General features: G+C 38.2%; 1 pseudogene; it reads left to right on the top strand.

Annotated features, from left to right (window-relative positions):
* Positions 1–47,149: 47,149 nt before the first annotated feature.
* LOC148836469 (uncharacterized) lies at positions 47,150–48,933 on the top strand (annotated as a pseudogene).
* The last annotated feature ends 23,156 nt before the right edge of the window (positions 48,934–72,089 follow it).

Raw genomic sequence — 72,089 nt, 5'->3', positions numbered from 1 at the left:
GCTGTTGAAACATGTTTCTTGGGATAATTCTGGAACCTTCAGGACAAGATACTTGGAACAGGCTACAAGCAGCCAGAGGAGCATGCTGAGCAAAATACTAGCTTAATAATCAGGGATGTCCAATGTTGGTCCTGTAGTTTCTGTATGTCTGCAGGTTTTCATTCTAACACAGGTGCCGCTGCTTTGGAGAGACTTTAAAACATGCAGACATATCAGGTCTCCAAAACCAGAATAGGATACCCCAGTTTAAAAAAATACACAATTATTGTTATGCACGGGTGAGCCAGGGATCGAAACCCATGGTCTCTTCGGAAACCAGGCTCATTTGCATAAGGAATCTGTTGGCTGTACCAACTTGCTCAGACCAATTGTCCCAACCGCCAGCCTCTAATTGTCAGGTGCTAATTAATTAAACCCAGGACATATAAACCCTAATATGCCACTGATAAGTGCTCTGTCATTGAGATACATCCAGCCTAGATAGTCTTTTCAGCACTACAAACTCACGTCTCTGAAGAACACCCGGATTGAGTCCTGCCCAAGAGATTCTCTGTCTCGAATCCTATGCCTGTCTGCCCCCTGTCTGTTACAGCAAAGCAGCTGACCAGTGGCACCGATCCAAATCTCCTGCCTGCAACCTTTACGGTGTTGCAGCCAATCTGCCCTGGCCTTGACTACTTTCACGGATCTGTCCTGTCCTCCAACGCTTTCCGTTCTGCTTCGGCAATTTCCTTCAGGTCTAGTCTGTCTATAAGCCTTCACTGGGCTCAAGCTATTGGATTCTCCAGCCTGTCAGCAAGATGCAGCTTTCTTCTTCTACTTGCCACCTCCTAACAATTATCACATATTGTTTTATATGAACCAAACTGGTGAAAAGACCACTGACCACTTAAGTTGTATGTTATTTAACTTTCCTCTTCTTGCTGCTTTTCTGTGTTTATGTTGTGGTGTTTCCTAAATGTCTTTGTTTTGGAGGATATATACAAATAAGCATGTCATTGTACTTGTGTGTATAACAAATAAACTGAACTGAAATACTGACAATTCTTCAATTGTGTGAACAATATCACTTTAATAAAATTGATATATTTCTTGGGTGCAGAGAAAGTAAAAGTTAAACAAAACCTGGTACGCACACATATTCTAGGTGTCAAAAGGTGACACGCATCAGACGATAATTTACAGATCCAAGTGACGTGATCAACAAACATAGAATAAAATGTACTTTAACAAAGAAAGTGCTTGTAGATCAGCTCTCTGTTTTTGCATTCAAATTCATACATTCTCTTATCTTTGTCATTGTTAAATCCCAGCTGTCACTCAGAGCGTTTCCACAGAAGAGAACACAACATCAGGAAACGGGAGTCAGAAGGGAGGGTTTTCAAAAGCTTATTTCAACCTTGGAGGCTGGTGAGATGTCAGAGGATGCAGCTCATGTAAATGCAAGATGAACAGCAAGTTCACATGGAGGCCAACTGCAGCTGAAATCAAAAGAGATGCAAATCAGACACATAAACTGGGATGCCAGAACACCAGTCATTTTTTTTTATCGTTTGCTGTACTTATCTACAGCGTAGGAACTACATTATTACAAGGATCACCTGCAGCTTCAGTGCTCTCTTGTGGATTTGATGTTTAGGTCTAGTCTGATATCAGGACATTTGTCATTATAATGGTGACATGTGCTGGGATTTTCTTTGTATCTTGAAGAGAACTGTCAGTTGCAGTGTATTAGAAAAGCATGTTACCTGAAGGTACAGGTCAGATGTTTATTTATTTTTGTTGCTGTTGTTTTTACATGGAAAAGGCTTGGGTCTCTTCATGCATCACCAATGAAGCAAATAAGATCTTATACATTACTACAGGCATTTTGGCTTTAAAAGTGAGGACTGACACTAGGTTCTGTTTATCTGTGTATATCCTGTGAAATTCAGTTGTAGTATTAGTTTTCCTTGGAAAAATTGCCTAATTGTTAAATCCACTTCATCACTAGTGATTTATGATGACACCATATACATATATTGTACCAAATAACTGATCTTTATTGTTGCAGAATCTGCACTGATCAAGGTTCCCCAACAAAGTTCAGCATGCACGTACAATAAACAGTAGGAGTAAATCTATTCAATAAACATTTCATCTTCCAAGATAAAAAAAAACACTGATGTATTTAATTGGTTTATTTGTTCATCTTTTTTATTGAAACACCAGAACTCTTTAATCCATCTGAAACAGAACATTATAAGATTGAACATTTTTGGATTTATTATTTAAAATTAATAATGGTTTAGTTTAATAGTATGTGGGGCGGGGGGCAGTGGGATCCTAAATCCCTACTATTCCAAAATTAATTTCTTCCTCTGACAGTGTCTGTAATAGAGTTCTTGAGCACGCCAGCTGTGAAGATTGTCCTGTGAGAAAATTAACAGTATCCCATTGATTGGATGACAATCCGCAGTGCTCATACTGTATTTATATACTGGGTACAATACTGTAATGGCATTCTATTCCTGCTTTGAGAAATTCTTGCACTTACTGTATACTGTATACTCAATACAGGTATATTTAAATAGAATGCTTATTTTTAATATTTTGAAGATGGTTTAGCATCCTGTTCTGTAGTTTAAATTGAACAATTATACAATTATCCTTTAATTCAGAAAAAAAGCTGGTATTTGACATCTTTTCAAAAGAATATATTTTCAGTTTGGCATGATAATCCAATGCAGTTCAAAGAATGGCTGTTTAAGAAGAAAGTCCTGTTTCTCTATTTAGATGATCATTCTGATTTCGTGAAAGCAGAAAGGATATCAACATCTTGCCTTGCCTGAATGGTTGCTCTACACACTAACAAACAGGAGTAATTTATTTGGCTATTTACAAAATCTGATATCACTGAATTGCTTCTTCTAAACCTTATAATTTCAGGTGATGATCTATGTAAGGCTTTAGCTTAAATCTTATACTGTAATTACCTTTTAAGACAGGGACAATTAATTCCAGGAGGATATGATAATTCACTGACTTCAGATATTCTTGTGTTATATTTATTATGAAGTTGTGCTATATTTATTATGAAGTTGAACAGAAGTGTACAAACTAAAATAATGAAAAAAAATGTGCTACAGTATACAGATATACAAGGTTTAAATGTTTTTTTTTCCTGGTGAAATTGAATTAAAATTATTTACATTTATAGAAAAAGGTGGTAATTTAAATTCTGCACCAGATTTCCACACTTGGCAGCAGATGCATTGTTTCTAAGTGTAAAAGTATTCTGACTTTTTTTAAAAAAACATAAATTGCAATAATTCACTGACAAAACTCACAACATACTGTGTATTATACAGCAGGTGTTGGTGTTAGTGTTGGCATACAGTATGTTTTTTTTAATTATTGTATCACTTGTTTTTTTAGGTATAAGAAATTAAGGACGTGTACAATATTTAATATAGTAAGAAGTAAAGCATTTTTCACCAGTTCATACTTATCTAGTATCACGTTAATTCATTTTGTGAGACTAAGGTGCGTTTTAGACCTCTAGGCTAGCTCTAACTACAGGTTAGCTTCTAAGGAGCACATTTATTTTGGGTGGGTAGTTGCGTCAGCATGCGTAGGCTGCAAAGGAACAAGTAATAGGTTTATTCCATGCTGAAAAAAAGAAGAAAGAGAACACAACGTTTCACGTGTCACACCTGAAGAAGGCTCCACATTTATTTTGTGTTGGGTAGACTAATTTATAGACCAGCATACATGCAGTCTATTGTTTTATGTCTAAGATTTAAATCTCAAGGTCTCAAATCTCAAACAACAGAGTTGTCAAACAACTCTTAACGCTTGACAATTCGAGTACGTGATAAAATGACGTACTGTATTGTTAAACCGGTAGGAAACTTACGGAACGTCTTATGGATTCGCTGGTACTTTAATATCTTTCAATAGTGTTTGTTTTAGTTTTTTTAACTGACAGCAAAACTTTGTCCCTACTTCTTACAAGTTGCAATTCAAACTCCACTGAGAGAAAATTAAGAGGTTGCAGAATGCTGAATCACCCCCAAATGAAATTAAAAGGGGGTTGTACACTGATGCATGCAGCACTGTTAGTTACTATAATTGATATATTACACAAGAGGGGAAGACTAGTTTCCTGATACATCAGCATAACCTTAGGCAATAGAATATTTATTAACAAGTGCTTAAGTAAACAACTGCATCCAAATAAGCTGAGTAACATCCTGTCTTAAACACTCCCTTGGTGTTTTTGCATTAGTTTGTTAGAGTTATTAAAATTTCACTCCACCACAACACCTGGAAGTCAAATGCCTCCTCGGTGTCTTGTAATGAAAAACAAAATAAACATGTAAATAATTAATTAGGAATCAAGCTCATTGCCGAGGAACCTTTTCTTTATTTAGACAACCCTTGGCATCATATATTCAAACCCTAAACATGAATGTACCCTATCAGATCTTCACCTATAAATACTACACAAGTTACTTTCAGGTTTTACAATGGTGTTATTGTAAAGAACAATGATTGTTCCTGGTAAATGTAACACATGACCAGGTGGACATTAGTTTATACTGAATCATACTGTATTTCTACTAAATAAACCCTAGTGGAAATTGCAGTGAAACAGGATCAACAGATGTACATTTCAGAATGTTTCAACATCCAAATGCTGGTAAGCAGGCTTACACCAGTTCATAGTAATAAATATCAGTTCAGAATATTATAATACCAGTCTCTAATTTCTATCGGAACCCATTGGAATTTCCACTAGAATTAATTCAGATCATTTGTTTTTTGCAGTCTGGGACACCCTAAAAACACTATTCAGTTTTTAAAGGGAAAGCAAAAAATGTTTATGTTGTTTATTTCTCTTGAGGGAATTTGTGCAAAGCTGAATTAAAAGGTCTATAAGACAGTTCTGCATTCCAGCACTGTGAGATGCTCACAACCCATTTAATATTCATATTCCCTTATGTATAAATGTGTGTGAAAATACAGTATCAATAAGTAATATGTTATAACTTAAAGAACATGCTTTGTGCTATGTGCCTACCTACAGTTGCCCATAGCAAAATGTCTACCTTGCCTTGACAGTTCACCAATAAATGAGCTATAATAACCTCTATATGAAAATAATCTGCACCATTTTTATCGAATATTTCTAGAGTAGTTGATTTCTTATTGTTTTTCCTTGAGATACAATTGTGGTTAATGGAAAATTGCCTAAAGGAACTATAGGCAATGCTATCTCTGATCATGAAGCTGAATACAGCTTTACTCAACAAATACAACTTCATTCATTGTATCATACATTTTATATCAACCACAGTTTCATTAGTTTGTCATCCAGTTCATCCCGCAAACAAAAATCAAAACAAAAATGCAGAGGCGGTAATGTACAGTACATTACACTGAAATGATAACGTCATGCTCGCTCCTACTGGCGTACTGCAGAGGGAGCTAGCATTGACATGGCAGCTTGCCATGCAGTATGCTGTGGAGTGCAGTCTGACAGGAAGCTTGATTCACCTGTATGCTATTGCCATCTGGCTGTCTCAGATGAATCTTAAAATGATACGGCTTTTTGAGAGCAGAGCATGCTCATTGTTTGCTAAACCTGTTACACCACAGCTAGATGAAGCTGCAGCTGTGGTCACTGACAGGCAAGAATCCAGCTGCAGGGATTGCAGGTTGAAAGCACCTGGGACTGGTGACAGCCAAGGATGAACAGAGATGAGATGGAGTTATGGTAGACAGGGATCAGGCTGTATGGAAGGTAATCACTGCAGAAGAGTGGACTGTTACGAAACCAGACTCCACTAGAGTGGCTCTAATCTGAGCTTCTGTGTTTTAGGAAATCTGCAGTGTCCAGGTAGTCAGATTTCAGGTTACGAGCTTCAGGATTCAAACTTCTGATTTCAGATTTCAGGCTGATGCATCTTACAGGTCAGTACTAAACTAAGCACTCCTGTAAGTAACTCAATATCAGAGCACCATTCCAGTGGCGGTTTGAGGGTTATAAAGAGATGTGAATTGGAGGATTGATTGGCAGATTGATGTGATGATTGATAGAGTGACAAACAGCCCAAGCATGTTATGAGAAAACCCCTCGGTGTCCAGGGCAACTGAGGACTGCACACTACCACTCTCCCAGGCATGACAATACCTTTGTAGAGCAGAACCCACAACAGAAATTACCTGAAATTACTGTAGGTTTATTGAAGTATGTGTAATTTATCGGTATTTGCAATTAATTTTTCAATCTGAAGTTGTATATATAGCTACAAAAATCCATTTACTACCACATTTTTTTTAGATATCACATGAGTATTTTAGATGTTACTAGAAAAGATAGTGATAGCAGATTATGTTGTATATACTAATAGTGATGTCAAAAATGCCCCCATAGTATTACAATTATGATCTTGACAACACCAGCTTGAATTCACATATATAAGAAGTGGAAACTAGTACTCTTTTTAAAATTGACAAGCATGTCAGGAACTATCCAGAAATTGGTGATGAGAAATACTGCAAAAAAATAAAAAATTGGCAAAGTGTATATCATGAATAGAAATATACACAGAAAAAAAAATAACTGTATACATCTGGATTAAACTATGATTGAAGTTGATACTCAAGAATCCACTTAGATGTATGCAAGTACCTGAGCTCCTGCTTTACAACCCCCAAATTTTCATTTAATTCTGAATGTTCAGTCTGTCATTTTAATCTTCACATACCTAAAAAATGACATTTTTATTATACAAAGTTACCTGACATACTGAAACACTCAGTCATATACAGAAAGAGGAGCTAAATAAGTGGTTTGTTAAAACTAATCTTAGTGGCATTCTTTAGTTTAAAATGCAGGACGTGCTGTGTTTAAGCTTGTATTACAAATTCAGTTTCTTTAATCTGTGTTATTGCATTGATATAAATAAATATCTCTTTGAGGGATTGATGCTATACAACCTACTTTTCAGTTTGTGTCCTGTAACAATTTTGGTCATATAAAACAAGATGAGGCCTTAGTTCCACTTGAGCTGTTCCCAGAAGTCCCTTGAATAACTGTGGCTCACTACAGTATTTATTACAAAATAATACCTTTTCAATCTCTAGCATACAATAAGTCCGCCCATAACACATTGCTAGAATAATCTCTCCTGCTTTGCAAAGAAAAGAGGTACAGTATATCACAATGGCTCAAGCTTTCTGCATGGCATTACCTAAAAACTGAGAGAAAATATAAATATTCTTTTCGTGCACAAGTCACACACTGAAGTTTACATTTATAACTATATCAACATATATTTTTCTGTCTCATTATGACAGCATTGATTAATATCCTTTTAAGACCATTTATTTATATATGACTGGGATTGTAAAGGACGTTTTAGTTTTTCAGTTGTTGCTTTTGCTGATGACTATGCAGAGACTGGGAATAATTGAGGCACAAGTTTGACTTATTTAGCCTAGTGTTTGCCATATTGCTTCAACTCACATACAAAAGAATGGTTACCATTGGGAGGGCATTTGGCATTTTTCTGGTTTGGATGTTAGTAGTTTAATGAACTATGCAGGCTTTAGTTAAAGCATCTTGTGGAGTCTGCTTCAACAACAGGATGTAATACTTGGTTAGTTGTAATACCTGGAAAAATGGTTTTTCAGAACATTTTTCTCCTGATTGTCTTTTGTAATTATATTGTTACAAATAGGGGGGTTACGAAACTGGCTTCTAGCTTTCTACTGTTTTGTATAGTCTGGGTCCATTTTACAGAACCTTGCAAAAAGTGAAGTAGCAAAGTCACAACTCATATTTCAGTAGTTTGGTCAAATCGGAATTAAAAGCAACTCTGCTGACTTAGTTTATAAGGATATTGCATTGAAAGTTTATTTGGTATAACTTGCCAGGCGGAGGAAATGACATCCTGACCATTACAACGTAGCTGAAAGAACCCCTCCAGCTTTGCAAGGAATGAGCCAGGGAGCTGCTGCACGAGTGAAGCTGGGATGGACAGAGATATGAGATAAAAGATTTATAAAGGGGTGCTCAATAGGTGAGATATTTACAGTAAATCTAAGAGCAGAAGTTGGTGAGATTAGATTTTAATCAATGTCCCTTGGCGCTGAGGTTTTTAAGATGATGTTTCAGAAGTATTACTTACTTGAGGAAATGAAAACCTGATTGTATGGATGAGGCAGACAGAAGCCCAGAGGAGGTCACATGAAAAACATAATACTGATGCAGATTTCTTCAACTCATATGGTGTACAAGCTTCTCATTGATCAGGTTGGTTTGGATATAGGAGAAGTAAGATTTGGAGGACCACCAGCCTAGGTTTGACAGTAGAGACAGGAAATCCATGATGGGCTGCAGATGCAGAAGAAGTAACCCGACTGAAGACAGTCGGCTTCGGTCTCTGATAGGGAGGTGGAGTAGAAATCTCACTGAATTCTATCAGTAAATGGAGGACTGCAATGAATATCTGCCTGCTCAACTAAATATTTCAAGCGACCAGAAGTGGTGGAACACATTCACTTTGTGTTAATTCAAGAAAACAATTTTGTGAGAAAGATATACTGGTAAGTTAATTGGCTTCTGAGAAAGTTTGCTCTGGTGTGAGTGTGTGTGTCTGTGTTTGCAAAATACTGACTTCTAAAGTATTTAATTTTTTAGTTCAGGTGGGTAGCTGCATCAGCATGTGTAGGCTGCAAAGGAACAAGTAATAGGTTTATTCCATGCGGAAAAGAGAAGAAAGAAAGCACAACGTTTCAGCCTGAAGAAGGGTCCACGGCGAAACATTGTGTTTTCCCCATTCATACTGCTGGATGGACTGGAGCAATTGGAATAAAATACCTCACTCTAGGTACAACATTAAAGTGACTCGATCCCACAGCCTTCCAGTGATGAGACTTACCCACTATGCTATGCTGCCCCCAAATCCTCATGTTTACCCTCTGAAATCTATTTAATTTCAGACTCTGATTTAACACGTTCAATCAAATTGTCTGGCGGTAACTAGCAATCATTCCCAATGTCATTTCCTCTCCTAAACACATAAAAACCATATGTGAGCCTCTTCTCTCCCTCGCATACGTCTCTTGCATGAACCTCTTTGCCTCGCTGCCAACAGTTTGCAATCAGCCTTCTGATTTCAGCCTTCTCTGTGTACCAGCTAGTGTTTCCTCTGCTGCCATGCTGTCTCAGTTACTTGCTTTTCAACCTCAACCAGCCTCATCTACAGGTTTTTCAAAATTCTATGCCTTTTCAAAGACTGAAACCTGCAGTTCTCATCCCATATTTTTTAAAAACAGCCAGTGTCATGACCATCTTGTTATTTCTCCTATTAAAAAAACAGGGCTTCTCTGAACAAACGCAAACTCGCTGTCACGTTCGGAAATCGTGTCCCTTCTATTTGAACCCTTGCCTCCCATAACCATCTGGACAGTAGCACAATGTCACCAAAGTCTCCACTAATACAAAATTCTGTTCACAATATACATTTTGGAGAATTGTACAGAGGTTTGTTAGCGCCACAGAGAAAAAAGAAATCTAGTTTTTATGAGATAGTATTGCATTTATATGAGACAATTATCTCCAGATCAGTCAGCAGTTGTCCTAAGACTTGTATCCCTGTTTTGCTTGTGTCTCTATCCCCAGGGTCTAGTTCGGCCCCTTGTTCATTCCTCTCGTCCTCTGCTGCTACTGATGCCACTTTCTCGGTTCAGCATTACAGCATTACAGGTGGAGTCTGGAGCTGGAGACCACACTTAATAAACTGCCTAGCTGCCTAGCAGGGGGGCATCCATTTGGCCAGGACACACAGAGGTTTTTTACCGATGGGAGTTTTTGTTTTCCTCTCCACAGTGCACACATGGACATACAAGTAGCCAAAAATGCTTTCTGTCCTGTTTCGGAATTTGCAAGAAACTCAGCAGTTAGTTCCTTAGATTTTACTCTTTGTGCAATACCAAGAATTCACATGTCAATGGGTTTACATACGTCAGCATATCCTTGCTGCTCTGTTAAAGCCCTTCCATTTGCCTAGGAAGCTATCATTAAAGTCAGTGGTTATAGAAGACCAAGACATTGCTGTTTACCTTCATCTCTCCTTCTAATCATTCCTTAACTTTAATTGAAGAGTTTCCAAATTTCTTTGCTGCTTTTTGGGGGCATAATTGGAAACAATAGGCCCTTATCCATTCAGATAATGGCACCAGTCATAATCAACAAAGGAAGATCCTCTCAACTTATCACAGACTTTTTCAGCCATATCAATGGCTATCTCTTAAGAATAATTTATCATTGCAGCTCGCATCCTGGGTCAATTCAATAATATTGTTGATTTCTAGTTCTCCTTTCCAAAGTTTAAGATCTTATCTTGTACCATGTACTCCCCTGAATCACCCTTTCTGTCAATACCTCCAACTGACTTTGCACCTCACGCTCTCAGTCCCTACTGGACCATTTTCTAAAGTTTTCAATCCTTCCACTTCTCTTCTAATCTAAATTTAGTGTACAGTAAATTAAGATCCAGGTTTGACCAATTTAAATCTAACTCATTCACACATTTTCATTCAGCCCTTAAGAACCTCTGATCCCTCATCTTCAGGTTCACGAGAGCCATCTCCTGCTGACCCTCTTTTGCTACTGAAAGGTCTCAAACTGTCTCATAACTGGATTTTGCTTACTCAGCTGCTCATCAACACATCCCATTCTTATTAAGCAACTCAACTAGGTCATCAGAAGCCTACCTTCTTTACATGCAGTAAACCTGCCCAGATAACCGTAAACAAGCAGTTCCCCAGCTTTTTATCCAACTGCTGCTCTGACCCTCAGTTCAAGCCATGCATCACAGAACACTTCTCTGTGCTTTCCATAATTCTGCATTCATAGTTGTGGGGTCCTGCTTGGTTCTTTTGAGGTTCTTCCTATGGCCAGGAGGTCAGACCTCAGCCGAGTGGATTGAGCCAAATTTTCACTGAACATCTTTTAGGACACTTTATTCTTGGGTGCTGTTATTCCTAGTGAAAACTGAATGTGTGCTTGGAATGACCAAAAATATAATACATAAAGAACCTGCAGGAATTGAGATTGACATCCCTGATTTACGTGAACATTGTCTAATCCTTAATTCATTTGAATTTTCAGCATGGTTCTAAACTGCTAACAATTTGTCTATTAAATTATTACATTCTGTTTGATTTGCTCAGTATGTTTTTCTGAAATTATTACCTATTATGTTAGACTCTGCTTGTCAAGGTTTCACTAGATTTGTATCATTTGCATTTAATCACAAGTGAATCATATGAAAGATCATTCAACCTTTTGGGTGCCGTTATTTAAATAAAAAACGCATAGTACCCACCTTCTGATAAATCCATGGGGAAGGAAGCTATCTTAAAAACAAGTAATAGGTTTATTCCATGCTGAAAAAAAAAGAAGAGAGAGAACACAACGTTTCGGCCTTCTTCACACCTGAAGAAGGGTCCACGGCCGAAATGTTGTGTTCTCTCTCTTCTTTTTTTTCAGCATGGAATAAACCTATTACTTGTTCCTTTGCAGCTTACGCATGCTGACGCAGCTACCCACCTTGCTATGAAACATTCTCTCATTCAGTAGCAATATTTTTGTAATTATATTGCTTTTTATAAAAAAATATTTTAAAATATCCACACTAACATACATGAACAAATGAACACTCTAACCTTTATGTTCTGTCTATATGCTGGGAGAAAAAAAATGTAATTATGTCTTTGTTGCTAGATAAAAGGTTTACTTAATACAGAAAATAAATCTCCAAAAGCACACTTTCACATCCCTGTATTTAGCTTGGCTGGAGGTCAGAATGTTAGCCAGCATGGGATTTTAGCAATTGGTTGCAAAAATCAATTACTGCTTACAGAGAACTGTGAATTCTCTTTTTTTTAGAATTTATTCCATCAACCCTCTTCCAAATATGGAATGGATTTATGAAAAAGTAATGGGGAGCAACACATATTACTAATTATTGTATATCTCCCACAATGGTCATCTGTTTCTTATTGTCACTGTCTGCCTTATTATATCCTGTTTTTTTACTGTAATAGCTTTCGTCAAAGAAACCCCTTCATTTTCAAAGCTGTCAATCAATGTGCGGTCCATTGCTTGAAACATATTCACGCTTTATAGTCAAAGCCTTAATAAGCAGTAGTGACTTTAGAGTTTTGTACACATGCTCAATTATGCTTCTTTACTAAAACAGTGTGATTACTTTTCTGGAATTCTCTTTTAATGTATTGCTGACGCCAAAGTTTTAAATTATATAACAGGATTTGTCAAGAAAATTAGTTCAGGTGTAATTCAGTCACAAGAGAGTTTTTGATAATCTGGAATTCTTTTAAAAGGTTTGAAAGAAAGGCCACTGTCACCCATTTTTCATGCTGAAAAGCATGTCAGCTCCATTGCGAGATTAGCTCCAAATCCCTCATTTAAATTTATAGGGAATTTAATGTACATATAAAATGTTTTATCTCTTCTCTACTCTGTCTTTGTAAAGAAATTCTCTTTTAATAGATCATTGTCAACTTTAACCTTCTCTCATAGTGACAGTCTGCTTTATTTTGTGAAACAGGTGAAGGTTAATTACATTTAATAAAATAAATTTTAGCCTACAGAATTTGTTCATGATATTTTAGAAAGGCTTGAGAGAAAAATAATTTCCAGTTATCCCATGGGAGAGTGAGACTTCAGGGACCCTGTTTATGTCTACGCCAGGCAAGCATGGTCAACCTTTTAGAAATGTCATTGCTTTGATTTCACAAACAGCAACCATTTGTACAGAATAAAACGTCAATCAAACCCTCCCTTCACTAACTTGCAGTGCAATGTGCCCAGAGCTCATTTTTCTTGGTCCCAGATAGGGAAGGTGGGTTGTTGTGACTTTTTATGTAGTGCTTTGATTGACAACAATAAAATCTTGACACCTTCTCTCTTCGACAACGTCCATATCAATTATTCTGCTTTTAAAAACTGCTTATGCTGGCACTTCCTTGTCCTTCTGCTGCAGCGTTTCTCATTTTAAACATGCAAAAAAAACCTCAGCAAGGTGGCAGGAAGACCACTGGAGAGCATCAGTAAAATGCTAAAGCTAATATCTTTTCTGTTGTAAGGTAAAGGAAGAGTAGATCTATTGTAATATTTTAATGGATCCCCATTTTATTGTGAGGATGAGTTCAGAGTTACTTCAGAACCAGTTTATAAATTGTGGAAATAATTTGAACTAATGCTAGCTCAACATCATATTAAAATACATTTTTGTTTAATAAGGGGAAAAAAAATTAAAATGCTACATATGGATCAATACAACTGTTAATTAGATGGTTGCTGTTCATCTCTTATTTTCTAACAAATCTGTCAGGATTAAAGTTTACAACATTCAAAAACATAATGGAATTGAAAGTATGGTATTATTTTCCACCCCCTAACCGAGTGGTTTAAAACAAGGATTAGAATAAAGAATTAGAAGAAACTCAGATCTTGGAGATTTTACAAAGCTCGACTAAAACAAATCCCAAATCCAAAATATAAAAGTGATTCAATATGTGTACCTATTAACTAACTATACTTGATAAAGACAATGCTGATGATCTACCCTGTGTATCACACATAATGCATAGTATTTAGGACAAGCAGCCCTTAAAACCACCATAAATAAATGTACCCATTGTGTGTCAATCAAGGATAACTAATTAAGCCTTAAAAAATGTTGAAAAAATAAAAATAAAACTGAATTCAGGGAACTGCAAGAGACATATCCTGTTCTTTCCAGAAGCTCTCTCAAGATGGTACCCAAGTCAATTACTATAAGCCTTACTATAACTAAAGATGCAAATTTGTGCACACTTACAAATGAGAAACATAGGACAATTTTCAGCATGGTCACACAACAGGTAAAAAAGACTGATATAAAATCAAACTGTTTTGAGAAAAGACTGTAGTATTTCACTTTGGATTTTCTCCAATAGCAGTTAACATTTTCATTTATCTATATCCCAGAACAAAAAAAGAATTGAATTTGTGGACTTCATAAAAAGGGTTAATTAAGGTTGAAATTCAAGACAGCCTGGACAAATATCCTTTACCCAGTGAGTGAATTAGTATACTATATAAAGTTAATTTCTTGTTGCATAAATGACATTCTTTATACATTTTTTGCTTTGCCACAATTATATTACTGAATGTTAGATTAAAATGCATGCTATAAATTATAGTTTGGATTTATACAGAATCTGGTGACTCTCATGTTTCTTATGAGTGTGTATTCAGTACTGAAACAGTTTTCCAAGTGTGAGCCATGTCCACTTAATGTCTCCAACTTCAAATGTATGGCTAGTTTATAATAGTCAATCAAACCTACCCTTCATATTTTTTAAGAGGTTAGGAGAAACTGCCCTGCTCTATAAAAGTCTCCAAGTTGTTAATGTAAATGGGAATTTGTTCTCAATTGACTTCCCTGGTGAAATAAAGGAATAAAAAGGTCCTCAGTTTCATAAAGATCAGCCAGTGTATATTGATTTGAAATGAAGCAATAAGGATGTGAGTCATGATATTTAGATAAATGTTCTACCTTGCATTATTATTGTTTCATTTTCAATCAATATACCATGGCTAATTTACCTACTTTTCATTTAAAATAACTGTGAGATATTTTGTATTGAAAGATACATCCAAAACTACATACACACATCTACAGTATCTGCACAATACATTAAAACACAGTTAGGTACTGCACTTCAGCAGTTTTATATAAAAAGATGCAAGAAAATCAGGAGATTCATCTCTTAACTAAAATTAACTTAAATTACATGCAAAAGTTATGTGAACCTAAGGCATTATGAAAATGAGAGAGTCATGGAGCTTGGAGGTTTGCCTTTTCTTTTGCATGATGATCAAAGGTAACAGTATAATAGAAAAAGCAGTGAGGGAGAGAAATTGTTTTTTCCCTCCGGTATTCGGTTAAATCCCTGACAGGTTATACCTGCTCTAAAATCAGAAATCCAAATCCTTTTCATCCCTAAATGTGTCTCCTCCTGCTACTTTCACTGCATTACGTTTTTCAGATTCGAGGACTAGTGCACTACCTAATGAGCCAAAAAAGACTAATACAAAATGCATAGGAATGATTGGTAGAAGGCTGAGAACAGCAATTTGTTGGTATATGTGCATGACATCTGGATCCTCAAAAAAGTCCTTATAAAAAAGATTTAAATGAAATGGAAAGTTTGGTACCTACCTTATGATAAAAAGTTACATCACCTGTGTAGGTTAGATTTTTTTAAACATGTGTCATGCCACAAGGGGCTGTGTCCCCAAGGGGTGTTACTGTCCCCAAGGTCTCTTAAAATTGTATCTAAGAGTTTCCCCTACCTAAAATGGTGGTCTGGATGAACAGCTCATAAGAGACTGGAAGCTGGCAATCACTGGTGCACCCCACTCAAGCCCACATAAATAGAGCACTGAACCAGAAAAGGAGAAAGACGATCAAAGATGTTGGAGCACAGCATATGCAGGACTTTTGCATCAGCATCTGCCTTCCAGAAACTCTATGAAACCAGCCTCTGGGCTGAAGACTCCAGCCTCCAGCCTCCAGCCTCCGAAATGAAGATTCCAACTATACCAGCTACAATCCCAGCCTCCAGGCTCAAGATCACCTGCTATCGCAACAGCCATTTTAACACAATGCAAGCTGTCCGTTTTCCACAGAACTGCAGGCCAGCCACTCAACTGCTTCACAAACCTCTGGGCTAAAGATCTGCTGTGCTGCCACTGCGCAAGCCTCTCCAACACCATAGACTGCTGACCCCAGAATACAGCCATTGGACTGAAGGCTCCAGTTCCTCTATTGCTTCACCAATGTCCGAGCTGAAGACAGGCTGTCTTATTACTGCACCGGGCGAATACTTGCAGTGCAGACTGATGCTACTATCTTTACCGCAAATGAGCATGAAAACAAATTTTTAAATATAGCTGTCTCTGAAGCTTGTTATGATGTTCTACAGCATCTCTCAGGCTCCAGTTGCCGTGGGAAATTTGACCATTCTCATGAAGACACATGGTTTTCTCAGGCTCAGTTTTGCCGTTCTGACTGGATCCCCTTCCATTGGATCTGATGACCTTTTAGCACTTCAATTATTCTATTTCCCTTTTCCTTTATAGTGCTGAAGCAACTCTCTTAAGCAGACCATTTGCCCTGGGACCCTTGACTCTTCTCTGCTGGACCCCACCTTTGTCAGACTCCTGACGTTTTTTGTGCTGGGAAGTGTGTATCATTGTGAGCCCCAGGGCTCCTCACTTATTGCCCTCATTTTGCCTCACTGAAGCAGTCTGACCATACAGAAATTACACCTTGGTATCTGGACTCTCTTCTGCTGACCCCCACATTCGTCTAATTCTTGAAATCCCCCAGGGAGAGCATTGCTCATTCAGAACCTCAGGACTTCTCAACAGTCATGAGCCTGCACCACTCATCAAGAACTTTCCCATGCTGTCTTCACCCTGCAGCTCTACTTTATCTGCCTTCATTCCTCAATGCAGCTTCTTCAGTTCAAGTCCTTGTTCTGCACTCTCGGTTTTGCCTCTTCACTCTTCTTACCCAGCACTGCACTCTGTAGCTTCATCCCACAGAGCTGTTTTTTCAGTTCCATTTTTCGATCCACACCTTGCAGTGCTACTCCTCAGAACTTGTCCCTGGATCACTGCCTCATAGTCTCTAGGCTCACTTCCTGCTGCCTTCTACCCTCAACCAAAGCAGCCCGAATTCCATGCTGTCAGTCTGCCCTGAATGCTGGACCCTGTCTCTGGCCACCTTCATCCCTGCTGCCTCCCTGGCTTCATTCAGGGCGACCTTCACTGACCCCCACATAAGGGCTCTACTTCACTTTCTTCCCTGTCAGCACTCTCCTTTCTGGGTTATCGTGGTCACTTAATCACTTTTTCTTTCTTTTCCTTTCCACTCCCAAGCCACCTTCCAGTGCTCTAGTAGAGCCCTTTTCTTTCCACACTCCTCTGCTCTCTGGCTCCCACTGGAATCTCAGCCTATAGCTCTGTTGCCCCGAGGTGTTGGAAGCTGAGAGGGGATGAAAGGATGGGCATGAGTGTGACCTGTCTTTAGCCAGTTAGTCCAAAAGGCGCATAGGTATCTGGAGCTGGCCACACAGGTGCGTCCATTAGGGAGAGACTTGCTGGGAGTTGACAGAGCATGCCTGGCTTGGTCTCAGTTGACACCCTCCATTAGGACCTTGAATTGACCAGCTCCCAGGCCCCCCCGATGGGAACGTGTGTTGAAATTCCCTGCCTGGCTGTTGTTAGTCGACTATACACTCCTTTGTCTTTTCACGTTTTGCTCCCTACTTTAATTTAAATCTTTAATTACAATTAGAAATAAGGATAATGAATGGTTAAAATGATTTCAAAAGAGAGGGGACCAATTTACCCTTCCAGCCCATTTAATAGTTCGTAAGCTGTAATTTAGCTAAGTTAGTAAGTTAGCTGTAATTGATATTAATAGAGTACACTGGCACATGCTTCACTGTTTATTCTTAAGAAGTCCACTAGGTTGAATTTGACAATGCCTTTGAGGATTTTGAATACATGTCTCAGATCTCCTTATCATGTGAGGGCAATACAGTATATATTAAAACCAATTACTATATGTGTTAAAGCAAAGTGCCTGAAATTACAAGATAGCCATATTACAAAAACGGCTTCAGAAAGTTGGCTGGTTTTTTTAGTAAATATAGACAAGGTAAAATTTGTGTGTGTTATTTGTCACATGAAATTAGATTTATCTGTTAGGACTTGTTGAGGACTATGTAGAACAATAGAATCTTAAGAGGGTGTACTTTCTTTTTCACATCACTGTAGGTCTTCTTATGGTCATGGTTGTCTTATGGGTATTAAGTACAATATCTTTTAGAACCCCCTTAAATTCAGCATAACCTTTGCAGCCAGCTTTGTATTTTGAGCTTCTGATGCATTTTTCCATACCAAAGGACATTGCAGACAACCATCTCTGAAATGCAGAGAACTCCTTCTCAAACAGGACATCCAAGATCTGACAAAACATGTTAGGATTTTATATTCAGTCAAGGGATTTGTAGATAGTTGATAGCGGATAAATTTTCAGCAAAGCCGCATTTGTTATCCCAGACAATGTCTGATTAAGGAGGACAAATGCCACCTACATAGAGCTCTTAAAGCTATTTAGTACACAAGATACATTAATTTATCAGAATAAATATGTTTAACCATTATTTTCTGCAATTTCTTTATTTTGTAAGGAAACTAGATCTATTTCTATTGTAGAAAAGTACATTGTTCTCTGTCCCTATTAAAGTAATGATTCACCTGCCTTTATGCACAGTTTGGGGAATTGTAGACAATAAAATCCATCAAAATAGTTTGGTTCATCCACCCCAGGCTCAACAGACAACATATTTGGAGTCCCAGGAAGATAAATCATTTTCTCACATACTCAAGATGCTCTTCCTGCACCAGAAGGATTGAGTCAAGTGGTATAATTCAAATGTGGATGAAATGTAAATATAATTTTCATAGAATTTAACAATAGTGTGGAGGCACATGGGAAATGCAAAGAGGACACAGATGTTGAATGTGTTGGACATGGTAAGACAGCCACGTGGTTTGTACAAAGCTTAACACCTTGTTTTCATGCACTTTCTTAACATATGACTGTAGAATGTTGCTCCAAACATGTACTTCCCTCAGTTCATCCAAGGATCCTGGCTGGTTGTTTGACTTTCTCAGCAGCTCAAAGTCATCCATGCTCTTTTGACTGAACATATATGTTCATATCAGGACAAGAAAAAACAGTGGCAAAAATGTACTTTTTTATACCATTTGTAAAATTAAGGATCAACAGGGAATTAATTACTTCAATGGTATACACAGGATAAATTCACTTTTGTATTTTAGAAACTTTAAAAGAGAAACACTGACATACATTTACGTTAGATACTGTACTCTCTAAAGTGTTCTTTCCCTGTAGGGCAATCAGAGTTTGGAGGTCATTACCTCCTCTTCAAAATGTGTTCCAGGGATACCATACTATAATGTTTTATGTGTTATTGGGACAAGAAGGATGTGCAGTCAAACTTCAGTTTATAAGAGGCGAGATTCAGCATTTCATCAGAGGCAATAGCTATTGGTTCATTTTAGTAAACTGCAGATTCCTCATCTCCATTTATATACAATGCCTTGCAAAAGTTTTCAGTCCCTTGCGTGTTTTTCACATTTTTGTGTTACGACCGCCAACCTGCCCAGACCAGCCCCCAAGAGAGCTAACCAGTGCCAGCAGTGGGGCAATAATTACAAGTGCCGCCGCACGTGTTAACACAGCACCAGACGCTCTACCATGAGGCAGACTGCAGTATTTAAGCCATTCAAACCCGCTTCTTGCTGCTCAGTATTGAGTCTACTCTTTGAGAGCTCTACCTGGTGTTTATTCTGTACCTCACATTCTTCTGGATTCTGGACTTCCCTTTTGCCTTTCGACTTTGGACCTTGCCTCTCGTTTCAGATTGTTTGCCACTATTTGTACTTCCTGGATTTCGAACCACCTTTTTCCTTTTGACCACGAACTCGCCTGACGTACCGGATTGTTCGCCTGCCTCGACACCTACTGTACCTACTCCTGCGTCTGCACAGGATCCACATATCTCTTCATTGGGAATTCCTTACATTTTGCCTTTAAGCTTGCAGTTAAGACACTAACCAATTACTATTTGTTATGTACTGTACACAACCTACTCCACACACTTCAACATAAAATAAAGAAGCAAATATACAGTATATCATGAAGTTCAAGCAGGGAGCTGCATCAACATTCACTGCTCAAGGAGCAGGTGAAGGTTTATGCTCAGAGGTAAAGAAAAAAAAACACAATGTTTCCACTGTGAAGTCATCTTCATGATGTATGTATAGTATAGTATATGTATAGTATATCATATTTGTCATGTACTGTATACATAAAAAAGATGGAAATGTCATGATTGCATACTTATTCAAACCCTTTGCTGTGTCAAACCCAATTAATTTAGGTGTACAAGATTACCTTTAACAAGCCAAACATTTGAATGACCTCTGCCTGCGTGCAATAACAGTGGTTTACATGATGTTAGAATTAATACCTGTATCTGTCTCTGTAAGGCACTTTAATAAGGCAGTGCATTTCAAGCAAAGTTTCAACCATGAAGAATAAAGAGCTTTCAAAGGAACTCAAAGATAAGGTTGTATAATATAAGGCACAGACAAGGAGTAGGGTATAAAAACATCTCTTCAAAATGAGCAGAATGAAATTGGATAGGGATGCCTCTCTGAGGCCAAGTGCAACTTTAAAAGAGTTACAGAGGTCAGTGGCTGAGATATGAGAAAATGTCCATGGGTCAACCACACCCTGGTCAGACTACATGATGGGAGCTTGTATTGAACTAAATAAAAATGTATGCCACATATTGTTTTTTTCTACAAAGCACCTAGATGGTAATTATTATATGGTAATTATTACTAGTGATACGTATACTACAAACATGTAGCAAATGACTTTGTGGTCCCACAGATGTTATATTTCACACAAACCCAACATAATGCAACACTCAGTCAACATCATCCCCAAATGTTGGTTCAGCATTATGTTACAGTTCAGCTTCTTATCAGCAGGGACTGAGATGCTTGTCAAGACTGATAGGAACTTACCAAATCTTAGAGGACAACTTGCTTCAGACCTAAAACTGGGACAAGAATTTGTATAACTTTTCAAAAAGAAAAGAATCCAAATCACAAGGCCAAAGTTACACTAGGGTGCTTTAAGAATAAAAACGCCAGTGTGTTGAGGTACCCATGAGAGAGCTTGGACAAATATGACAGAATAAAAAGAGCATCAAACCAGGGTGCAAAGTTAGTAGAGACTGACTTGAAAAGACTGCTGCCAAAGGTGTTTCCACCAAATGCAAAGCTCACAGGTTTGAATACTAATGCAAACAACATATTTTACCGTTTTCACTTTTGTTTTTGCTAACATTTACTATTAGTTTAGTAGGGACAACAATATCTTTGTGATATAACAATACTTCTGTGTGAATGTTTGGAATACTTGGTGAGATAGGTTTGGCTTAACCTGCTTGGTTCCTGGGCATTCTTCTGGCCACAGGACAAGGAGGCTTGGACCCCATATACTGTAGAAGTATAGAGGAAATGGGCTGGAGGATGGATGCTTGAGACGGATGTGAAAGGAGGTGTTTGTGCTTGATAAATAAAGCTGATTGCAGAATAATAGTAATTAGGTGCAGCTGTGTCTGATTGACTTGTCGTTGTTATCCCTCCTGAATTTCAGTTAATAACTTGCACTAATCTTGTCCTCAGAAGTCTTCAGCTTGAGCATTCACAAAATGGTACACCAGAAGAAGTGCATTGATGCTTTTGCATGGCAGTGCAAGGATCACATAACAGTTGTTCTACATTTCTCTAAAGATGTTGCAAAGATTTATTTAAAGATCATATCAATTAAAGTGCTCTAACAGGCAAAGTGGTGGATATTTGACCTCTTCTAGAATTGAAAATAGAAAAAAATACATTAGCGTTAATATTTAAATCAACATTTGTATCTCCTGATTATAAATCACTGTACTGCCTTTTAAATTATTTAATAAGGTCAGTATCCTGTTTCCATTATTTACATTACATTTACTTGAAACCCTAAGGATTTGTTAACAGAATTACAAAGAAAGATAAGCAAAATACAAATGAGCTAAGACATTTTGACCTCTATTCTATTCTGTTTGTCAGAATCCCCATCATGTGTTTCATAAGAGATTAAAGAGAATCAGCTTCCACAGCTTGAAGTAATAAGCACAACAATCAATCAGCCAAAGTCTTTATTTTGCTGCTTCCACTTTTAAGGTACACTAGGAGTGCTTTTGACAAATTGCATTTCAGCTTTTCTGAAGAGAGAAGTCTAGTTTGCCTGCTATACCAAAGTATGTACTATAACATTAGCACAAAAGAGAGCTAATAAAAGGAGATTATACAAGAAAAAGGAAATATGAACTAATTAAAACAGATTATTATATTTAAAGGGCAAACTGTAAACTAGCCACACTATAAGGGGTCTGTAATGTTCTTTAACAGGTTATTTAATTGTTGTACTACAACATTTTCACAAATTATCAACAAGAATGTTAGGTGTGATATATCCCTGAAATTATTTTACTCAGGCAGTACTGTATGTTGATTGTTTTTTTTTCAGCACTTATTCAGAAGCAGCAATTTTAAGTTCTGAGGGCACGATTTTGGAGCTCAAGGCATGATTTTTGGCACCAATGAATAAACAAACAGCAGGAATGTCTAGATTCTAGCAGACAAGTAGTATGTTTTATTTTTTTTAAAAGGTGCACATAGACTAGATGAAATTACCTTAGCAATGTTAATAAACAGAAAGTCTATCCATTGATTTCCAAATGTAACTTTTTCTACAAACTGTTAATAAAATTGTATATAAAATTTTTAAACTGAAAAAAATTCTAAATAATTTTCATGTAACATCTTGTGATTCATTCCTGAAGTCTAGAAAATAACTTAATATTACTTATTTTTACCCGGAGTACTGAAGCTTTCAATTAAGAACACCTTTGCTACTTATCATTCTCACTCTATTTAACCAAGATAGAGAGAAAAAAATAAACTAAATGGATAAATATTATAAGAAAGACTAAAAACGGTATTGTGGGAGACAGTACTGGGAGATTGTCTATGAGGATAGCAACTTCTGTCCAGCTATAAATGATGCGTCTTCATACAGTACGTGCATCATTAGTTAGTGTAAATCCATGAACATGGAGCTCAAAAATTGAGGAATGGGTATACAGGTTAACTGATCCATAGAGTGGAGCGATGAAGTTTTGTCAAGGGGTTTTAGGTGATATTTTGATATTGTGAGCTTTGGAGGTAAAAAACTAGACTTTGAGAAGCATGTGTTTCTGATGAGCAGTTTGCCTCTGACAACCAACTAGATGTTTTTGCGGACTGGATGTCGGTGTAAAGAGTTTAGCTTCATCCATATTGCATTGTGCTGCACACACTCATACAGCGGGTATAGAAAGTCACAACCCCGTTTCAAAATGTTCACCTTTTGTTGCTGTAAAGCCCCAAAAGAAGACAAATAAAATCAGACTTTTTCCAGTTTTATTCAAAAATTGTACCTTGCAACATCCAAGTAAAAAAAGAAAGCAAAACAAAAAAATAAAAATAAAAAGTAGAGTAACTGGGTTGGATAAGAGAACACCCCCTGAGTTAATACTTTGGTGGTTTGCTTGAACTACAGTCTTGAGTCTGTTTGGATACATCTCTACCAACTTTGCACACCTAGAAGGAGGAATATTTGCCCAATTCTCCATACAGAATTGTTCAAGCTCAGTCAAACTGCATGGTGACCGTTGATGGACTGCCCTCTTCAAGTCATTACAAAGATTTTAAATAGGATTTAGGTTGGGGCTCTGACTAGGCCACTCAAAGAAATTCACCTTCCTGTCCTTCAGCCACTGTATGGTTGCTTTGGCGGTGTGCTTTGGGTCATTGTCATGTTAAAAGGTGAACCATCTTCCCATTTTCAACTTCCTGGCTGAGGGCTGCAGGTTTTCTTCAAGAATTTGCCTGTATTTTGTACCATCCATCTTACCTTCTATCCTGACAAGTGCCTCAGTCCCAGCTGAAGAGAAACACCCCCACAACAGGATGATGCCACTACCGTGCTTTACTGTAGGAATGGTGTTCTTTGGATGGTAAGATGTATTGGGTTTTCGCCAGATGTACCGTTTTGCGTTTCGGCCAAAAAGTTAAATTTTGGTCCACTTGGCCATGGAATCTTTAAGTTGCTTAATGGCAAAACATAAACAAGTCTTTTTTAAGGAGTGGCTTTTTTCTTGCCACCCTCCCATACAGACCAGATTTGTGGGGAGCTTGTGATATTGTTGCCACATGCACAAAATGACCAGTCTTTGCCATAAAGGCCTGTAGCTCCTTCAAAGTTGCCACCAGCCTCTTGGTAGCCTCTCTGATCAGTCTCCTTCTTACTTGGTCATCCAGTTTGGAGGGACGGCCTGATTTAGGCAAGGTCTGGGTGGTGTCATATGCCTTCCACTTCATAATTATGGTCTTAACTGTGCTCAATGGGATACTTAAAGCCTTTTAAATGTTTTATACCCATCTCCTGACTTGTGCCTTTCCACAACTTTATCTCAAAGCTCTTCTGAAAGCACCTTTCCACTCATAGTGGATTCCTTGCTTTGAAATGCACTTCCAAGCAGTGAAATCCTCTAGAAAAAGCTGCTTTTATTCTGAACTAATCAAAATCACCACAACTGATCACAGGTGGGAGCCAATTAGCTTGTTGTGTGATCTGTAAGGTGATTGGTTATACCTGAGCAAGTTTACACATGCAATTGTAAGGGGGGGGCACTTATCCAAATAAGTTATTTTGTAATAACAACTTAACTGTTGTAATATTAATTCGTTTTCAGAATGTTTTAGAATTTTATTTTAATTTGGCTAATGTGGGTTACTGTGTGTTAATAAAAAGGGAACAAGCCTAATTTAATTTGTTTTTATTTTCAGAGTGTCATACAACAAAAGGTACATATGTTCAAAGGGGGTGGTAACTTTCTATACCCACTGTAGATAAGATGATCTTCTTGATTTTATTGTTATCTCTATTATAACAGTAATCTGCCAATTGTGAATAAGGAACATGAAAAATAAAAATGTCAAATAATACTCAAAAAGGAGCAATTCAACAAACAAAAAGAAATAATAAACCGTTGTGTGAATTTAATAATTTTATCAACCTAGATGATAAATGCTATTGCATTTTACTCAAACCATATATTTCAATCCAGTTCTTGACCAAACTATGTGTATTTGTACATTGCCAGAAAGCTCCTAATTCTCGGCAAAGGCTGAGGCTCAATCAAAACAGCTTTGGTCAGGTCACAGACACAAGCACACAGAGACCCAGAGACAATTTAGAGACACCTATTAACCTAGTCAGCACAGCTTTGGAAGGTGAGAGGCAGTCAGATTACCATAGAGGAGCTACAGCAACATTTTTGTTGACACAAACTGTACAACAACTACCATGTCACCATGCTACCCATAAAATATATATACAGTATGATACTGTACATATTAGATATTAACCGTATATAATATACAAATCCATTATTTGCCAAAATTAATAATAAAAAGAATGAGAACTATTTTGTACTGAGATTGATTTAAAAATAAGCTAAAAAGCTGCTTTTAAGAAATAGAAATAGTGATTAAATTTGGATTTAGGGATTAAACATATATTTATAATTTCTGGACTTGTTTTTTGGCCCCAGAGAAAAAATCTTAATGCATGTTGTATAATGACAAAGATTAAATCGAAATGGAACAGAGGCATGAAAAACACATTTCAGCTAAATAAAAAATGAAGATTGTCTCTTACTACTTGGGGAGCTGATGAAAGTAAGCTCAAGAAGAGGGTAATGATTAATCAGTGAGAAATTCTGAGGTATTGTCCAAATTTTTTTTTTTGTCCATTAGGTCTCTTGTCTTTACATGCCTACAGTCTAATCCTGGATAAGTATTTCTGCGTAACTTAGGTAATGCAGCAATGCTTTTGAGTTGTCAGAAAGTGGACAATAAATTGCACAACTGTACTATAAAATTAGAACTCTTAAAGAATTATGAAAAAGAAATAGTTGCTTTCTGCTTGCTCATGCTGTGTAAAGACTTCTGAACTGTACAAAGCTGGTAGATACAGTACATATAAGTCCACTCTATTATTTTTCCAGGTTATTTTATTCATATTTCTGCAAAATAATAAATGCTGATTAACATAAGCAAACCAAGAAAGAACATAACAGTTGCCTAACTGCTTTCAAAATTTGAAAGTAAAAGCCAACTACACTACCAGTCAATTATGAATGACTATTTAAGCTTGGAAGATTAGAATAGATCACCAACAGCCCCTGCAATTTTTCCTAACACAAAGAAATTAAATCAGTAAAATGTACACCAAAATGCTCAAACCACGCCAAATCAAAAGTTACACACACAGTATGGTTTATCTCAAATTCGAAGTTAAAGGGGTGCTTAATCTTTTGGCATCCCAAAGCATTCAAACAGAAGAAAAAGCAGAAAAAAACAGGTTCTTGTACAAAAAAGATGACTGAAGTACCTTCTGAATATCCCTTTCAATTAACCTTAATGTCATTCTTTGGGAAAGAAAGCTGGAGAAGAAAATCCCATGGATATTGTTTGAAAAAATACCCTATTCAATGGTAATACTGCTTGTGCTAATCTTCATTCTTGCCTTTATCCCCTCTCCACTCATCTTTTCCCTTTGATTTCTAAGCTGGGAGACCCAGGCCTAACCTTGTCAGCTCCAGTTCACAGGCACACACTAGGATGATGGGCCTCTGATCTGGCAAATTGATCGACTGTGAGGGAAAGTTTAACTGAGGAAGGCTCTCGCTGACAAGTAATAAAGCCCCATTCTTTAAAGTTTCCACCGGAGACCCATATGTGGGCAGAATTAATGAAATGCCTGTAGAGCTAGAAAGCATAAAAGCATGTTTATGAATGCCTTGAAACCAAGAGAAGAAAAAGCACTAATGTCCGCAAACTACCAGCCACACATGAATCAATAAAGAATAATTAGGAGCAGAGCCCAACCTACTCTCACGACAAATGTATTTTATTATGAGGTTATGTTACTGGGTACTAATTAGAACTGATTGCTCTAATTAGACCTATGCCAATAAAATTAAACTGTCATTAGGACTACTAAATGGGCTGTTCATGGTTTATATTATTATTGATGTATAGGCTGTCAAGATGTTTACAGGCCACTATGTTCATATCTATTGCTCATGCAGTAAGACAGTAAATATTTTTTATTCTGGTTTTGTGATTAGCCCTTGAATAGTCCCTTCCAAACAGGACATAAGATTTTGACAGAGAAAGAATAGAGAGGGGGACAAGAAGTGATAAAAGCATAGTGACAAATGGTTACATTTTTTTCAAGTAAGTCTGTCATTATACGTATAATGCCACGTAAAACAGTTGGAATGGAAAGTTGTACATCGAAAATAGAAATATTAAACCCATATTTTTTCTTTATATGCATCTCTCCAGATTGTTTATTTTATTTCTCTTTAAATTAAATTATGCCATGTTTTATGGCTTATAGACAGAATTAATTTGTCTGCTGAGTACCCAGTACATAAGGGATTTAATGCCCTGGCTGGGAAAGGCTCACAGCCTGCAGTTGCCAGTAGAAATTGCAGCATCTTCATGAGCGTTCACCCTCCAGCTCTGTGAAAAGAAGATCGGGCCTTTTCTGTCCAACCAGTTGTCAATTGGGCAGCCAATCTTCCAATAAAGCTGCCAATTAATGATCATATTAAAGGCTTGATTCTTCTCTAGACCTGAGCTCTGACATTTGAGCTTCTGTGAGCCATCTGGCAATCAGCACATGTGCATGTGCAAAACCAAAAGCCTAGATTCACCAGCATACTGTAGGTCCAGCGAAGACCCTGATTACTGATTCCCAGGAAACTCTCAACTTGAAAACTCTACTGCCTGATTCCCTGAGTGGCTCTCATCTTGATAGCTCCACCACCTGATTCCCAGGGCGGCTCTGATCTTGATAGCTCCACCACCTGATTCCCTGGGTGGCTCTGATCTTGATAGCTCCACCACCTGATTCCCAGGGCAGCTCTCATCTTGATAGCTTCACCACCCGATGCCCCGGGTGGCTCTTGCCTTGATAAGTTGTCTGCTTGATTCACCGGGTGCCTCTCATCTTGATAACTCGATTGTCTGATTCCCCGGGCTGCGCAAAATTTATCAGCTCACCTTATTGTTCTCACCAGCCAGCCTTGCCTGCCCTCTGTTTTCCTGTCCCCTCGGCTGTCCCGAATTCACGTGGAAAACAACGAAGCCCTGCGCTTGGGTTTCAGGCAGTCAGCCTGCCTGCATAGCAGCAGCCATGGTTGTCACACAGAAAGTCTTATTTTTTTGCAGATGTCTGTAGACAGGCTAAACCAACTTAAAATTAATTATCTTGAATCTTGAGTTCATCAAGATGTATCCTGAGCATCAATTGCATCAATGAGCATAACACCCTGTTTAAACCTTCAGCTGTGATAAACAGCTAAACCAAAAGTTCAGCAACACAGCACTGCTCAAGAGGGGAATTAGCAGACTTAAAATCTGTGAAAAAGTCTTAAATTTGAGAAGATAAAGAAACAGATCTGAAAGAGTAAGTGCGATGCTTGTTCTTGATCAAAGATTTTCCTCATAAAGCCTAAAGAGTAATGATTGTCCATCGGTTTGACTGAAATTTGTCAGAGCATGCAAAAAAATAGTTCTCTCTTTCCCATTCTGTTTAATAACATCTGGAAAGTCCATGTTGGCAAGTCTTAATGTTATACAGTACATGAGTTCCACCCATCTATCCATGTTTAACTGCTGTATTCAGTTCAGGGTCATAGGGGAGCTGTAGCCTATCCAGGCACAAGACTTATAATATTAAAATAGCGATGAGATTTGACAAATATCTTAACCCTTCTTTTAAATAACATCATTAAGTCTAAAGTCAACATTAAAGCCTGAGATTGAGTACCAAATTTGAATTGGTGTATTTTTTAAATTTTATTATTTTAACACCAATATTTTAAGCAGAGTAATACATTGAACTGCTGTAACTGAAGAGCTGTGCTAAATATGTAAAGGTCAAACTGTAAAAAAATAAAGTGAAAATAGAACGATGCTCAAATTCCTACTTTTTTAAGCTATTCACCTCTAAGCAGAAATGACACAAAATAAGTCTCAGCATGCAGTATAGTTTCTAAACGGCTCTCCAACATTGGACTTTTGCTTTGTTGATACCCAAAGCTATGACTTTTTAAAAGGGCTGTAATGCACCTGACATTCACACCTTATGTTTGTTTCCCATGAAATCAAACACATGGGTCAAAAGCCATAAGCTTGCAGAGGCATGGGACACTAACAGGGGTTCTATGTTCAATATCTTAACCAACTGCAAGATCAAAGATGTCACCATTACTGTGGTTTATAAAAGAGCTCTCAGAATGCTGTAAAGTGAGACCAGCACTTACACTTACTATACAGTATATAGTGCTTTTCTGGACACTCCTCTCAAAGATAGTGGGGACTCCCTTCCACCTCCACCAATGTGTAGCACCCACCTGGATGATGTGACTGATGCCATAGTGCACCAGTGCGCTCACCACACAGCAGCTACCATTGGGGAGGAGAACAGAATGATGAAGCCAGTTCATAAACGGGGGTTATTAGTAGGCTATGATTGGTTAAGGTCAATGGGAAATTTGGCTAGGATGCTGGGCTAACACCCCTACTCTTTTCGAGAAATGTCCTGGGATCTTTAATGACCACAGAGAGTCAGGATCTCGGCTTTATGTCTCATCTGAAGGACTGCACCTTTTTTACAGTATAGTGTCCGCATCACTATATTGGGGCATTAGGACCCACACAGACCACAGGATGAGCATCCCCTACTGGCCCCACTAACACCTCTTCCAGCAGCAACCCTAGTGTTTTCCAAGAGGTCTCCCATACAGCTCATACCTGCTTAGCGTCAGTGGGCTGCCAGTTGTACTGTAAGTTGCAGGATGATGACAAAAACAGTTGAGGAGTGTTGTGATGGATCTGCGCCAAACATACCACTTCTCATTTAGACCAAAAATGTCCAATTTAGTCTCATCTGACAACATTTCAGTGACAGACACTTCATCTGACAATAAAATTATTCACATTTTTGAAGGATCACTAAGGGTCTTGTCATCTGGTCATACAGACTAGTTTTATTATGTTATTTGATATTGTTGACTGATGCACATTTAATCCCATCTGAGCCAATGAACTCTAATTGTTTTTGAAGCTGCAGTTGGCCTCAACAACAGTGGAATCCCTTAACAGTTATATCCTTGCCCAGGTGGTCATTTTGGAGGGACGGTCTGATCTGTCTTGGTGGTAGATTTTATTTCTTGACAACTCAGAAAACTGTGCTCACAGGGGTATTCAGAAATGTCAAACTATTTGACTTGTAATTCACCACCTGACCAATTTCCACTGAGACTGGTGTAGTTCATCAGAACAACTCTTTTCACACACTGAAGCCACTTGACTACTGTACTTGCATGGCTCATTAAGGCAATTTTCTGCACTTAAGTAATAACCTAAATTAATAGTTTTGAAAAGGGCTTGAATATATTTTTTCTTTCTTATCATTTTAATTCTTTTTGTTTTGAAGTGTGTGGATGTTGGTGTATATATATATAAAACATTACACTTCAAAGTGTTACTTTAAAGTGTCATAACTGAAAGCTTTAAAGCAACAGTATATTAAAACTCTGTGATTTGTTGGAATAGTTACAACATGCTGTATACTGTATGTATGTTTTAGTGGTACTCTTGGGATTGGAACTGAAACATGCAAGATACATTGTTACTTGTTAAGCAAATGTTACAGCTACTTTGTGAATAGGATCTACATGTCTAAATAGGAAAACTGTCTGGAGGTCTGATTTTAATGGTTAGACTAAAATTTTACGACATGTTTTTAGGAAAATTCTAATTAAATTTCTTGCTGAAACAGTGGCAGGATGTAATGGAAAGCAGCTAGAAGAATGTTTCAGAAGACACAAAGTCTGTTGAATAATAAATCATAGGGCCATAAAGTTTTTTTCTGTCAGAAGCAGAGACAAGCTTGCAGCATTCATCTAGTTGAATAATTATAGAACTTTATGAGGTGACATAATTGGCAAATGATTATTTCAACACAGTGCCAGAGTGTAGTGATCCAGGTTTGAATCACCTACTTACTTGTACAGACTTTTACACTCTAAGCAAGACTGAGCAAGATTGAAGGTTTAGACCAAAAACACTTATTGAAAATAAAAACAAATCTGAATCATTTCTTCTTTCCTATAGAGAGGAAGAGGTCACAAATTATTGCTGACATATGTGGGAAGAGGTTGGGTTGCATTTATGACACAAGAAATGTAAATTGCTTGATGTCCTGCCACAGGATGGTCACAATTCAATCAATGTCAGGATTCTGGCAGCAAAAACATCCTGCAAGGAATGAAGAATTTGACAGGCAATTTGCTGTGCAGGGAAAGAAATCGTCTGCTGCTGAAGATGAGAGAAAAAAAAACATCTTTACATTTAATAAAGGGTTTTTTTTTAATTGACTTGCATGGTTTTCCTTGCACATGCTTTGGATTGCTACAGGTGATTATTCTGTAGGTCTGAAGCAAACAACAGATCTCAGCTGAACAGGGCAATGCAATGTAATCTAAGCAATAGAATGTATTTGAAATCGATTTACCCTTGATCTTTAAAGTGCAAGTAATATCAGGTATATCTTTAACACTTGTAACTTTCATGTTAAAGAATTATGTCATAAAAAGGTTCTGTATATATTAATCTTGAAAATATTTGAAAACCTTGAGAAAAATTTGATGCCAAGCTTCTATTTCCAGAAACGGAAACTCATTAAAAAATGTACCTTTATGATTATAATGATTATTGTTACTCACTTCATTTTATGTGTAATTTACTCAAAGGCTTAACAACCATTTTCTAAAAGTTAAAATAACTTTGTTATTAATGTACAATAGCTCAGTTTAGATGAGAAGAAGACAGGCTTGTCATTTAGCCTGGAATTAAATTAATCTGATCACACTGGCACACTGGTCAGAATAATCAAATCCTTTTCACAACATTGCAAGACAAACTATATTTGAGCATAAAATATGAAGTGTGAAATTATCACATTTAGTAATAAAACACATTTTGTGCAGTTAAGTACACTTCCTTAACATCTATAAAGCTAAAAGACTAATTTTTACTACTATATACAGGTCTATCAGGACTGACTGTTACCTTAAAGCAATTTGCTTCTGTAAAAAGAGGGAGAAATATTTAATTAAAAAGAACAATGAAAAATGTCTATGATTATTCCTCATTATATACATACAGTATACAATTACTACATATTATAATTTGTAAACTGTAAATATATTTATATAGTATGATAGATTTTGTACTATATGTTATATAATATTAATATTTCGTGTAATACATTATCACATACAGTATATTATTTTAGTAGTGTAAGAGCAGATGTTTCTGCACATGTATTTCCTTGTTTATATAATTTATATATTGCATTTTCATTTTCAACACACAGAATTCAGGATTTTCTGAACTGCATGAAAGCAAACTCAGTGTTTAGTAGTTGCTGTTCTGTTACATGAAACCAGCATATTAAGTTATAAGAAGACTGTGAACAGACTCTTGATACACTATAAAAACTATTACAAAGAAAGCTTTTGAAATTGGAATTAGAAAAAAAATCAAATATGGTGTTACCAATACTAAACAAACTAACTGAGGGTAATGCAGATATTTATCTTCAACCAATGCAATAAAAATGATTTTGGTATGAAATATAATACACACTGTAGCCTTTTAAAAAATCATATTATTTCAATCACAAATTGATCAAAAACTTCATAATATCTGCACAAACCTTCTTGCCCTTACACAACTGTTAAACTCTTTTTTTTCCTACTGAAAGAGATTTTGAATATCCTTTAATTACTCATAATGATAAATTAATTGTGTTGAGTGGGGAAATGGCTCAATAATTAAGACTTAAATTATTCCCTGACTTTAAAAGATTTGCGCTAGATGTACCTCACTTTTCCATCTTAAGATGAAATTCCTTAATTTGATATTTTGTACAATTATCATGTGACAGCAGCCATATTAATGATCATTATGAAATAACTGGTATGAGCAATGAACATTAAATGGCATGAACATTTAAATACAGAAGAAAATATTGGTTTGTTTTTAAAAATAAAAATAAAACATACAATGTCAATATAGCAATAGACTGCTATATCAATAATCAATATAGCACTGACTGCACAGAATAGGCTTTATGAACTTTTTCTGTTTGTCATATGATCAGATATTATCAGCTATAGTATTGTCAGCTTTCGTACAGCAGACCCTCTTCTGCTTATTAATCTAGCAGAAAGGAATCATTCAACAGAAAGCAATGCTGCTTAGACAGCTTATTAATATTCACAATGTAAAAAAAAACAGAAGCCATTTGTATTTTCTGTCATATGAATATTAAGTCTTTTATTTCCCATTATATACCAAATGAAGCATTGTACTCAACTGGTAATTATCATCAAGGCATAATCAATAATAAACCTCTTCCAGCTTGTGAGTAATTAATTGCCACAATGATTTCCCTAATGCCAGCACCTTGATTCATAATAACCTCCACTGCTACCAACTTTTCGTCTGCCAAAAAATAAGACAATATCACAAAGACAGGCAGGTCAAAATTACCATTTGAAATACACACTTACATAAGCATTGCAAATACATTATTAGAATAGCAGGTGTAAAATAATAAGTAGGCAAAAGTGCATATATACGTTACATTGTATACAGTAAGTTAATGAGTAAGTTCAAGTAGGTAACAATGTCAGCACACGTAGTCTGCAAAGGACCAAGTAAAGGTCTATTTCAAGGCGAAAAGAAAAGAGACAAAATATTTCGGCTGAGGAGGTTCATCAGGACACCTGAAAAATAACAAATGTAGAACGTTCCAAAGCCAAATCATTGTCTTTCCTTGCTCTTCTTCATGGAATAAACCTTTACTTCATCCTAAGACAATGAATGTTTGGGTTTCTGACCAAAGGCTGTTTTTGTCTTACTTATTAAATTTTGATGGCTAATGATAAATTTGGACTTTATTTGTTAATATACCTGTCCATTCAATGCCCATTGCAAGAGTTTGAAAAGTTAAGTCACTTTCTTTCAACTTTTGCTTGTAGGGCAATTTAGACACCATTCCCTTTTGGGCCAAAGCACTGTATATAGGCAAAAATGTCAGAAAAAAATGTTTAGAAAACATAGGTATAACTCTTTTCCTAAGTATCATTTCTGCCCAAAAATACAGCCATACTATCAAAAAGTGTCTACGTTTTCTGGGAATCAAACCCTAACCCTAGCTAAGGGTTTGGATAGGTCAGGGTTAGGGTTAGGATGCAGGGACTTGCCAAAGACTTTTCACAATATTCCACTCATTTGGCTGGAAAACTTGCTTCTCTGAATCAAAAGATTTGTGTGAAAAGACAAAACAACCTTGCCAAAACCAGGAGAATGTATCAAGCAGGGTCAAATTTATATTTGTCAGGTATTCTTTCATCGGAACCTTTGTGTTGAATAGAGTGCTCAATCATTATGGGTTTAGGCTTAAGTGGCCTAAGAGTTAGAAACAGCTAATATATTTGGCTTTATTTGTAAATATACCTGTGCAATCAATGCCCATTGCAAGAGTTTGAAAAGTTAAGTCAGTTTCTTTCAACTTTTGCTTGTAGGGTAATTTAGATACCTTTCCCATTTGGGGCAAAGCACTGTATATAGGCATATACAGATGCAGCCATTCAAAGTGCACCACACAAACACGTACCATGGGCATTTGACTACGTCATACTGTGGTACATGATTGGTTGACCAAAATGACCGAGAAGGGCACTCGTGGTGCATTGGTCGGTCGTGAAAAAATTTAATCATTTACTGTAATGTTTTTACTGTGCATGTTTTAGTATTGAATATTTATATGGAATTTTACCACTGAAGGGAAATTTTAGTAACTGCGCATAAAAAGAATAGATAAACGATATTAATTTAGGAACATAAACATATTACGTAAACTATAGAAAAAATACACCAGTATTCCACTTCTACCTAAACATTTTAAGCATCAAAGTTTTACATGTGGTTATTTTGGAAACGTTTTTACGTGCTCCTTGCTCCTTCTGACCATGTCACTGCGCGTTTAAAAGCATACTTTTAGAATTTGATCAATAGGGAATATAATATGGAATCGCGTATCTAAAGAAATAACAGTATAACTATATTTATGCACTGTTGCACAAACAGTAGTATAAGACTTTCCATTGAGATATATTTGTCACATGACTGCCTCCATGGCGTGATCACTTAAGTAACTAACTTATACACCTGAGGTTGAGTGTTCAAACCCAGCTGTTGCTATCAGTTTTCTTTTAACAAATAAAAAAATTATTTGAAAAACTAAAATAGCTAATATTATTGGCATTATATTAACATTTTTTATATTTCTAAATATCACAACATGTTAGTACTGTATGTACACAGCGGTAGGGCGCACATTCACGTGATCCCTATTAATAAAGGGTATTAAGGGTATTAAGATCCCTTTAGATCTCCCTTCAGATTTAAAAGGTTATTAATAATATCTTTGGTGTCGCATCTTCCCAGCTTAGCTGATCTTTTGCTGCCTACTCATGCTTACACAGCTCCCTGGGTAAACTATCATACTTGACTGAGAAAGCTTTAGAGAACTTAACAGGTTTGAAGGTTTTCTGTGATTCCCTTCCAAAGATGTGGACAGAAGAATATTCGAGCGTGGTCAAAAAGCGTGGTATTTACAGTATGGTCTGCAGCTCAGATCCTGCTTAATTAAAAATTAGACACAAGAAGAGTATTATTGGACAATGTTGTGACACTAAAGAAATCAATAACGATATTAATTCAAAGATATAAATAGATTTAACGCTTACGCCTGACATTTGAGGTGCCCGCCTGCACGGTGACCACTCGACAGCCGGCTGGCTGTGCCGAAAAAAAAATAAAAACCGGTTTAACAACTCTTAAGCATACTTAAGCATATTGTGGTTTTTGTTAACACAAGTTTATCAGTGAAAAGACATCGGGCATTCTCAGAGTAGAATAGTCGTGCTTTCCAATCAAAGACAGTCCCCCTTCCCCCCACGGAAAGACAGACAAATGTTTTCACTGCCTATTCAGAGGGAAATGCAGTGACGTCACCGAGCAGGCGAGCACCTCCAATGTCAGGTGTAAGCGTTAAATATATTTAGCTGAAAAGCTGTACAAAGCAAAAAATACTGTCCCCCCTCCAAAACCCCCTTTTTTTGCTTACAGTAGTACTTCTCGCATTAGGTGTTAGGTGTTAGCATAAACTATTAGTAAGAGGCTCTGGTGAAAGCTGCAAGACATTGGGGGGGTTCACCACTTTAAAAAAACAATACTTTTTATGTCAACAGGCTCAGGTGTTATTTCCTGTCTAAAGATGAGTGGCCTGTTGGAAAGCAATGGAAATGAGGTTAGAAATGGCTGCCTTTTTAAATCATTGGGTGTTAAAAGTTCTGTCAAATCATATAATATTCAGCTGGCATGCTGGAACTTTGCCAAACTGAAGGCTGACACAAAGGAGAGTTGGCAGACTTTTTCCTTGGGGGATGACACACTTGCATTTGAGATAATTGGGAGGTTTTCCAAAAGATGGCAATATGGAATTTCACAGTCTCCTGTTGCTATTTGCATGTCATGTGAATGGATGAAAGACATTCTCTCTTTCTCTGTGATGATGAAATATTACACATACAGTATATATAGAATGAAAGGAGGAAAAGGAAGAAATGTGAAAAGGGATATAATTCATAAGACACATAAGCACTCCTGATATCCATGTTATTGTAACCAAATGAATCATATGCATAAGCATAGACAAACCCCAGAAAAAGACTTATTACTGTATCAAGTAAAGAATTTTAAATGTGAGGTATTGTGAATGGCTTGTATATAAGGCAACAAGAATATGTGCTTTATCCCACAGTTTTGTTGCACAGTCTATTTAATCAAAGAATACATTTCATTTAGACCATACATTCCATATTAAGCCAATGTGAGCATTGCTATAACAAGCAAATTTGTCAAGAGTGAATTAAATCAGTGAAACTAAAAATGTTTTTTTTTTATATAGTATATAGCACGTTAAGGGCACTAGAAATGTATGTGAATCTTGTATTTTAAGTAACAACTAACTACAAAGTGAGCCAAATAGCCACCTCTTATTTACCACCTCTTATGTACATAAATATTTAAAATAAAAGATACAGATGAACCACTGCAACGCGAGAATACAGAACAGCGTTCACCTTTCATCTATTCCATTATTCATTTCACAAGACTGAAATTAATTTTGCCAAAGTTGATAACACTGACAAATCATCTAGTTTCTTACAAAATTATTCAGACCTTGTTTTCACATTATGGTACTTTAAAGCTTGCAATCATGGCTTTGAAGTAGCAATTAATATTTGTACATACACAACTTACTCCACACATTCAAAGCAAAAAATAAAAAGATAGATGTAAATAGGTAACTAACAGAAAAGAAAAAATGGGAAAGTCAAGATTGCATAAGTATTCCAAGCCTTTTGCTTGTCAAAACTAATTTAATTCAGGTGCATAACAATACCGATTAGTTTAGTGGCTTCTGTCTGTGTGTAACAATATTGGTTTACATGATTTCAGAATAAATGCACCCATCTCCGTAAGGTCCCTCAGTCAGGCAGTGAATTTCATTGAAAGTTGGAAACACAGCTTTTGTTTTTGTATTTCATCTGCTAATGAAGCTTGCTTTATGTTTAAAAGTATGGTAATTAAAAACCATTAATACTTTCTTTGGAGTTTAAATAAAGCTGATGTTTTCTCTTTTGGCTAGACTTGACTATTTAGCCATGAGATATACCATAGATTGTCATTAAACAACCTTATATTTATTAATCTTCCTTGTTATGCACAGTGAGAATGATAATGTAATGAGAATTAATTTAATCACTGAGTGCTCATAAATTGTGCTAGGAAGAAAACAGATAGGTGTTCTGAAAGGTCACATATAAACAGGTTTTCGATGGACAGAATGATAGATTAACATACTGTAGAGGAAAACAGTATAAGCATCGTTGATATGAGGACTTTTGAAACCAAATTTCCTAAATTTAATATGTGCTTTTCTATATTGGTACAGTAGGACTAATACTGTAGGTTCAAGTAAAAACTTACAGTATTCAGAATTGGTAATGGTTAGAAATCCCATTTTATGATAAGGGACTCTGGTCGTTATCCTAAACGGAAAGCAACTCAGTTTATACTACAGTATATTTCGCTTTGCTTGGTAAAATTTGCATGGTCACTTGTTCTCAATATTTATAGATATCCGTCAATACCACATCAATCAACGCTATTATCAGTTCAGGGAAAGATATTCTGCTTGCAATATGCATGAAGGTGTGGCTTTTAACAGCAATTGTAACAGCTCTTATCTGTTACTAAAGGGTGGAAATATTCCATTGTAACAAGAAAAGGAAGTAGATAGATTACATACTGTAGGTTTTTATATAATACATGCACTTAATTTACTATCCTCAGATGGCTGTTTATTCTCATTATGAGAGCTTGCTTTGTTGGAATTAGCTTGCTAATTCCAACTGAATAAATTAATTTTTTCCTCAAATATAACAAAGAGAATTCCATATAATACAAATGCAAGCAGTTCTCTTGGCCAGATTCAAATTTTTTATCTTAATTTTTATGAGTATATGGACACCTTTTCAAGGGCATTTTGTGAAATAAAAAAATAAATTTGTAATCAGTGTTCAATAAATGTAATGTTAAGATTGAGAGTTTTTGTGAAATCCCTCAGGGACAGGACAGTGTCTTTCTGGGATATTGATTAGGTAGAGCTGCAGCAGGAGATGCTTGTCAGCTCTCCTTAACTCAATAATGCTGCACCTCCATCTGTATTATTCTTTATCTTTTTCTACCAACATCTTCAAGAACACACCGTCATGTTAAGTGAAAAAAACAATAACAGAGAGAAACACACTGCCTTGAACCCTAGAAAATAACAAGTTTTAATTTTAGTGTTTAGTTTATAAGCTTGTTATTTTAGTTGGTTTTGTTACATTATTAATTTGGGTGTCTCCTCTTGCCAGAAAGCGCTAAAGGCACTTTTTGACTTTTTTTAAATTGCAACCCATAAATAAATCCATATGGATGTTTTTAGGTCACATATCCACAGCTGGCAACTTTTTCATGAATGTTCAAAAACATGATTACATGAGAAAGGGTTACCTGTAGGTTACCTGATAACTCTTGGGGTGCGACACTTTAAGTGAATTGCAGAATGCTGAAAATACACAACTCGGTAGAAATGGCAAGCAGCTTGGATGTGGGAGCAGAGCATAAGCAGAGTTGATCATCTCCCAGTGGATCTAGAAGACTTCCCTGAAGCATTTCTCTTGATCTGTGAATCTCTTTTGGCAAGACCCCACCTCACAGGGGAATCTCAGGTGGTTGTCTCTACCTTAAGCCCTGATGATGCTTAACATTTCAAGAAGTCACTGTCCTCCAAAGTTCAAAAAGGACATTGAGGGTTTCCTGGAGTTCACTGGTTATTAAAGATTTATTAATTACATCACCACCACTGGGACCCTGTCATTGAACTCGCTACAAAAGGTAACCCAGACACAGATTAGAGGATGGATCAGTACCCTGCTGCTTTCCAGACTATTACAGATCAATTCTGCCAAGTCTCAGTGTTGCACTGCCCTGACCTTTCTCACCTCTAGAAGATGATGTATAGCTATAATGGTTATAGGCATAGAGTAATATATGTATATATAGTACTGTAGCTGGCAAGCATTGTGGTTAAAATGCTTTTATTTTTTCAAAATCTGGCAATGCCAGACAGAATTCACATTCGCTGTAGCCAAAGGGCCTTGCAGATCAGAATATCAAGGAACAAAGCAATTATCATGCCCGGCTCCTCAATAGAATGGCTTTAACCTGCTAATGCGCCAACAACATTTCCTGGCCTATTGTGTTTTAAAGAAGATGGGAGGTTTTTTTAAATACATTTCAGAAAAGTGTAATCCATACTGAAAAGCTGTATTTATTCAATACAACTTGATAGTTACATTGATGGAGATAAGGATTCAAGTTGATACTGTTTAGACTTTTAATTATTTTAAACTGTATTACAGCAGCACGATGCACAATGCAACGTAAATCGCTACCTTTGTCTTCTGCGTAATAATGTTCACCTCTCTGTCCAGCAAATTAACAATTGTAATAATAATGAACTTTATTGTATATAGCGCCTTTAAAGGTGGCTTCTCAAAGCGCTTTACGGGATAAAAACAACAGAGCTGCTAAACAGGTTTTTATCATTTTTTGGCACAGCCAGCTGGCTGTCAAGTGGTATTAAATTAAACTTGTTTGTATAGATGACTTTGCTAAAATGTATTTAAAAATAAAAACGATTACAATTGGCACGCCTGTAGCTTTTTCACAAAACCTCCTAGAGTAATGAAAACACTTGCTTTGTGTCACAATGTGACTGTTTTCACAGCCTTCACTATGTCGTTTTTAAGCCATTTTTTTTACCATGTTTGAATATTCTTCTGTCCATATCTTTGGAAAGGAAACACAGAAAGCCTTCAAACCAAATGCACTTTGAAGACCACGACTTGTGAAAATGTTCACAGCCTCCACGGAAAACTCAGTGAGCTAATTCTCTTTTTTTAAACCTCTGGTTTTTCACTGATGCGTAATCACGCACTAACTGGAACCCGGGGGGGGCGCTGTGTGTTAAGAAAGTTAGGTGTTAGCATAAACTATTAGTGAGTGGCTCTGGTGAAATTTCACTGTGAACTGAAGAGTTAAAGTGTAAAGTGTTTCCTCTTTTTAACAGGAAGAGACGTGGTGCTTGAAACAAGAGAGTGTGTGTTTTTTTTAATCCCTGGCGGAACCAGGCTTCCATAAGAATCAAGTAATAGGTTTATTCCATGCTGAAAAAAAGAAGAAAGAAAACACATTCCATAAGAATCAGTGCCTTTATATAGCGCCTTTAAAGGTGGCTTCTCAAAGTGCTTTACAGGATAAAAACAACAACAACAACAATTTTGTATTGCATTGCACTTTGACAGATCGTCTTTAAATCAATTGTTGATTTAAAGTTTGACAGTAAATGTTTATATTGTAATGCATACAGCCTCCATTTCTTTATAAAAATTTAAAAAATCGTTTGCGCAACCTAAGAGGGTGAGTCTGCTCTCATTGACAGATGACACTCCTCCATACACTCAAGTGAAAAATTAATAACGCCAATGTAAATGTCGTATTTACAATTTGTTGATAATAAAAATGTAAAGTTCTCTAAAGCTTTCTCAGTCAAGTATGATAGTTTACCCTGGGAGCTGTGTAAGTATGCGTAGGCAGCAAAAGATCAGCTAAACTGGGAAGATGTGATGCCGAAGATATTATTAATGACCTTTTAAATCTGAAGGGAGATCTAAAGGAATCCCCACACGATAGAAGCAGGAAGCAGAAGCTGAAGCAGGAACCGTTGTCGGAGACGGTGACTATTCGTTGTTATTAAAAAATTACTTAGATTCAAACATGTTGTGATATTTAGAAATATAAAAAGTCAATTGTCCATAATATTGCTATTTTATTTTTTCAAAGAAATGTTTGTTAAAGGAAAATTCATGGCACTTACTGGATTTAAACATCCGACCGCTCACTTAGAGGTCGGGCACTTAGACCATTACGCCACTCGCATGATGAGTGGTGAAACAGCCCTATACATACAGTATCAATAGACATTGTACAGTATGCTACTGTTTGTGTTGCAGTACATGAATATAATTATATCGTTATTAATTTCTTTAGATACGCGATTCCATATTATACTCCCTATTCATCAAATTCTACAAGTACAGAGTGCAAAGTGCAGCCATTCAAAGTGCGCAGCACAGACACGTACCACGGGTAATTGGCTACCGCCTCACGCATCATGACGCGCGATGATGCAAAATACCGCGGTATGTGATTGGTTGACCAACAGGGGCACTCGTGGTGCGTTGGTCGGTCGTAGAAAGATTTAAATGTCTTTACTGTGCCCGTTTTAGTATTGAATATTTATATGGAATTTTACTAAGGGAAATCTTAGTAGCTGAGCATAAAAAGAATAAGAGCATACTGTAACGCGTGTGAAGGCCATAATGGCTGGTCTATGGCTGGTCTCGATACTTTAAAGAAAAAAATACACATCAGTATTCCATTTCTTCCTAAACATTTTAAGCATCGAAGTCTTTAACTAACATGTGAAATACCATGTAAAAAAGTGGTAGTTTTAAGCTTTTCTGCTAATATAATATGGAATCGCGTATCTAAAGAAATTAATAACAATATAATTATATTCGTGTACTGCGACAGGGCTGTTTCACCTCTCTCTTAATGTGACTTCCCCAGTAGCCCACTGGTCTACGTGCCTGACTACTAACCTACAGGTTGTGTGTTCAAATCCAGCTGGCACTGCAACTTTTCTTTTAACAAACATTTCTTTGAAAAAATAGAATAGCAATATTACGGACAATTAATTGACTTTTATATTTCTAAATATCACAACATGATTGAATTTAAGTCATTTTTAATAACAATGAATAGTCACCTTATTCCCTTCTGACAACTGTCTCTGCTTCTGCTTCCTGCTTCTATCGTGTGTGTGTGTGTGTGGGGGGGCCCTTTAGATCTCCCTTCAGATTTAAAAGGTTATTAATCATATCTTCGGTGTCACATCTTACCAGTGCAGCTGATCTTTTGCTACCTGGGTAAACTATCACAAAGCTTTAGAGAACTTAACATTTCTATTATCAACAAATTGTAAATATGACGTTTACATTGGCATTATTCATTTTTCACTTGGGTGTATGGAGGATTGTCAGCTGTCACTGACAGTAGACCCCCCCCTCTTAGGCTGCACACACGATCTTTTAAATTTTTATAGAGAAATGGAGGCTGTACAGTATGCGTTACAATATAAACATTTATATTGATTTAAATCGCGTTTTGATTTAAATCGCAAACGTGTGTTTAATTATATGTGTTTTTTGAATCAAAATCAGACAAATGCAACATAATTGATATCTTTGTCTTCTAAGTATCTTAATAAACTTTCAGCATAGCTTTCTCCCCGTTTAGATTTATTTTTCTTGGGATTTTGGGATCAAACGTGGAAAGATTAGATTGTAATAGTTTTTATTTTTTAAATACATTTTAGAAAAGTGTAATCTATACTAAAAAGCTGTACACCACCTGCTATATAGATACATATTGTAATACTTTTGGGATCGGATAGGATGGACACAAGAATTCAGACTTGCGGAGTTAAAGCAAGTTAAAGCCTTTATTTTTCTTCTCCGTCACCACCTGCCAGCCCGGCTCTCCCGCGCCCCTGCCCGCCAACAGCACGAGCCAACACACCGCCCGCGCGCCCGAGAGAGAGAGAGAAGAGAGAGAGAAAGTAAGACCCAGGGGTGCAGAAGCAGGGAACTATTTACAAGGGAAATGGATACCTCCCCAGACTGTACGCCCGCTTCACTGTGGGACAGCCGTCTTCCTAAACCCTGCCCTGACCACTTTCACTCCTGTCCTGCCCTTCTCCGTGCACCCCAGCCGGGCGCTCTTCGGCCTCTGCCCGGGGCAAATGCGCTGCAATATGTTTAGATATTTAGATATTTAGACCCGGCACGGCACCGAGAGAGCGTCTGCATTTATAACTTAGTTTTTTTGGGGGTCAAGAAGAGCTACTTCCTCGTAGTGACCTCCGGGCAACGTCTCTGACGGCAAAAAGCTCTTCAAATCAAACTTACCATGCAATGCTTACCAGTAATGAATTGTACTCCGCAAGAAGAAAATAACCTAAGGGTTTTTCAAGAACCTACAGGTCCATGTATCCTGCAAAGGGATCCTGCAAATCAACGTGGAGGGCAATTAGAGCCAAATGCGTGGTCATCAACCACCTGGCTCAAGAGCACAACGCTCAAGTGATCCTTCTTCAAGAGACTCACACCAAAGACGACAGCAATATCAAGATATATGGCTACCACCTCATAGGTGCCATCCATCATGCACACCATGGAGTGGCTACCCTAGTAAAACTTGACAAAAATGCAAAGCACGTAGCCCAGTCACCGGACGAAGATACTACACAGTGGATTGCTATTGAAATAGAAGGCTTTACTATTGTCAACATCTACAAACCACCTAGTACCCAGTTCTCCAGTCTTCCAAGCTACACGCATCCTGTCATCTATGCTGGTGACTTCAATTGTCAACACACCAACTGGGGCTATGGAAAGAACACACCAGAAGGCGAGGCCCTAGCCAACTGGGCATCCATTCAAAGCTTAACTCTGCTGTTTGATAAGAAACAAGCCAACACGTTCTTCTCTACGAGGTGGCAAAGTGGAACAAACCCGGACTTGGTGTTTTTCAGCCCAACAAACAACCACATGCCTTCACCACATCGCTCAGTGCTGAGCAGATTTCCGAACTCACAGCACAGACCAGTAGTCACGTTCCATCCAGCACTTGTGACACCAACTCCAAGTCGTCCATCCGCTCGCTGGAGCTTCCGAAAAGCAAATTGGACTGAATTCACCAAAGAAACCAGTTCCTTTCCACTTAAACTTCCTGATCCAAACTCAACTGATGTTAACGACTCGTACTCAAGGTTCTGCAATATGATTATCTCCACATCTAACAATCATATCCCAAGAGGTTTCCGAAAGACCTACATTCCCTGCTGGGATGAAGAATGTACAAACTTAGCCTCTGAACTTGAGTCAGCAACCACAACAGAAAGAGCGCAACCCATCGGCTCGGCTCTAATAGAATACCTGGACAACAAAAGGAAACAAGAGTAGAACAACACGGTCTCTGAAATCGACATGAAGCACTCCAGTAGAAGAGCCTGGCAAACCATCAACCAACTGACCGGCCAAAGCCATAAACCACAAACCCAAAACCAGGTCAAAGCCAAAGACGTCGCAAAGGTGCTTGTTGACAGTGGCAAACCAACCCACATAGACAAGCAGTTTGCCAGGAAAGTTAAACAAGAGATTCATGACAGCTGGCGAGCCAGCTCAGCAGATGATAACAGTCACAGCAGCTTCACCTATTCTGAACTGATTGCAGCGATTTCCACCCTCAAGGCAGGGAAAGCTCCAGGACCTGACCACCTGCATCCTGAACAGCTTACCCACCTCTCTGCACCTGCCTTAGAATGGCTACTAGCATTTTTCAACAATTGCCTATTACTAAACAAAATGCCTAAGATCTGGAGAACAGCAAAAGTCATCGCTATTCTTAAACCAAACAAACCACCTGAGGACCCAAAAAGCTACCGGCCAATCAGCCTCCTCTGCATCACCTTCAAGCTTATGGAAAGGCTAATATACAACAGAATAAGCTCTATCGTAGACCCACAGCTCCCAAATGAACAAGCAGGTTTCAGGACAAATAGATCAAGAACCGACCAGGTCTGCTGTATGGTTGATGATATCGAACAATGCTTCCAAGAAAAAAAGAAAGCGGGTGCTGTTCTTGTGGACTTAACAGCAGCTTACGACACAGTCTGGCATAAAGGACTCATACTCAAACTGCTTCGTACCATCCCAAACAAGAAAAATGGTCCTCTTTATCCAAGAACTAATCTCTAACAGATCATTTACCTTAACACTGGGCAACGACACCTCCAGGAAATTTTACCTTAAGAATGGCATCCCGCAAGGCTCAGTGCTGGCTCCAATGCTGTTTAATATCTACACAGCTGACCTGCCATGTACAACTGCCAAAAAGTACATATACGCAGACGACATTGCTATAATGCATTGCTCCACAGACATCAAAGCAATAGAAACTACACTATCGAATGACCTGAACAAGCTGAACTGCTACTTCAAAGACTGGAGGTTAAAACTTAGCATCACCAAGACAGTGAGCAGCATTTTCCACCTCGCCAATCGCCTTGCTAACATAACAATCAACATCAAGTGCGAAGACAAAACTATTCCATTTGAGAAAAGCCCGAAATATCTAGGAGTTGTCCTTGATCGCTCACTGACCTTCAAACAACATCTCGAACAAACAGCAGCAAAAATCCAAGCAAGGAACAACCTCCTGCAAAGACTAGCTGGCACTAGCTGGGGTGCAAATTTCACCGTCTTACGCACCTCTGTGCTTTCTCTGGCCTTCTTGGTAGCTGAGTACTGCTCTCCTGCCTGGCACAACAGCAGCCACACGAAGAAGGTAGACACAGCCCTGAACAACAGCATGCGCATTATAACCGGGTGCATTAGATCTACGCCCACTGAATTGCTACCGATTCTCAGCGGCATCTCTCCACCTAACCTTCGCAGAGAAGCAAGTTGCATCAACCTTGCACTGAAAGCCTCGGATGACTCCAACTTGCTGCACAATGCCATCTGCAACCGGAACACCACAATCCTCCGATTAGAAAACCGGCACTCACCTTCTAACACAATGAGGCACCTTATGAAAGAAGCAAACAATGACAATGGCACTAATTGGGCTAACAAAAAGTGGCAAGACCCGTGGAATAATAACAACCACAGACTGAAACAATTTCTTGACAAAGTATCCAACAAACCCGCTGGAAATGACCTACCCAGACAAGCCTGGGTCAAGCTGAACCGACTAAGAACCGGACATGGCCGTTTCCAGGCCACCCTACACAAGTGGGGTTTCACTGATGACCCAACTTGCGAATGCGGCGATGGCAAGGAGCAGACGGCCGACCACATCCTATACTCCTGCCCTCGCTTCAGATGCCCCGGCAACTTTATCGATTTGGATGATGCCAGCCGCGACTGGCTGAGCCACCTGACTGTGACAATATAACTATGTAACTTCTGCATGTTAAGCTCATATGAATATATATACTTAGTTTTTAAAATTAGTCAAGCAATATGAAGCATCTCTTTTTACTTTTAAGTCCCTTAATTATCATTAAGCACAGCTTTCTCACCACTTAGATTACTTTTTGATACCATCCTTAGACAAAGCAGAAACTTGTTGTATTTTCCGATGACATACAAGTGGAAAGATTACAGATTTTAATTGTCTTTTATTTTGTTATTTAATATAAAGAACTTATCTTAACACAGACATGTGGTTAGTGCCCTGCGGGGTAGTTAATGTGGTAAGGTTCTAAGTAAGGCACTGATCGGTAAAATGGGGAATGAAAATTCGAAGACGAAAACGGGACCAAGCAGTCCAGCAAAATACATGTATGATAAGTTTGGAGAAATGGGAATAAAGTGTCTTCCATTATGGAGTAAGTTAGGTTTTTCAGAATAAGGTAGTTTTAGTACCATACAGATACAACAACTAGAAGAACAGTTAAAAGAAAAGGAGGAAAAGGGAAATAAGAAAGTCGACTGGAAGTGTTTTGAGGTGTGGAAAACTGAGTCGCAAGTTAGAGAAATACAAAGTAAACTGGGCAATAAGGGGAAGCAAACTGAAACACCTATGAACATAGTGGGAAGAGAATATGGATTAATATACTGTCAACCTTTTACTGATAATATGTCAGGGTGGAGAAGTGAAAGATGGCCCCGTGACGGGAGTTTTCAGCCATGGGCCATACGATTAATACACGAAATGACAGATTCGCCTAACCCAGGGGGAGATCCTTTGTGGGATTATGATTATATGTGTAAATGTGTAAGTGTATGGGATGAATGTGCTAAAAGATATAAACCACGATGAGGTAAGAAACCTGAACAGATGATGTTGAGCACTACTAAAGTGTACCCCGAATTGGATTGTTTTGCAGTAGCTACTGCTCCTGTGATTGATCCTCCGTCACCTCCACCATATGGGGGAGATAGGCGACCGACCTCGCCATATAATAGGCGACGGGAAGGGGGACAGGGTGACCCTAGAGGGGCGCTCTCGCCATCCTGCACCAGAAGAGGGGTGCGGTATGATGGGGGTCGCTCCACCGACCCTTCCGCCGTTCTGCATCCCCGGTCAACGGATGGGGAGGAGGGGGTGCCCCATATGCCAATGATTGAATGTCCTAATCCCCGCACTGGTGATAATGAGGAACCTACTGTCCTTGTTTTCCGACCATGGAAATTAACAGAGTTGGCGGCAGTTATTGGGGAACTGCCAAACCCCAAAACCAATGGGTGCAAGTACACGACAGCCCTGAGACGGCTGGTAGCACAAAGCAGACCCACAAGCGGAGAGCTAGAGACTATTTTTATAAAGACTTTGAAGCTTGATTACGGCGACGTAAGGGGAGACAGTCAAGATGAGTTTAGCCCTGACCACCCATACAGCAGCGATGCTGGCAGTGACTATCAGACCCAGCTTAATGCCATATGTTGCAGAATAGAGGCAAAATACCCGGGGAAAGTGGATTGGGTGGTGCTGAGGCAAATTAAGCAGAAACCTGGAGAACCTTTTTAGAGAGACTGACTCCTCTCTTCAATAATCTTAGTGGCCTGCCTGAACCCCCGGCAGGAGGGGAAGGGTCAGTTTACGAAACCCAACTCACTAACCTTTTTGTAGAGGGACTGCTTCCAGAAACAGGCGGCATGGTAAAAACTACCTGTATCGGCTGGGACACCACCCGATTAGCAGAAGTATGCCGCCATGCTTATCTCGCTGAACGACAGCTCACAGACAAGAGGGAGTGGAAAGTCCGAAAGGACAGTCATCAGCTTTACCAACTGCAAATGGCTCAACTGCAGTTTTACAAGGGTAACTGCAGTAGAGGCCGAGGGCGAGGGCAGCGCGGCCGTGAAGGACGGAGAGGAAGAGGCAGAGGCACGAGAGGGGACTCCTAGGCTTGCTTCAAGTGTGGACGGAAGGGACACTGGGCTCGTGACTGCCCTGAACAAAACACAACAGAAGGCAGAGACGACGGTGACAACTGGGATCCACCACCACCCCCTCCAGCCGAGGTAACCATGAGCTCACCCTGGCAAAGGGAGCAAAGGGACTGACTTTCATCGCAAGCTGAGGTAGGACCTGAGGGCACCGAGACTTTTATCTTATCTGCCCTCTCCCCTCCGTCTCAGCTGCCCAAGGTTACTTTACACATTAATTGGAGACCCTCATGAATTTTTAGTGGATACCGGAGCCACACACTCGTTACTCAGGGATAATATCCATAGGTTCGACCCTTCCTCAAAGTCCATTTTAACAGTACGACATCCTACAAAATCGTATTTTACTGAACCCCTCACAGTAGAATGCCAACAGCATGGGTATGGGCCGGGTAATCACTTGTTCCTTCTTTCTAGAGGGTGCCCTGTTAATTTGTGTGGCAGAGATTTACTCTGCAAAATGGGCCTCACCATCATCTGTTCAGAACAGGGGCTTGAGCTAACCTGCAATGAAGACTGCTTGCCACCCACCATGTTGGTACAACACTCACCCACAGTCCCTGACTGCTATTACAGTTGGGACTTAGTGCAGGATGAGGAACAAACACCACAACTCCTTTTACAGGAGGTTAAGAGACTGTGGCCAGGCCATGGTGATTTTCAGGATGGGAGTAATTTACATTGTACTGCAGAGGTTAGTTTTGGAGGTCCAACTGAGGAATTTGAGGCGGCATGGTTCGGTGATGGACAGTATAGTGATAAGCTTTCTGGCAATGGGTATTTAATTTCGGCAGACTTTGCAGCACTAGCTATGACCTTAACAGAAAAACAGAAAACACTTTATCGAGAGGGAACGCACCCTCATGTTTCCCTTGCTAAAGCATCAGGTTTCGCTGGCAAAACGTAGGCGTCTTTGTCCGGTGGTGTCTTGAAAGCTGCTCGTGGTCAGCTCTTGATTCAAAGGGAGTTAGATACAATGCCACACTCCAGGCTAGTTGGTACCATGCTCAGCGATCCTTCAAACCTGGAGGACCGTGCACCTCACGGCTCCAGATGACCAAATGGGTGCATTATTTGTGTCTACCCCTGTTGACACTTCCCATCCCGCACTAGAGGGGGTGCCTAGTTCCCTCTGGGCAGCCCACAAATATGATGTAGGACTGATGAAAGGAGCTTTCCCGCTCAAAGTGAAACCCAAGTCCACCTATAGGCTGAGTAAGCCCCAGTATCCGCTCAGGCCAGACTCTGAAGTTGGGCTCCAACCCGTGGTTAACCAGTTGGTCACTGCGGGAATCTTGATTCCCTGCCCAACATCTCCCTGTAACACTCCACTGTTCCCCATAAAAAAAGCTGATGGGGAATCCTGGCGCCCAGTCCAAGACCTAAGAGCAGTAAATGCAGCTATATACTGTATGCTCGAGCTCCTGTAGTTCCAAATCCAACCACCATTTTGTCATCTATCCCCGGGGACTCAAAAGTTTTTTCTGTAATAGATTTGGCAAATGCATTCTTTAGTATTCCAGTACACCCTGAGTCTCAGTTTTGGTTTGCTTTCACGTTTCAAGGGAAAAAGTATACCTGGACTCTTATGCCTCAGGAGTATACCGAAGCTCCTACTATCTTTTCCTCTGCATAGCAGGACTGTCTCTCAGGGTTTGGTTTTAAAAACGGTAGTACACTAGTGAAGTATGTTGATGATTTGTTGGTTTGCTCTCCAACCAAAAGCTTGCATTCAGGATACTAAAGATCTTCTAAATTATCTTGCCAGTACTGGAAATAAGGTTTCGCTATCAAAGCTGCAGCTTGCAAAAATCTGGGTCATGACATTTCTGCAAATTCATGCTCAATTGGCACGGAGCGAATAACTGCTATCCAAAAAATTCCAAAACCTCGCACCAAGAAGGAAATGATGTCCTTCTTAGGCTGCACAGGTTACTGTAGGGCGTGGATACCAGGGTATGCAAAATTAGCACAGCCATTGTCTGACATGGCACACGCCTCAGGCCTGAATATGACCAACAGACTGACTTGGACTGAAGAAGGGGAAAACGCTTTTGTTGAACTCAAGACTGCTCTTATGTCTGCCCCGGCGTTGGGCATTCCTGACATGACTAAAGGGTTCACTTTATGTGTTGACGAGAAGTCTGGTTTCTACAGTGCTGTCCTTTTACAAGAACACGGAGACCGTCTTAAACCAGTTGCTTATTATTCTCAGTGACTTACCTCTGTAGCCAGAGGCCTGCCAGCCTGCCTACGTGCTGTAGCGGCAGCAGCTGCAGCAGTCATGGCTTCTTCCTCCCTGGTTTGTTATCGTCCGCTTAAACTCTTAGTTCCACATGCTGTGGCCTCTATCCTCCTTCAAAGTAAAACGTCACATTTTTCTTCTGCATCTACTCTTCACTACCATCATGTCCTTTTATCTTTGCTGCATGTTACTGTCGAGCGATGCACAGTGTTAAACCCTGCAACCTTGCTACCTACTCAGGACGAGGGGGAGCCACATGATTGCCTGGTGGCCATCACCTCTCAGGTAACCCCCTGGGAGGATTTCTTTTCTTCTCCCATCCCTAACTCTAAGTTGCTCTTCTATGTTGACGGGTCAGCTCGCAAAGACCCAACCACCGGATTGAGTCATGTGGGGTATGCAGTGGTTTCTGACCACTCCACTGTCGATTCCCTCCCTTCACATTTATCTGCCCAGGCAGCCGAACTTTTGGCTTTAACAAGGGCTTGCGTCCTGGCAACCGGAAAATCAGTTACTATTTACACTGATAGTAGATACGCTTTTGGGGTTTTGCATGACTTTGGTACTCTCTGGAAAAACAGGGGGTTTCTCACATCACAAGGCATGCCGATCCAACACTCCATCTTGGTAAGCAACTTGCTTGAGGCTATCTTGTTGCCCAGCTCCGTTGCTGTGTACAAGTGCGTATCACACACCCGCTCGCCTGATGAGATCTCAAGAGGCAATTCCTGGGCCGATGTTGCAGCAAAGGCAGCGGCGGCATCCCTTTCTTTCCTTGCACTTTTACTTCCCATTCTCAGCTCGGAGACCGAAATGGCCTCACTAGCTGACATTCAGGCCCTGGCCACTCCGGCTGAAAAGGCAATCTGGAGAAAGTCTGCCTTGTTTTCTAATGGAGTCTGGCTAGGCCCGACGGGGAAACCATGTCTTCCTCAACATTTCTTCCCCTACATTGCTAAAAAGACACATGGACGAGACCATGTGTCAAAAGGAGGGATGGTAAGTATGGTGAGTATGCAATGGGACACGAGGGGATTCACAAATTTTGCAGAGAAATTTTGTAATAAATGCCTCATTTGTGCGCAAAACAATGTAGGGCAAGGCACTAAAACTCAGGCCTCAGCGCACCCCGTCCCAGATGATCCGTTTGATCACATTATGATGGATTTTATTGAACTAACACCATGTAACGGATACAAGTATTGCCTGGTGATCGTAGACATGTTTTCTAGATGGGTAGAAGTTTTTCCCTGTAAGCACGCTGATGCCAAAAGTGTGACTAAGCATCTACTCCAGGAGGTCATTCCCCGATGGGGAATCCCAGGGAAACTTAGTTCAGATAACGGTACCCACTTTGTGAACAGTCTCATTACCTTTCTGGCAGATCACCTGGGCATTGATTTAAAACAGCATTGCTCATACCACCCTCAAAGTGGGGGAGCGGTGGAATGAGTAAATGGGACCATAAAAAATAAACTGACCAAAATGATGGCTGAAAAAGGAATGAATTGGATGACGTGCCTACCATTGGTGCTGATGTATTTAAGGGCTAGGCCACATTCCACCACGGGGCTCTCACCACATGAGGTTCTTACTGGACACCACATGAGAATAGGGCTCCCAGTAATGAAGGGGGAGGCCACAGACCTCACCCAGTTAGATGAGTGTTTGGCAGCATATTGCCGGAAAATGTCTAAACTTTTTAGTGATATTCATAAACAGGTTAAAGCTGCGCTGCCTGCACCAGGCCAGGACCTCTGCCACACACTCCAGCCAGGAGACTGGATTCTGGTGAAAGACTTCAGGAGGAAGAAGTGGTGTTCACCCAGGTGGAGGGGACCTTACCAGGTGTTGCTGACCACTGCCACCGCTGTGAAGGTCATGGAGAGGGTGCCTTGGATTCACGCATCCCACTGTAAAAAGGTCACGAGCGAACTGAGCGAAACGCTGAAGTGATGTCTGCAAGGAATGGATGAGGATCGCCTGCTTGGGACTGCTGTGCACAGCCTTTTTCATGTTTATGTGGAAGCCTATCACCACTCCGAAAGAAGAAGAATCTAAATGCGAAGTCTCTTTGTGTAAAGACTGGTTGAATGAGGCTGATAATGAGGGGGATATGAATAATTTGTGGTATAAATTTGTGAATCATACTGTTAAATCACAGAAATTTAATGTATCTTGTTACGTATGCACTATAATGCCTCATTCTACAGCCTCACCCATGAGACTTTTTCCCCAACCTGTTAGTAGTCCTATCTCTGAATGTATAAGTTTAGTGGAAGGATTTCCAAAGCCAAACCCAAAATATTTTCCCACTTTCACCATAGTGTCTTTAAAGTACTCCAAGGGGAGTCCAAATTTCGAGGACCCGACTGATATGAAAAGGAATACTACAGTAGCATTAAGCTCTGTTTCAACCTCCGATCCAGGAGGACTTACTTCTATTCACTTCAATGTTGCCAGTAAAAGATCAGAATGCCCTCCTTTGTGGGATTACCTAAAAAATCATATTAACTGGACTAATTCTCCTGTTAAAATAGTAGTCCACCGGCCCTCAATGGTTTATCACTTTTATTGCTATGAAAACAATGGCCGTGGCCCCTCATTAGGAAAAACAGGAGGCTGTAACACTACAGTTACGAGCCATACTTTATCCGACGGAACTATGGTTTTAATGGATTGGTATTGGCAATGTGGTGCGAAAATTTATAATAGCCTTCCACCACAGTTGAAAGGAGTGTGTGCCCTAGTCACTTTACACCTCTCCATTCTCGTAGTCCCAGTGAACTCTCATTTGATAAATTCAGTCAAGCCCTTTCAGAGGAAGCTAAGGGTCAAACGCGCTCTCAGTTGGGCTGACAGATATGGCCCGGATATGTGTAATATACCAGATGACTATAGACTATTTACTGCAGCAGAAATTATTTTTTCCTCAGGACTGAGTATTCAGGCTATAGCTAATGCCCGCTGGTTACAAATTACTCACTATGAAATGTACTCCTTTATTAATATCACGATAGAAGGCTTAGACGCTATCAAACAAGAATTAAGGGGAGTCCGATTAATGGCACTTCAGAACAGGTTCGTTAGACCTCCAAAATGCAGCCTCTGGAGGAGTCTGTGCTTTAATAGGAGAATCCTGTTGTACTTATATTCCAGCTAAAGACGATTATCACGGAAATCTTACGCTCGCTATTCATCATTTGATGGAACTAAAAGACAAGGTGAACAAAGAAAGAGGCATTAAAGATACACTCGCTTCCTTCTCCTGGTTAGAATCACTGTTTGGGCCATGGGGAATGTTTTTCTTTAAGTTACTAACACCGGTTATACTTGTCTTTCTGTTATTATGTTGCTGTATGACATGTATTATTCCAATGCTTCGCAATATGGTAATGAATATGTTTACGCATCAGTATATTTTGTTAAGAACACAAGAATCCGAAGGGAACCTCCTGGGAATCCATATGAAGGGTCCAGCTTTTAAACATTTTAAGAATAAAAAGGAGGGAATTGAAATGGAAATCTAATGGGTAAATTGATTTTTAAAATGTTAAAGAGCTTTAGAGAAATATATGTCAATGATGTAGCTGCTGTGCTGCGTGCAGGCTGTCAGAAGACAGTTTGTCAAGAAAGGACATAACTGTCTAAATTACCAAATTAGCCGAGTGCAATTGCTAAACTTTGCACAATATGTATTGGCACTTCTTCTTTCGTTTCTACAGTATGTTGTAATCTTACTGATACTAAGGAAAGGGAAGTATTAGATGGGGACTAAGTGCTGTATTTTTCCATTGTATACAACATCTTTATAAAAAGCCTGTACTACCTGTAACAAGTTGAGTCTCTGATGCACTCTGCACAGTGACAGCAGGGCTCCCAATATTGCAATATTGAAATAAAGACCTTACTCAGGTGAGAACTCTCTCTTGTGGCTTCCTTGATAGGTATATTTCCATGACACTGTGCATTCAATGCCCATTGAAAGAGTTTGAAAAGTTAAGTCAGTTTCTTTCAACTTTTGCTTGTATGACAATTAAGAGACCATTCCCTTTTGGAACAAAGCACTGTATAGAGGCACATATGTCAGAAAAAAATGTTTAGAAAACATTGAAATAACTCATTTCCTAAGTATCATTCCTGCACTAAAACACACCCATATTATCAAAAAGTTTCTATGTTTTCTGGGAATCAAATCCTAACCTTAGCTAAGGGTTTTGCTAGGTTAGCGTTAGGTTTAGGATTCAGGGATTTACCAAAGACTTTTCACAATATTCAATGAGTATCTCTTCAGGCTTAAGTGGCCTAAGAGTTAGAAACAACTAATATATTTGGCTTTATTTGTAAATATACCTGTGCATTCAATGCCCATTGCAAGAGTTTGAAACGCTAAGTCTGTTTCTTTCAACTTTTGCTTGTAAGGCAATTTAGACACCATTCCCTTCTGGGACAAACCACTGTATATAGGCATATATGTCTGAAAAAAATGTTTAGAAAACATTGAAATAACTCTTTTCCTTAGTATCATTCCTGCCCTAAAACACAGCCATACTATCAAAAGTGTTTATGTTTTCTGGGAATCAAACCCTAACCCTAGCTCAAGGTTTGGCTAGGTTAGGGTTAGGATTTAGGGATTTGGCAAACACTTTTCACAATATTCCATTCATTTGAGTGTAAATGTCCTTCTCTGAATCAAAAGATTAGTCTGAAAAGACAGATAAACCTTGCCAAAACCAGGAAAATGTATCAAGAAGGGTTAAATTAATAATTGTCAGGTAATTTTTTCATCGGAACCTTTGTGTTGAATATACAGATGCAGCCATTCAAAACAAGCGGGCGATACCGCATTATTTTCCGGTGCGCTTGACGCAGTATACCGCAAGTTACGGTATTAATACCGTATAATCTCGCATAGCGCCGCATGATACCGCAAATAAAATAATAGTATCCTGAATTTCCACAAGGTGGAGCTAATAAAGCTCAACCTCTCATGTTTGAGCTGTCGCCATCAAAGTCTTTACTGAAGATATTACTAATAGTATTTACAGTATATTGAATGACCTTGGAGAAGCTGTAAACTCAAAGTATTGCCCTGGTCCACATTCACCATGCCTTTCACATACTCATAGAAGATATTGATTTAGGAACATGTATACTGTACTGTATACAGTATGTATATGTATATTTAATGTCTTTACTGTGCCCATTTAAGTATTGAATATTTATATGGAATTTTACCATAACGTGTGTGAAATCCATAAATGATATTAGTTTTGGAACATAAACATACAGTATGTAAACTGTATATGGCTGGTCTCGGTACTTTAAAGAAAAAATACACACCAGTATTCCATTTCTCCCTAAACATTTTAAGCATCGCAGTCTTTAACTAACGTGAAATAACTTGTGTATAAAAAGTGGTAGTTTTAAGCTTTTCTGCGAATACGCTCAATACCGGAGTCAACAAGCATACTTTTAGAATTTGATTAATAGGGAATATAATGTGGAATCGCGTATCTAAAGAAATTAATAACGATATAATTTGGTTTCTGTCAAAGCGCAATGAAACCTATAACTTGATTCTTATGGACGCCCGGTCCCGCCAGGTATTAAAGAAAAACATGGAATCACGTATCTAAAGAAATAACAGTATACAGTAACTATGTTCATGCACAAACAGTAGCATGTTACATTATTAATTTGGGGGTCTCCTCTTGCCAGAAAGCGCTAAATTGTATTTTGAGTGCGGTTTTTGACTTTTTTTAAATTACAACCCATACATAAGCTGATACTGTTTAGACTTTTAATTATTTTAAACTGTATAACAGCGGCACAATGCACAATGCAACGTAAATTGCTATCTTTATCTTCTGCGTAATAATGTTCAGAAATAAGAAATAAGATTGCTCAAAAATGTGCCTTATGATAAGGTTGTTTAATGACAAAGTATTGTTTATCTCATGGCTAAATAGTCAAGTCTAGCCAAAAAGAGAAAACATCGACTTTATTTAAACTCCAGCAAAAGTATTAATGGTTTTTAATTACCATACTTTTATGGTACATGACTTTGCTAAAATGTATTTAAAAATAAAAACGATTACAAACGCCAGCGGAGAGAGAGAGACACACACAGTTTTTCATTGTCAAAAAGTAATTGTTTTTTACTTTGTCAGCACCCAGACAAACGCAAACGCGTTTTTAATAAAATGCTTTTATTCATTCTTAATCGGACTCACATTCCCGAATGTCCCCCGCCCCGGTCAAAAAGGGAAATTTTAGTAGCTAAGCATAAAACGCAGAGGAGCATAACGAAGGTCATAAAGGTCATAAACTTAAATAAATAGACTTGATTTTTTCATCAACAAAAAGTAACATCCACCACAGAATTCCGTTGATCTAACTAACAAGGATGGGACATTAGCTAGCCAATATGATAAAGGAATAACTTTTTTGTTTATTTCTTTAGCACATTTATTTGAACATTTCCATCGATTGTACAAGCACTGAAAAACTGTTCAATCCCTAGTTCGTCAGGCATTTTCTTTTACTATAACAGATATAAAAACTCCCTTGCTTTTAACAAAGCGTTTCATAATTTCTAACAACGAAAATGATTTAAACTGCGACACTTTTATCATTCAACGAGAGCTCAAAATATCACAAGGATCCTCAAGAGATCAACAAAGACAATAGAAAAAGATATGTGTACTGTATAAGATACTGTCCATGGGAATCCAAGCTTTTTTATCCACGCTAAGTAGTCTTTAAAATTTCTTCATTACACAGTGAAGTCAAAATTCCGGGATGTGCCTGTATGTACACTGGGCAAATGTTCCGAGGTGAAATTCTTCCAGCACGGGGGTACCTTTAAAACGGAGACGACGGCACCGAATATTTTTGGTGCGCCCTCTCTTTAAAGCCCTGGCCAAGACATGAAGACATGTATGTACAGTTATAATTCAAACTGAATTAAAAACTACACATCCCAGTTACCATGGTGGTGCTTGTGATCATTGCGTTTAACCAACGAAACAGGGCGAAAAATCAGTCACATGACTTTGGGGCTGGGTTTCGAAAGCTTAACCTATCAGCAAGACAGCAAAGACATTTTTCCAAGAAAGTTTAGCCTTTGTCACTAATGAAACCACTAAATAAAGACATAAATATAGAAATGGACAATTAATTGACTTTTATATTTCTAAATATCACAACATGTTCGAATCCAAGTCATTTTTAATAGCAATGGGTAAACTGGGTAAACTATCACAATGCTTTAGAGAACTTAACATTTTTATTATCAACAAATTGTAAATACGACGTTTACATTGGCGTTATTAATTTTTCACTTGAGTATATGGAGGATTGTGAGAGCAGACCCCCCCTCTTAGGCTACATTTTTATTAAGAAATGGAGGCTGTATGCGTTACAATATAAACATTTACTGTCAAACTTTAAATCAACAGTTGATTTAAAGACGATCTGTCAAAGTGCAATGAAACACAATATTGTTGTTGTTGTTATTGATGTTTTTATCCTGTAAAGCGTTTTGAGAAGCCACCTTTAAAGGCGCTATATAAAGGCGCTGATTCTTATGGAATGTGTTTTCTTTCTCCTTTTTTTTCAGCATGGAATAAACCTATTACAGTACTTGATTCTTATGGATGCCCGGTTCCGCCGGGGATTCAAAATAAAACATGGAATCACGTGTCTAAGGAAATAGCTGTATAACTATATCCATGCACAAACAGTAGCATGTTACATTATTAATTTAGGTGTCTCCTCTTGCCAGAAAGCGCTAAATTGCATTTTGAGTGCGGTTTTGGACTTTTTTTTAAAATTACAACTTATACATAAGCTGATACTGTTTAGACTTTTTTTTAACTATTACAGCAGCACAATGTGCTTTTTCACGAAACCTCCTAGAGTAACGAAATGTCTTACGTTGTACAGCTTTTCAGCTAAATACTGTATATTTATCGCTTATGCCTGACATAAGAGGTGCCCGATAAAAACCGGTTGAACAGCTCTGTTGGAAGTTTCGTGAAAAAGGAGGTTTCGTGAAAAAGCTACAGGAGTGCCAATCGTAATCGTTTTTATTTTTAATCGTTCAATGCAGGTGGCTGGTGGCATGTTCCATAAGAGTACGGTAATTAAAAACCATTAATACTTTCATTGGAGTTTAAATAAAGTTGATGTTTTATCTAGGGGCTGCTCGCCTGCGTCTGAATAGCGGCTTCTAAACTGTGAAAACATGTGTCTGTCTTTCCGTAGGGGGAAGGGAATCTGATCTGCAAGGCCCTTTGGCTACAAAAGTAAAAAGAAGGCGCTCGCTCTCTCCCTCTCTTTTGATTATTACATCCAATAATCAAAAATGACACAGTAAACATAATAACCATAATAACGACCAACCAACAAAAACAACCATATAAACATAATACCAACCAAAAACATAGATAACAACCACAATACAAAATCAAATATATCAAACCATTAAAGCAAAACTGTCCTCCAATTATCAACAAATCTCAATATCTTGTACGAATTATTCGTAATACAAACCAAAAATAGCCCGCAAACTCTCTCAAATTCCTCCAATTATCATAATCCCGCCCCTTATGCAAAACCAAACCCTCCTCCCATCCCAGTTTATCCTCTTTATCATAATCAAAATCCACCTCAATTTTCAACATAAAGCATTACACAAAATCAATATCTCAACACTCCATACTCAACAACGATAATTCACAAACAGCCAGAACATGTAACTCCACATTCCTAAATAGACCACATTTTCATAGCCCCGCCCCTTATGCAAGACCAACATCCCTCCCCTGTTCTAGTCAATTAAGCTTCCCCCTCTTTCACTTCTTTTTCCTCACCTTCAACCTTATCGCTCCCCCTTCACTCTCACCATCTGATTAAGAATGAATAAAAGCATTGTATTTTTGTCTGGGTGCTGACAAAGTAAGCACTCTCTCTCTCCGCTGGCATTTGTAATTGTTTTTATTTTTAAATACATTTTAGCAAAGTCATGTATTTTAAAAATCTTAAGATTTCTATATTTATGTCTTTATTTAGTGGTTTCATTAGTGACAAAGGCTAAACTTTCTTGGAAAAATGTCTTTTATGTAAACCACATTTGCTATTAATTCATTTAGGGCTAGAATATGTTCATTGTCTTCCAATGAAAGAAGGGTTCCTTTCGCCGTAGTCGGGAAACATTAGAAGCTTGCCACGCCCGGACTGTTACACCAATGCATTAGCATGTTAAAGCGATTTCATTAAGGAGCCTAGCTTTCTTAACTAGTAAGTACTGTACTTACTGGGTTTTGGAGGGGGGGAGGTGTCTTTCGCTGGAAATCTCACCCCCTTCTACTTTGAAAATACCTGTGAAACCGGTTTAATTCGTCACAGCCAGCACTTCCGCAGAGAGGGGGGTTGTACTTGCAGTGCATCGGTATAGATGGAAAAGCCAGAGCCGACCGCTACGCCGCCCACGTGTTATGCTCTTCGTTAATGTCTAAGCCGGAACACACATTGTGCATTGTGCTGCTGTAATACAGTTTTAAATAATTAAAAGTCTAAACAGTATCAGCTTTATTTATGGGTTTTAAATAAAGGCGATTTAAACGCAATTTAAATCAATATAAATGTTTATATTGTAACGCATAGGTGACTATTCATTGTTATTAAAATGACTTAAATTCGATCATGTTGTGATATTTAGAAATATAACTTTCTTTGGTGCCAGTGAAGTTTTATTTAATCTCTGACCCAGGGAAACGTTTTATTTTTTCAAAGAAATGTTTGTTAAAAAAAAAAAGTCATGGCTCCAGCTGGATTTGAACATACGACGTGTGAGGTGTGAGTCAGGAACCTAACCCACAGCACCACCGGCAACATCACAAGAGTGTTGAAAAAGCCCTACAAACAATATCAACAGACATCGTACAGCATGTACTATTCTTGTGTTGCGGTACATTAATATAATCATATCGTTATTAATTTCTTTAGATACGCGATTCCATATTATATTCCCTTTTAATCAAATTCAAAAAGTATGCTTGTTGACTCCGGTATCACGTTAGTTAAAGACTTCGATGCTTAAAATGTTTAGGGAGAAATGGAATACTGGTGTGTAATTTTTCTTTAACGTACCAAGACCAGCCATATACTGTATGTTTATGTTCCAGAATTAATATCGTTTATGGCCTTCACACGCGTTACATAATGCTCCTATTCTTTTTATGCTCAGCTACTAAGATTTCCCTTCAGTGCTAAATTCCATATAAATATTCAATACTAAAACGGGCACAGTAAAGACATTTAAATCTTTCTACAACCGACCAACGCACCATGAGTGCCCCTGTCCGTCAACCAATCACATACCGCGGAATTTTGCATCGTGACGCGCAAGGCCGTAGCCAATTACCTCCGGTACGTGTCTGTGCCGCGCACTTTGAATAGCTGCATCTGTAGTGCTCAATGAGTATGTCTTCAGGCTTAAGTTGAGTAAGAGTTAGAAACCACTAATAAATTTGGCTTTATTTGTAAATATACCTGTGCATTCAATGCCCATTGCAAGAGTTTGAAATATTAAGTCAGTTTCTTTCAACTTTTGCTTGTAGGGCAATTTAGACACCATTCCCATTTGGGGCAAAGCACTGTATATAGGCATATATGTCTGAATAAAATGTTTAGAAAACATTGAAATAACTCTTTTCCTTAGTATCATTCCTGACCTAAAACACAGCCATACTATCAAAAAGTGTCTATGTTTTCTGGGAATCAAACCCTAACCCTAGCTCTGAGTTTTCTAGATTAGGTAAGGGTTAGGGTTAGGATTTAGGGATTTTGGCAAAGACTTTTCACAATATTCAACTCATTTGAGTGGTAAACTTGCTTCTCTGAATCAAAAGATTAGTCTGAGAAGACAGCATAACCTTGCCAAAACCAGGACAATGTATCAAGAAGGGTCAAATTAATATTTGTCAGGTATTCTTTCATCGGAACGTTTGTGTTGAATAGAGTGCTCAATGAGTATGTCTTCAGGCTTAAGTGGCCTAAGAGTTAGAAACAAATAATAAATTTGGCTTTACTTGTAAATATGCCTGTGCATTCAATACCCATTGCAAGAGATTCAAACTTTAAGACAGTTTCTTTCAACTTTTGCTTGTAGGGCAATTAGACACCATTCCCTTTTGGGGCAAAGCACTGTATATAGGCATTTATGTCTGAAAAAAATGTTTAGAAAACATTGAGATAACTCTTTTCCTTAGTATCATTCCTACCCTAAAACACAGCCATACTATCAAAAAGCTAAGTCAGCTTCTTTCAACTTTTGCTTTTAGGGCAATTTAGACACCATTCCCTTTTGGGGCAAAGCACTGTATATAGACATATATGTCTGAAAACAATGTTTAGAAAACATCGAAATAACTCTTTTCCTAAGTGTCATTCCTGCCCTAAAACACAACCATACTATCAAAAAGTGGCTATGTTTTCTGGGAATCAAACCTTAACCCTAGCTCAGGGTTTAGCTAGGTTAGGGTTAGGATTTAGGGATTTGGCAAAGACTTTTCACAATATTCAACTCATTTGAGTGGTAAACTTGCTTCTCTGAATCACAAGATTAGTCTGAAATGACAGCATAACCTTGCCAAAACCAGGACAATGTATCAAGAAGGGTCAAATTAATGTTTCTCAGGTATTCTTTCATCGGAACCATTGTGTTGAACTGAGTGCTCAATGAGTACGTCTTCAGGCTTAAGTGGCCTATGAGTTAGAAACAAATAATATATTTGGCTTTACTTGGAAATATACCTGTGCATTCAATGCCTATTGCAACAGTTTGAAATGTTAAGTCAGCTTCTTTCAACTTTTGCTTTTAGGGCAATTTAGACACCATTCCCTTTAGGAGGAAAGCACTGTATATAGACATACATGTCTGAAAAAAAAGTTTAGAAAACATTGAAATAACTCCTTTCCTAAGTATCATTCCAGCCCTAAAACACAACCATACTATCAAAAAGTGGCTATGTTTTCTGGGAATCAAACCCTAACCCTAGCTCAGGGTTTAGCTAGGTTAGGGTTAGGGTTAGGATTTAGGGAATTGCAAAAGACTTTTCACAATATTCAACTCATTTGAGTGGTAAACTTGCTTCTCTGAATCACAAGATTAGTCTGAAATGAGAGAACAACCTTGCCAAAACCAGAACAATGCATCAAGAAGGGTCAAATTAATTTTTCTCAGGTATTCTTTCAACGGAACCATTGTGTTGAACAGAGTGCTCAATGAGTACGTCTTCAGGCTTAAGTGGCCTATGAGTTAGAAACAACTAATATATTTGGCTTTACTTGGAAATATACCTGTGCATTCAATGCCTATTGCAACAGTTTGAAATGTTAAGTCAGATTCTTTCAACTTTTGCTTTTAGGGCAATTTAGACACCATTCCCTTTTGGGGGAAAGCACTGTATATAGACATACAGTGGTGTGAAAAAGTGTTTGCCCCCTTCCTGATTTCTTATTTTTTTGCATGTTTGTCACACTGAAATGTTTCAGATCATCAAACAAATTGAAATATTAGACGAGGATAACACAAGTAAACACAAAATGCAGTTTTTAAATGAAGGTTTTTATTATTAAGGGAAAAAAAAATCCAAACCTACATGGCCCTGTGTGAAAAAGTGATTGCCCCCCCTGTTAAAACATAAATCAACTGTGGTTTATCACATCTTTGGAAAGCTGAGTTCAATTTCTCTAGCCACACCCAGGCCTGATTACTGCCACACCTGTTCTCAATCAAGAAATCACTTAAATAGGACCTGCCTGACAAAGTGAAGTAGACCAAAAGATCCTCAAAAGCTAGACATCATGCTGCGATCCAAAGAAATTCAGGAACAAATGAGAAACACAGTAATTGAGATTTATCAGTCTGGAAAAGGTTATAAAGCCATTTCTAAAGCTTTGGGACTCCAGCGAACCACAGTGAGAGCCCTTATCCACAAATGGCGAAAACATGGAACAGTGGTGAACCTTCCCAGGAGTGGCCGGCCGACCAAAATTACCCCAAGAGCGCAGCGACGACTCATCCAAGAGGTCAGAAAAAACCCCACAACAACATCCAAAGAACTGCAGGCTTCACTTGCCTCAGTTAAGGTCAGTGTTCATGACTCCACCATAAGAAAGAGACTTGGCAAAAATGGCCTGCATGGCAGAATTCCAAGACGAAAACCACTGCTGAGCAAAAAGAACATAAAGGCTCGTCTCAGTTTTGCCAGAAAACATCTTGATGATCCCCCAAGACTTTTGGGAAAATACTCTGTGGACTGACGAGACAAAAGTTGAACTTTTTGGAAGGTCTGTGTCCCATTACATCTGGTGTAAAAGTAACACAGCGTTTCAGAAAAGGAACATCATACCAACAGTAAAATATGGTGGTGGTAGTGTGATGGTCTGGGGCTGTTTTGCTGCTTCAGGACCTGGAAGACTTGCTGTGGTAAATGGAACCATGAATTCTGCTGTCTACCAAAAAATCCTGAAGGAGAATGTCCGGCCATCTGTTCGTGACCTCAAGCTGAAGCGCACTTGGCTTCTGCAGCAGGACAATGATCCAAAACACACCAGCAAGTCCACCTCTGAATGGCTTAAGAAAAACAAAATGAAGACTTTGGAGTGGCCTAGTCAAAGTCCTGATCTGAATCCGATTGAGATGTTGTGGCATGACCTTAAAAAAGCGGTTAAGGCTCGAAAACCCTCCAATGTGGCTGAATTACAACAATTCTGCAATGATGAGTGGGCCAAAATTCCTCCACAGCGCTGTAAAAGACTCATTGCCAGTTATCGCAAACGCTTGATTGCAGTTGTTGCTGCTAAGGGTGGCCCAACCAGTTATTAGGTTTAGGGGGCAATCACTTTTTCACACAGGGCCATGTAGGTTTGGATTTTTTTTTCCCTTAATAATAAAAACCTTCATTTAAAAACTGCATTTTGTGTTTACTTGTGTTATCTTTGTCTAATATTTCAATTTGTTTGATGATCTGAAACATTTCAGTGTGACAAACATGCAAAAAAATAAGAAATCAAAAAGGGGGCAAACACTTCTTCACACCACTGTACATGTCTGAAAAAAAAGTTTAGAAAACATTGAAATAACTCCTTTCCTAAGTATCATTCCAGCCCTAAAACACAACCATACTATCAAAAAGTGGCTATGTTTTCTGGGAATCAAACCCTAACCCTAACTCAGGGTTTAGCTAGGTTAGGGTTAGGGTAAGGATTTAGGGATTTGGCAAAGACTTTTCACAATAACAACTAATTTGAGTGGTAAACTTGCTTCTCTGAATCAAAAGATTAGTCTGAAAAGACATAACAATATTGCCAAAACCAGGACAATGTATCAAGAACGGTCAAATGAATATTTGTCAGGTAGTCTTTCATCGGAACCTTTGTGTTGCATAGAGTGCTCAATGAATACGTCTTCAGCCTTAAGTGGCCTAAGAGTTAGAAAAAACTAATATATTTGGCTTTACTTGGAAATATACCTGTGCATTCAATGCCTATTGCAACAGTTTGAAATGTTAAGTCAGCTTCTTTCAACTTTTGCTTGTAGTGCAATTTAGACACCATTCCCTTTTGGGGTAAAGTACTGTATATAGACATATATGTCTGAAAAAAAAGTTTAGAAAACACTGAAATAACTCTTTTCCTAAGTTTCATTCCAGCCCTAAAACACAACCATACTATCATAAAGTGGCTATGTTTTCTGGGAATCAAACCCTAACCCTAACTCAGGGTTTAGCTAGGTTAGGGTTAGGGTTAGGATTAATGGGTTTCGCAAAGAATTTTCAGAATATTCAACTCATTTGGGTGGTAAACTTGCTTCTCTGAATCACAAGATTAGTCTGAAAAGACAGAACAACCTTGCCAAAACCAGGACAATGTATCAAGAAGGTTCAAATGAATATTTGTCAGGTAGTCTTTCATTGGAACCTTTGTGTTGAATAGAGTGCTCAATGAATACGCCTTCAGGTTTAAGTGGCCTAAGAGTTAGAAAAAACTAATATATTTGGCTTTATTTGGAAATATACCTGTGCATTCAATGCCCATTGCAACAGTTTTAAATGATAAGTCAGCTACTTTCATCTTTTGCTCGTAGGGCAATTTAGACACCATTCCCTTTTTTGGCAAAGCACTGTATATAGACATATATGTCTGAAAACAATGTTTAGAAAACATTGAAATAACTCTTTTTCTAAGTGTCATTCCTGCCCTAAAACACAGCCATACTATCAAAAAGTGACTATGCTTTCTGGGAATCAAACCCTAACCCTAGCTCAGTGTTTAGCTAGGTTAGGGTTAGGGTTAGGATTTAGGGATTTCGCAAAGACTTTTCACAATATTCAACTCATTTGAGTGGTAAACTTGCTTTTCTGAATCAAAAGATAAGTATGAAAAGACAGAACAACCTTGCCAAAACCAGGACAATGTATCAAGAAGGGTCAAATGAATATTTGTCAGGTTGTCTTTCATCGGAACCTTTGTGTTGAATAGAGTGCTCAATGAGTACGTCTTCAGGCTTAAGTGGCCTAAGAGTTCGAAAAAACTAATATATTTGGCTTTACTTGGAAATATACCTGTGCATTCAATGCCCATTGCAACAGTTTGAAATGTTAAGTCAGCTTCTTTCAACTTTTGCTTTTTGGGTAATTTAGACACCATTCCCTTTTGGGGCAAAGCACTGTATATAGACATATATGTCTGAAAAAAAAGTTTAGAAAACACTGAAATAACTCTTTTCCTAAGTATCATTCCAGCCCTAAAACACAACCATACTATCAAAAAGTGACTATGCTTTCTGGGAATCAAACCCTAACCCTAGCTCAGCGTTTAGCTAAGTTAGGGTTATGGTAAGGATTTAGGGATTTGGCAAAGACTTTTCACAATAACAACTAATTTGAGTGGTAAACTTGCTTCTGTGAATCAAGAGATTGGTCTGAAAAGACAGAACAACCTTGCCAAAACCAGGACAATGTATCAAGAAGGGTCAAATGAATATTTGTCAGGTAGTCTTTCATCGGAACCTTTGTGTTGAACAGAGTGCTCAATGAGTACGTCTTCAGGCTTAAGTGGCCTAAGAGTAAGAAAAAACTAATATATTTGGCTTTACTTGGAAATATACCTGTGCATTCAATGCCCATTGCAACAGTTTGAAATGTTAAGTCAGCTTCTTTCAACTTTTGCTTTTTGGGCAATTTAGACACCATTCCCTTTTGGGGTAAAGTACTGTATATAGACACATATGTCTGAAAAAAAAGTTTAGAAAACGTTGAAATAACTCTTTTCCTAAGTGTCATTCCTGCCCTAAAACACAGCCATACTATCAAAAAGTGACTATGCTTTCTGGAAATCAAACCCTAACCCTAACTCAGGGTTTAGCTAGGTTAGGGTTAGGGTTAGGATTTAGGGATTTCGCAAAGACTATTCACAATAACAACTAATTTGAGTGGTAAACTTGCATCTCTGAATCAAGAGATTAGTCTGAAAAGACAGCACAACCTTGCCAAAACCAGGACAATGTATCAAGAAGGGTGAAATGAATATTTGTCAGGTAGTCTTTCATCGGAACCTTTGTGTTGCATAGAGTGCTCAATGAATACGTCTTCAGCCTTAAGTGGCCTAAGAGTTAGAAAAAACTAATATATTTGGCTTTACTTGGAAATATACCTCTGCAATCAATGCCTATTGCAACAGTTTCAAATGATCAGTCAGCTTCTTTCAACTTTTGCTTTTAGGGCAATTTAGACACCATTCCCTTTTGGGGCAAAGCACTGTATATAGACATATATGTCTGAAAAAAAAGTTTAGAAAACACTGAAATAACTCTTTTCCTAAGTATCATTCCAGCCCTAAAACACAACCATACTATCAAAAAGTGGCTATGTTTTCTGGGAATCAAACCCTAACCCTAACTCAGGGTTTAGCTAGGTTAGGGTTAGGGTTAGGATTTTTGGGTTTCGCAAAGACTTTTCAGAATATTCAACTCATTTGGGTGGTAAACTTGCTTCTCTGAATCACAAGATTAGTCTGAAAAGACAGAACAACCTTGCCAAAACCAGGACAATGTATGAAGAAGGTTCAAATGAATATTTGTCAGGTAGTCTTTCATCGGAACCTTTGTGTTGAATAGAGTGCTCAATGAATACGCCTTCAGGTTTAAGTGGCCTAAGAGTTTGAAAAAACTAATATATTTGGCTTTACTTGGAAATATACCTGTGCATTCAATGCCCATTGCAACAGTTTGAAATGATAAGTCAGCTACTTTCATCTTTTGCTCGTAGGGCAATTCAGACACCATTCCCTTTTTTGGCAAAGCACTGTATATAGACATATATGTCTGAAAACAATGTTTAGAAAACATTGAAATAACTCTTTTCCTAAGTGTTATTCCTGCCCTAAAACACAGCCATACTATCAAAAAGTGACTATGATTTCTGGGAATCAAACCCTAACCCTAGCTCAGTGTTTAGCTAGGTTAGGGTTAGGGTTAGGATTTAGGGATTTCGCAAAGACTTTTCAGAATATTCAACTCATTCTCTGAATCAAGAGATTGGTCTGAAAAGACAGAACAACCTTGCCAAAACCAGGACAATGTATCAAAAACGGTCAAATGAATATTTGTCTGGTATTCTTTCATCGGAACCTTTGTGTTGAATAGAGTGCTCAATGAATACGTCTTCAGCCTTAAGTGGCCTAAGAGTTAGAAAAAAATAATATATTTGGCTTTACTTGGAAATATACCTGTGCATTCAATGCCTATTGCAACAGTTTGAAATGTTAAGTCAGCTTCTTTCAACTTTTGCTTTTTGGGCAATTTAGACACCATTCCCTTTTGGGGCAAAGCACTGTATATAGACATATATGTCTGAAAAAAAGTTTAGAAAACACTGAAATAACTCTTTTCCTAAGTATCATTCCAGCCCTAAAACACAACCATACTATCAAAAAGTGACTATGCTTTCTGGGAATCAAACCCTAACCCTAGCTCAGCGTTTAGCTAAGTTAGGGTTATGGTAAGGATTTAGGGATTTGGCAAAGACTTTTCACAATAACAACTAATTTGAGTGGTAAACTTGCTTCTGTGAATCAAGAGATTGGTCTGAAAAGACAGAACAACCTTGCCAAAACCAGGACAATGTGTCAAGAAGGGTCAAATGAATATTTGTCAGGTAGTCTTTCATTGGAACCTTTGTGTTGAATAGAGTGCTCAATGAGTACGTCTTCAGGCTTAAGTGGCCTAAGAGTAAGAAAAAACTAATATATTTGGCTTTACTTGGAAATATACCTGTGCATTCAATGCCCACTGCACGAGTTTGAAACGTTAAGTCAGCTGCTTTCAACTTTTGCTTTTAGGGCAATTTAGACACCATTCCCTTTTGGGGCAAAGCACTGTATATAGACATATATGTCTGAAAAAAAAGTTTAGAAAACATTGAAATAACTCTTTTCCTAAGTATCATTCCAGCCCTAAACCACAACCATACTATCAAAAAGTGGCTATGTTTTCTGGGAATCAAACCATAACCCTAGCTCAGGGCTTAGCTAGGTTAGGGTTAGGGTTAGGATTTAGGGATTTCGCAAAGACTTTTCACAATATTCAACTCATTTGAGTGGTAAACTTGCTTCTCTGAATCAAAAGATTAGTCTGAAAAGACAGCACAACCTTGCCAAAACCAGGACAATGTATCAAGAAGGGTCAAATTAATGTTTGTCAGGTATTCTTTCATTGGAACCCTTTTGTTGAATAGAGTGCTCAATGAGTATGTTTTCAGGCTTAAGTGGCCTATGAGTTAGAAGTAACTCTTTTCCTAAGTATCATTCCAGCCCTAAACCACAACCATACTATCAAAAAGTGGCTATGTTTTCTGGGAATCAAACCATAACCCTAGCTCAGGGCTTAGCTAGGTTAGGGTTAGGGTTAGGATTTAGGGATTTCGCAAAGACTTTTCACAATATTCAACTCATTTGAGTGGTAAACTTGCTTCTCTGAATCAAAAGATTAGTCTGAAAAGACAGAACAACCTTGCCAAAACCATGACAGTGTATCAAGAAGGGTCAAATGAATATTTGTCAGGTATTCTTTCATCGGAACCTTTGTGTTGAATAGTGTGCTCAATGAGTACGTCTTCAGGCTTAAGTGGCCTAAGAGTTAGAAAAAATGAATATATTTGGCTTTACTTGGAAATATACCTGTGTATTCAATGCCCATTGCAAGAGTTTGAAATGTTAAGTCAGCTTCTTTCAACTTTTGCTTGTAGGGCAATTTAGACACCATTCCCTTTTGGGGCAAAGCACTGTAAATAGAAATATATGTCTGAAAAAAAAAGTTTAGAAAACATTGAAATAACTCTTTTCCTAAGTATCATTCCAGCCCTTAAAAACAACCATACTATCAAAAAGTGGCTATGTTTTCTGGGAATCAAACCGTAACCCTACCTCAGGGTTTCGCTAGGATAGGGTTAGGGTTAGGATTTAAGGATTTGACAAAGACTTTTCACAATAACAACTCATTTGAGTGGTAAACTTGCTTCTCTGAATCACAAGATTAGTCTAAAAAGACAGAACAATCTTGCCAAAACCAGGACAATGTATCAAGAACGGTCAAATGAATATTTGTCAGGTATTCTTTCATCGGAACCTTTGTGTTGAATAGAGTGCTCAATGAGTACGTCTTCAGGCTTAAGTGGCCTATGAGTTAGAAACAACTAATATATTTGGCTTCATCTGTATTCAATGCCCACTGCAAGAGATTGAAACGTTTAGTCAGCTTCTTTCAACTTTTGCTTATAGTGCAATTTCGACACCATTCCCTTTTGGGGCAAAGTACTGTATATAGATATATATGTCTGAAAAAAAAAGTTTAGAAAACATTGAAATAACTCTTTTCCTAAGTATCATTCCAGCCCTAAACCACAACCATACTATCAAAAAGTGGCTATGTTTTCTGGGAATCAAACCCTAACCCTAGCTCAGGGTTTAGCTAGGTTAGGGTTAGGGTTAGGATTTAGGGATTTCGCAAAGACTTTTCACAATATTCAACTCATTTGCGTGGTAAACTTGCTTCTCTGAATCAAAAGATTATTCTGAAAAGACAGAACAACCTTGCCAAAACCAGGACAATGTATCAAGAAGGGTCAAATTAATGTTTGTCAGGTATTCTTTCATTGGAATATTGTGTTGAACAAAGTGCTCAATGAGTACGTATTCAGGCTTAAGTGGCCTATGAGTTAGAAAAAACGAATATATTTGGCTTTACTTGGAAATATACCTGTGTATTCAATGCCCATTGCAAGAGTTTGAAACGTTAAGTCAGCTACTTTCAACTTATGCTTGTAGGGCAATTTAGACACCATTCCCTTTTGGGGCAAAGCACTGTATATAGACATATATGTCTGAAAAAAAAAGTTTAGAAAACATTGAAATAACTCTTTTCCTAAGTATCACTCCAGCCCTTAAACACAACCATACTATCAAAAAGTGGCTATGTTTTCTGGGAATCAAACCCTAAACCTAGCTCAGGGTTTCGCTAGGATAGGGTTAGGGTTAGGATTTATGGATTTGACAAAGACTTTTCACAATAACAACTCATTTGAGTGGTAAACTTGCTTCTCTGAATCACAAGATTAGTCTAAAAAAACAGAACAACCTTGCCAAAACCAGGACAATGTATCAAGAAGGGTCAAATTAATATTTTTCAGGTATTCTTTCATTGGAACAATTGTGTTGAACAAAGTGCTCAATGAGTACGTATTCAGGCTTAAGTGGCCTATGAGTTAGAAACAACTAATATATTTGGCTTTATCTGTAAATATACCTGTGTATTCAATGCCGATTGCAAGAGTTTGAAACGTTAAGTCAGCTTCTGTCAACTTTTGCTTGTAAGGCAATTTAGACACCATTCCCTTTTTTGGCAAAGCACTGTATATAGACATATATGTCTGAAAAAAATGTTTAGAAAACATTGAAA

The sequence above is a fragment of the Atractosteus spatula genome, chromosome 4 (assembly GCF_055471065.1).
Source record: "Atractosteus spatula isolate fAtrSpa1 chromosome 4, fAtrSpa1.hap1, whole genome shotgun sequence".
In the NCBI taxonomy this organism is placed as follows: Eukaryota; Metazoa; Chordata; class Actinopteri; order Semionotiformes; family Lepisosteidae; genus Atractosteus; species Atractosteus spatula.
Note: the sequence above shows the minus strand (reverse complement) of the source record. Positions and strands in the feature narration are given on the sequence as shown.